This window comes from Harpia harpyja, chromosome 5 (genome assembly GCF_026419915.1).
Source record: "Harpia harpyja isolate bHarHar1 chromosome 5, bHarHar1 primary haplotype, whole genome shotgun sequence".
Taxonomy (NCBI): domain Eukaryota; kingdom Metazoa; phylum Chordata; class Aves; order Accipitriformes; family Accipitridae; genus Harpia; species Harpia harpyja.
Window position 1 is genome coordinate 37,387,239 of NC_068944.1, and position 72,089 is coordinate 37,459,327.

The window sequence follows — 72,089 nt, forward strand, 5'->3', positions numbered from 1 at the left end:
TACTTTTTGCCTGCCACATGCTTGTACCTGTAATACATTCCTACAGGAGAGGATTGAGAGGGCTATTAATGGGGTCCCAACTAAAGCTGAAATGTTTTCTGTAAGTGATATTTCTATTTGGGGAGGATCATAACAATAATATTTCAGGATATCAAAAAAAATTCAACTGTATGATAGAACAGGAACTTTCAGGCTCCCCTCTACCCTACAAAAAGTGAGCAGCAACCTATAGGCAGGAGCATGTCATGGTCTCAACCAGACATATCACACAGACCTGTCTAAAACAGCTCTTAACAAAAATCCAGTCTCACAAAAGAAAATAAAGGTACATAAATCTAGTGACTCTAACCAGACTACGCTTATAAACTCAGCATCTCTCTTCACAAAAATGATCACTAAGACAATGAATTTTATTTTGGTACTGGGCTCTTTTCAAGCTGGTTAGGTCATTGTTTGGGAAATTGGAGGTTTATTCAGGAAGAGATCCATTACAGAATGTAACCTCTATTTTAAGTGGTCAAGAGAACGCACAGCACAAGGTTACATCTGCCGGTGTGTGAGCCTATGTCCAGTGGAGTCCCTGGACAGCTTCACCAAGATTCCTGTCCTGAGGCCATTCTTCAACATCTTTCAGTTGGTTAAGAAATACACAGTCTATCTGCTTACTGTCACTGTCCAGGGCAGCATATTCATCCCAGGTGGTATTTCATGCTCTGCTACCTGTCTTTCTAAGGGAAGAAGTATCCATAACAAAAGTGCTTTTAATCCTAACTGGGGCAGAGCAAACATGTGATGCTAAACAGTCTCTCCCTTTCAGGGAGCATTAATTTCAGGCAGTACAAATAGGATTTTAGTACCTTACCACATCCTAGGAACACCTGTGTCCAGTTCTGCGGTGTCCTTTGCATCACCTGGGGATCCAAGATCAGAGACCACAGAATTCAGAAACAGGTGTAGGATTCAATTTTTTTTTTTAATACTATTTTCAGTATTTCCCAGATCTAAACACTATTAGGTGAAGATAGAGCCTGTTCTCCTTACTATCTTACCATATGTAGTCTTACTTTCTTCAGAACAGTCTTTTAATACACAAATGATAACCCATAAATGATAGTCTTTCAGCCCAGAGAACAATCTAAAATATTAGTAATATTTAACTGACCCTGCATTTTTAGTCAATGGACAGATTAAATTATCCTTCTTTAACTAATTCTTATTTCTTAGTTTCCACATCTCCTGAAGAATCATAAAAATGCCACGTTTCACAAGATCTATGTTTATGCGTTTTCAGTCGGAGACTCCAAGGATACTTAATGAAGGCATCAGTGGTGATGGAGATCAGCTCTAGGTTCTTCTGGCAAAACAAGTTGCCCAAGCATTACTTTTGCTTTCTCCGATTTCTGCCTCATGGTTTGTTCCTTCTCAAGAGAAGAAAACCCCACCAGGACAGCTAAGTCTGTCCTCCTCCACTGCAGCAGCTATTTGTGATGGACCTATCCCAGCTCTCCTTGGGAAAGGCTTCAAAATAAACTGCTAGGCAACATGAAAACCAATCTTTATAAGTTAGAGCAGCCCTTCCTACCTCGGCCAGAAGGTCTCCAGAGAAGCTGGAGAAGCAAAATTTGCTAGGATATTCACCCACCACCCTATGAAGTAGCTTGTGTGCAAAGAATGAAGCTTTACTTTCACTGCCTGGTGTCATGTAGTAGATCTTGGCTGCTTTTTCACTGTGAGTAACCACACAGCTGCAAAAGCTGTGGTCTCACTTAAACTCTGTATTTTCCCACATAAACCTACATTGCATTGCTATAAGAGTTACCAAAAGTATATTTCATCTTCTTAAATAGTATCTATGGACTTATTCAAGTCTTTTCAAGGTCTTGTCTTCCTCAGAAGGGCAGGTATCATTGACAGCACACACAGGCTATTAGGCAACAGAGATACTGTATAGATACAGGCCCCAATAATCTATTTATCTCCTGTAACTTCCCACTATCCTGTGCTCAGCTGTCACAGGACAAGAAGGTCCATATTTGTGTCTGGATCCTGATCATGATGATGCCTTCCTCTTACAACATAACTTGTTGTGGCTTTGTTTTGAAACACACAATATGCCAAAGGATTGATGGGAATAAGGAGCTGGAAAAGCCAGGTTCAATGGTGCCCAGAAACCCTTGTCAAATGCTAATAGCATATTCTAAAATAAAATACGTGTGCGCTCCCCTATCTCACTGTTTTCTGACTCTGTCGCTGTAGGTGCTGATTTATTTTTATCAGTGGGTGGCCGAGCTGTCAGTCCTGGGCTACCAGGGGCATGATGCAGCCCTGGCATCTTCTTGGTGGAGGTGAGGGGAGGCAAAGTGAGGGGAGGAGAGAAGAGGAGAGGAGAAGCACCCATGACCTGCTGCTCTTTCCAACAGAATTTTTTTGTGCATGAGTGAGCTGGAGTAAAAAAGGGCGCTCTGGGGTGCCTGCCCACCAGGTGCCTTGGCAAATCTGTAGCAGTTCAGCTTGATGCAATCCCTTTCTCCAGAGTGAAAATAATCAACCTTTTCTCTGCTTTCCTTATGATCCTGCCCTCCATCAAACTCCCATACAGTTCTCTCATGCTTTCCAATGCCAAAATCCCAGCAGTCACTGCATTGCTCTCCTTCTAAGCTCTCTTGAAAGCTAATTTCTTCTGTGATGCCTGCAAACCAATCAACACTGATGGGCTGCTACTGCTGATTTGTGGGGTACTAAAGCATGGTCATCTTAGTTTGCAGCTCTGTAAGCAACTGAGTTTTCAGTTTCATAGCTTAATTTAAAAAAAAAAAAAAAAAAAAGAAGTTAACTGAAACCAAGGTCTTTTAAGTGTCCTCACCAAAACCAAAACAAAATTCCTTTTCTGACTGAAAAAGGCTTTTCAGGTCATTTCAGGAGGACAGGGATAACAGGGGCTTGTGTTTCCTGAAATTATCTTGATGTCTAAAAAAGACGTTTTAAACAAAGCATTTCAGAATGAAAAAAGTGAGAAAATTTCAAAATCTCAAACTGAAACTTTTAAACTTGTTTTCAAGTTCTGTTTCAGTTCTTGGGAGCCCAAGTCAATCTGATAAAGCCAAAATAAAAGTTTTCCAAATCAGTCTTTCCATACACTTTTCAGCGTGAAAAAGTGCTCTATGGAAAACTTGAGTCAGCTGGAGTTCATTGGTGCTTTTTCTGTTATTCATCATTTATCTCCTGTTTCCATTGTTATCTCTTTGAAGCAGAGCCCTCTATACATGGTTAGATAGCAGCTACAAAGATGGGGTATTGTTCTCCTACTGTGGCTTGTGTGCCTACCTAAAAGAAACAAAGGGCTGGGATTTCCAACCCTGTGAGGTTAGAGAAGCCTGCCTATTTCAGGTCCTAATTTTTACTCTAGGTTCGGTTTAGTTTGCTAAATTGCTACAATTCCCCATGCTGCATTGCTGACTTGCTTCTCACTCCCAGCCATCCCCATGTGAGAGGCAGCAGTTCTTCCTCCCACCCATGTCACTGCATGAATTTCTGAGCATCCCCAAAGAAAGCTCATGTCACAAGAATTTTGCACCTATGCCACCAGGGGAAGCAAGAAACCAAGAAACAAACAAGAGTACAAACAGCATGGATAATTACCACTTTTGCAATGTTTGTCCAAAGGTACTAAAATCGGTAGTACTAATCGCCATTTACTGCTTATTACAGTAACAATTTTTTCCTTCTTATACATTAATTTTCAGATTCGCTCCTACCTCCTCTTGTTTGTCTGATTGTTCTGATCATGTACATTTCCTTGCCCATCTGGAGGTGAATTGCCTGAGTCCCGGTTATCCTTCACTTTCTGTAGTCATTTACAATGATGATAGATGCCCCCGAGCTTTGCTCAGTTTATAACGGTACAAATGTGGTAGACAAGGGTGGGTTGCATTTCACATCTGCTGTCCAGATGCCTTTGCAATTCTCATTCCCTCTTCTGAGAGACTGAGGTCAGATGTGATAAAGACATCCATGGCTTTGCTTGTACTGCTTGTGAGGAAACCCCATCTCATTTGTCACACATGAAGTTCCCTGTCCAATTTCCACATGCACAGTGCACCAGCAGTGAGTGTCCTTTACTTGGTGGTGGTGAACGGCTGCTACTCACACGTAGCTGTATGTGCCTGAGACCTTGAATGGGCTGCTCAGGAATTCTGTACATGTAATAAAATACTCCGGTTTTGGTGGCTTGTGGCTTAGCCCACACCTCTGCCCCCACATCTTGTGTACAAGGCTTGTCTGAAGATAAACAATCTCAGAATATGCTTAGTCCTGCAGAAAAAGCCCAGGGAGGCACACTATTAATGTTGTGTCTGTACCTTCCAGTACTTTCGTCAGGGAAAACATTTCCAGTGAGAGACAAACTTTTGACAAACTTCAGTGGTGAAAAGCTGAATTGTTGCACTTAGAGGTGCCCCAGAAAGTTCTCTTTTCCCTGTAAAAAAAACTGCTCTGTTTTGGATATGTAATTATATACTCATCATAGCAGGGACTGGAACATGACTTTCCCACTTTTACCCAGTGGAAGTCACCCTCTCCCCATTTTTTTCTCTAGGGAGAATTAGTATTTAATTAAGTGTAGCCAAGTGAAGAGCTCCAAAAGAAGAAATTAAGAGAAACCTGTTTCCAGATGGTCTAAACTGCTGATGAGGCCACTTTCCTGAGAGGTGGATAAGACAAGTTCATGTTCCAGTTCTGAGTCACGCAGAGGGGATTTGAATGGATGAGCATGACTGGACTGGAAGAAGAGCAAAGTAACTGTAGGAGATAATATACTAACAGGTAAATTTCAGATAGCGTGTCAGGGTAGGTTTTGATTAACTAAAGCCTTTCTCATTAGTCACTGATTAATGACAACACTTCAGGAAAAATAAAAATAAAATTGAAAAGCAGTAGTGTTGGTAGGGAAAAAAAAAAGTCCTGTGTTTGAAAGAACTTGTCCTTTTTTCTTCCTTTAAGGTATCTGTGACATCTTTGGCTATCTAAAGAACTGAAAAAAATCAATATATTGGAAGTGGGAGGTAGAAGAAGAATTTTCTTCTCCAGAATCCCCTAGGGAATATTTGAGTTCAAATTGCTTCAGTCAAAAAGCAATGTATAGGATAGTTAATTAAGTGCAAAACCCACATGACAAAAATCTTCCAAGTCTGACCTGTAAAGGCCAGTTATCCCAATCAGGGTAGAGCACGTAGGTATACAGGACTTTGAGAATGGTATTAGCTCAAGGCAATTCAAAACTGTTAATTTGATTCTTGTCAGGAAAATTACAAATGAACAATTTTTTTAAATGGAACAAATGTGTTGGTGGTCAAAGTTTAATTAGAAATTATGTACCTGCTCAGTTTTTAATGGCAATAGCCAAAATGTTATAGTACTGTAAAATAAAAAAAAAGAACTGATAAACCTCAGAAAATTTGACATAAGTAGAATGGCTTTCCTGAATACACATATTTAATCTCAGTTCTAGCCAGAGTTTCTGTCACTCACCCTGGAGTGAATCAGTGTGTCAGCACCACAGAAGCAAACCTAAGGGGAGGGAGATGTTAGATGTCATCCCGACATCTCATGTTGAACAACGTATACCCCCCTGCATTAACAGTTCTATTCCACAGAAATATTAGTCAACCCTTTCTTAAAAAGAAGAGTTGTTTGGGGGTTTGGACATATGACCAAACAATAAAAGTAACTTTGGCAATTTTTCTTTTATTCTAGGATTTTACCATTTAATAATGATGAGAACACAAGAATAACCATAACGGTTTAGACCAGGGAGCCATCTAAGTTACTTTTTGCATCCTACAGTGACGACAATGGGTGCCCAGGGAGGAGGAGGAACAGGACAAGCTCATATGACCTTTTTTCCTACTAGTCTTCCAGCATTTGAGCATTTTGAGCTCAGGGAATTTCCTGAGCATTCTGTGATTTTTCTATTTAGTAACTGGCAATGGATCTCTTTTCAAAATTTGTGTCCAGGCTGTAGTTATACCCAGATAAGCTTCTCACCTCCTCAGCATCCCCTGTCTAGGAATCCCACAGGCCTGCTACACGCTGAGGGACAAATAACCTTCTTTCAATAACCTTTTCAAACCTGGCTTTCACTAGCTTCCTTTAAGGCCTGTAAAAATTGTACTTAGCCTCCACCTTATTGGAAGAAATTTTGGTGGTGGTGGCCACAAAAATAGGGAGGCCTGGCTCGTTTCTAATATTTTCCTTTGTTTCATCAGGAATTAGTTTCCATCAGAATGGTTCTTTCACTCAGACTAGGGGTTATTTCAGAATACTATGTCATTTTTTGCCATCAGACTTGACCTGATTTCTTCCAAACCTCGTCTGACAGAAGAAAAAGGGGCATGCTACATAATTCATTAGATACCAGAAGTGCATTAAAAATGTATTTGACAAGAACTAATCCCACCAGGAAATCAAATAACAGCTTATTTCCTCAAAGCAGTCTTGATGGAGCAGACCCTTATTTAAACATTTGAGACTTTCTTATTAATTGGGGGAAAAAATAAGTCATCATACTGCTTATGTTAGGAAAACCAAACCAAACCAAACCAAACAAACCCCATGGCAAGGTCAGCTGAGCAGTAGGAACTTAATGAACCCAAACAAAAAGTGCTGTGCTCAAACTCAAAATACATGTACCTTCAGGCAGCAGCCTAAAGAAAAACTAGTTTGTTGAATTATTTAGTGAATGTGGCAGATCCTGGACAAACCCATTTTTCGTCTGCTCAGCTCCAGATAAATGGCATGTATAGGTAACCTCTGCTTGCAGGCGAGTGCTTGCCCTCCTACAGAAAGAAACCATACAGGGAGGCTAGTGATGTGGCAGTTGCCCCTGGTGCTTGTGGTTAAAGGGCGAGTTTTCTCAGGACAGAGGGTTTACTTTGAGTTCCCACACTGGAACAACATTGCCTTATGTCAGGATTTTTATAGCAATTTACTGTATGCTTTGAGCAAAACTGTCAAGAGATCTCCAGAACCCATTTTAACATCAGCCAAACATAAACTATTGATTGCTAGGCTGTTTAGATCTCTTCTCTTTTTAACTCTTAGGGTTTGACAAGAAACATGCTGCTGCATAAGATCTGGAGTACAGTCACATGGAAATTTTCAGAGGAAACATTTCTTGTTTCTTATTCCCTTTTTTTTTTTTTTTTCTCTCAGGAAAAGCCAGTATGGAAGAAATCAAAACATCCTGTAGAATTGTCTCAGTTTGTGGATGAGTTCAGCAGAAACAAGGCAATTTTCCCAGGGAAATTTTCTCTGTTTTCCTTCCTGACTGACATGCTCCCCTCCAGCCTCTCTAAAAGGCAGCTGCCAAGCCCAGAGCCTGGCAGCCTGGGCCAAGACCCTCAGGGTTTCTTATAGTGCAATGGGGTGTCTTCTGTCAGTGGGAAGGGAAGGAGGTCAACGAGGGTAACCTCATCTCTTTCAGATTAAGTGTGAAATATATTTGGGATTTTTCCCTATGGTTTTCGAAAATGTTCAGGGGATTTTAACCTATTAAGCTTGTTCTTTATTATGGGAAGTTTTTATGTGGGGGGAGAGGGGCACCAAAGAAGGCAGGAGGAGAATGGGGAAGGGATTCCTTATAGCATGGCAATTTGAAAGTCTTAATGGATAAATTATTTCTTTCCTGTCCCAAGAGTATCTCCTGCAGTACATGGTACTCTGTAGGAACAGTCTTCTCAGATCAATGACCTATCTAGGACAACATACATTTTCAAATCCTAAACCAGATGTTTAATTAGAAGGCATTTCCTTTTAAATTGGCTTCATGCATCCCATCAATCCTCCTAATGTTTCATCAATAATTCCTTTTCCACTCAGTCTGAGAAGTGCATGCCTTTCCAAAGGGTTCTTTTGCCAATTAGGCAACTAAAGGAAATTACGAGAGCTGCAAAAGTGCCTAACCCTAAGTCTTACCTATTAAGAGCAATGGTAGCTGCTGTGTATTGAAAAATGATGAAACCTCTCCTAGTTGCCTGCATAGAAAATGGCCCATCATTACTACCTGTGATTAAGATGGGAGAAGAAATAGATTCCATAATGGGGAAAAATTTAAAAAGACAGATGTTTCATGCAAAATAAAACTAAAAACATTAGCTTTTGTTTTTCCTAGGCATATCATTTACTGTCTAGCATAAATTGAAATACAAATTTGGAGTACAAAACCAGATTGAAATACAAAAAACCATAAACTGGAATACAGTTCTATCTCTAGATAAATTTAAATACCTGTCTGCCAATTTTAATACATTTTAATCAGATGAAAACCACAAGTAATCAAAACTGCTTAGTATGAGTAACATTTGGGGCTTTTATTGTTTGCAACATCTTTATTAAATGAGATAATACCAAGGAATCCTTGTTTTTTAAGGGATGCATCAAGTGTTGAGCCATTTCTTTCCATGAGCAATTTTCCCATGATCAGATTTCCACTGAAATTTGATAGTTTCCTATCAAAAGCTTATTCATTTGGAAGCATTTTGTCACTGCTGAGGCTAATTATTCGGTGTAAGATAAGAGAGCTGAATGTCTGGCTTTGTAAGAGACATGTTTCTGAGATCTATTAAAAACACAGTTTAGCTCCCAGCCAGATGCCACATTTCACTTACCATTTGCAAATCTTTTATGTAGATGACATAAATGAATCAGTAAAATTGAGGAAGTACTGTTTGTGGGGTTTGGGTTTGGGTTTTTTTGTAATTTAACCTGTTGCCACTTCATTTTCCTCATAAAATGTGTATATTCTGTTCCAGACCTGCACTTCTGGATCAGAGCATTGGTGGTTGTAACTTTACAGGGTATTACTGAAGTCAGTCAAGAATGTGTCCCATGTTGGTTTTTTAACAAGAAAAAAGGGATATCTGTGGATTTGAGGTGTGATGGAAAGGACATTAAGAAGATGCTGACTTAGCCTTACTCTAGAATCAGGCTTGGTAGTACATAAATTTTCAAATGAACTACATTTATTGGCCATAGTTTCACATTTTAATGTGAACTATATCATGAAGAAATATTCGTGATTCATTTTATTAAATAATATCATGAAGATTCAAATCACATTAACCAAGTTCCATCTTGGTCCTCATCCCTATTTGGTGAGTCTGGGCCTTCAGCGTCACCTTACTAATAGACTATATCTTGACTTATGGTTCCAGTCATGCAAATAATTAACATGACCAGTGATACTGAAACTATTAGAAGAAAACTAATTACCGGTTGAAGTGTTCGCAGGAACAGAGCCCAAAATCCTTAGATATGTTACTTGGTTAGCTCAACTGTGTTGAATATTCAGCGTTCTTCATTAATTTTGACTGAAAACATGGAGTTATTTTCAGCAATGAAAGGTGAAATAGGGTGCCAGGAAAATCCATGTTTTCTTTCTCTTGGTCTCAATTTTTAGCTTTTAGCATGAATCGCATGTGAAGTGTGATCCATCAGAATACCTGCAGCCTAGTCATGTCACTGACCATTCAGTACTCTATTACATCCTCTTGCAGAAAGTCATCTAATTTCTAATGGACAACCACAACTCTTTCCAGGCCTGAGAAGCAGAGCAATTTCCTGATAGGCCAACTACCATAACCCTGGAATAAGTTTAAAATGTTTCCATCAACACCTGCAATAAATACCAATTTGCATAATGCACCATTTGTTCTTCGTGTCCACAATAGCACTATATTTTTTCTCTTATATTTCAGAGGTTTAGTACATGACTAACTGTGGCTGCTGTATGATATTCTGTAATACATAGATTTTGTTTTGTGATGAATCCTAGTGGAGCAGTTTGGGATCATTCATTGTCCCAGAAATCTTTCCAGTGCACATCAGGGCTGAGTTAAGATACTTTATGAGTAAAACAGAATCAGAGAACCACAGAATGGTTAGGGTTGGAAGGGACTTTTGGAGGTTATCTAGTTCAACTCCCCAGTTCAAGCAGGGTTACCTAGAGCAGGCTGCCCAGAACCATGTTCAATCGGGTTTTGAATACCTCCAAGGATGGAGACTCGACAACTTCTTTGGGCAACCTGTGCCAGTGTTTGACCACCCTTACAGTAAAAAATTGTTTTCTTGCGTGCAGTTGGAATATCATGTGTTCTAATTTGTGTCCATTACCTCTTGTCTTGTCAGTAGTCACTACTGAGAACAGTCTGGCTCCCTCACCTTCATTCGCTCCCATCAGGTATTTATACACATCCATAAGATGCCCCTGAGTTCTCTTCTCTGAGCTGAGGAGTCCTGGCTCTTGCAGCCTTTCCTCATATGAAAAAAAGAAAGAAAATTTCAACCTATCCTCTGGAAACTTTGGGGAGATTTTCCTAAATAAGATATTAGAGACATTAGTCTTGATCTAGTTTTCCTCATAAGCTATGCAATTTCAGTTTGGTGTGCAAGTGCCAGACTAAATCATTAATAGGGCATTAATTTGCCAGTTCTGGTCATGAAGCTCAGCAGAGCAATATGTTGTACATCTGGAAACTTCACATGTGTGTCACCCAGGCTTGATGCTTAATAGTCAACACAGCAATGGCAGAGCCATGCCACAGTTACTGCCCGAGGTATGTGTGCATTGACAACTCGCACTGTGTCCTGAGTTTTTGGATCTCTCAGGCTGTTTTGATGAAAAGCTATTGACAAAGGTATGAAGACGGTGCAAGGAGTAACTGTTGGAAGAATCTGCCACAGTCTTGCTCTTGGTGGGAAGGTGTTGCTAGTGAGAACTACATAATGTGGGATATCACTTACTCCTAGTGCAGAAACCAAAGGAAGAAGGTGCTAACATCTATCATCCAACACTACGGTAGGCTGTAACTGAAAGTGTGTGTTGATTTGCCTGGTCAAAGAAAACTCTTTATCCACAGTTTGTCAACATAGTAGTCAGAAGTGACATTGTGCTACAATATTATTTAATTTTTGATGCCTTGATTTGTGAATCATCCTTGCTGGGCAATGGATAAATCTGTCTGTGCTGCTCAGCTTTTAGATGGCATTACTTCCCAAAAGATTCTTGTTCAGTTCATAATTTTTGACACTAACTTTAAGTATTGTTTTCTCCTATAAATGGTGATATTTCTAATTAAATTACAACAATGTTCAGGAAACTGCCACAACTGACAGAAGTGCCTTCCCAGCTACATCATGATCCCCCACTTCACTTGACAAATGTGCTGCTTTCCTCTGCTCTGTGTTTGCTTATTCTGACTCATACCTTTAAAGTCTTGGGGACTGACATTCCTGAGCCTTGCTTTTTGAAAAGAAATCTAAACCCTGCAATATATTATGTGAGCATTCCTAAAAATCTGATCTCTCTGAATCTAGAAGGTAAGTGGTTGTCCAAATTGTTTGTGAGCCTGTTCATTGTTAGTGGTGTTTGTGGCACTGTGAAGCCTGTGAGTGCCTGTCATGGATCGGGACAGCTGTTGCACTGATGACTGTACAAACACCAGAGAGGTGATCGGTGACTCCCAACCCTGTAGATCACAAAGGCACCAACCTCCTTTCATCCTAGGGAAGTTAACCCTCCAAGCATGGGTTTCTGTCTCCTTGTTTCTCACTATGCATGTGATAAAATATTTCTCAGTACAAGGTGGTAAATGTCCTACTTACTACAAGGTACACTGTTGTTTGGCTGAAGAGACACAATTCAGAGACATAAATCCTTTTTATAATTCGTGAATGGATATCTGTATTTTACCTGGGTAAGTCAATTAGGGTCATTCTTTCATGCCTTCTTTAAAGTGACAAAATATTTGACCCTTATTTTCCAGATCATGAACTGTGGCATGGAGAGATGATGCCCTAGCTCCTTCAGGGAATTTATTTCAGTGGAAGTGTGGATTTCAGTGATTTTCCCAGCCTGTGCAAAGCAGCAAACTGCAGCTTCCCAAAGTCTAGGTTAATAATGTCCTACCAGAGAGTCTGCTTCCTTTACCCACCAACATTTTTCAACAGAAAAAGAAAATACTAATGAATAAAGCTGCCATAGCTCAGTCCAGGAAGAAAGATTTTTTCCATCAGATAAAAGGAATGTCTCCAGTTTCTCTATCAGGGCCTGCCAATTAATCTATGGTGGAAGAGGAATTTTTCATGTGCTAAACTATTTTCTCACTAATATTATTTTAAGAAAAGTAACATAATGAGGATTTATTTGGGGTGCTCAGTATACTTTTCTTACAGCCAGACGAAAAAGGAAATCTGGTATTTGTTTTATTTCTACTTTAGCACTTTATCTGACAGCTTGACATGAGAGCAGACATGAGAGTATAGCTCATTTGTCTGTGTATAAGATACTCATCTTAAAGGATCACAAAATAATTTTATTCTTCAAATTATCAAACACAGTCTAATTGGCGAGGATAGACCCTGTGTCTAAAAGCAGTTTGAAGATGGTATTCTTGAAGCAGGGCAGTATTTTTTTCTGCAATCTACTTTAAATGGTTTTATTATTTAACTCTGTTGGCTTTTTTCCAGGTTGCTTAATAAATCTTTGAAAACTCTGAATCCTCAAATGCTGTGCCCCGACAATGAATTCTGGAACAGTGACCAACAAAAAGCAATACAGCTTGAGTGGCATTTGAGCAAGCTACTGCTCCAGAAAAATAAAAAGTGCTTTATGAGTGTATCTCATGGTCTTGTAGCTGGGTATTTAGGTAGACTTTTGAAAGTAGTGAGTGCACAGTGAGCCACTGTGCTCTGAGAGTGTCGTATTGTGACCCCTATCATGAGTTTGATCAGATTAAGGGCTGTGTGCTCTGACAAATCAGAGCATTCAAACATATGTGAGATATGAGAACAGCCTTTATGAACTCAGTAGGATAACTCATGCAGTGACAATTAATGCTTTTTAACTTGGGATCACAACATTCAAAACCCTGTGAGCCCAGTGACACAAGTAGAGTTTTCCTCATCCCTTCCCTGATATGCATCAGCAGAAAAACATCAGGAGTAGATATTAAGCCACTGGAAGGTCCAGACAAATGCTACAGTGTCAGGAATTCATTAAAAAGCAACTTTGACATTTTGACAAATGGATAAAGTTCACTGATTGTGTTTTGCTCTTTTGTCTGAAATCTCTTAAGTTTTGCATGTTCCAAATGTCAGGTAGGTTTCTGAAACCCCAGAGCAAAAGAATAAGCTGTGAGCTTCAGATTCCCTTTTCATCATATGTTTGCTTAAGGTCTTTTTTCCAGTTGATCTCAGCTAGAGTTACTGGTTTCTTTAGTTTCATCTGGAATTACTCCTGTGGGGTCTTTCTGTAGTTCTGTATCATAATAATGAACTTTTTAGTTTTTTTTTCTTTTTTTTAACAGATTTGTTGGGGGGGGTATTACCCCTGCAACATCAGGCTTTTTTTCCTGATGCCTCTGCATGCTGCTGACATCCCAGATAATCCCAGTGTGTCATGTCCTTCCAGCTCCTTGGCCCCCTGTGCCAGGCATCACTGCCTGCCTGGGGCAGGGGAGAGGCTGTCCCACTCTGCCGCATGGTCACGGCCACCTTGCCCCTCGCCACCCGCCTTCCCAGCTTGCAGCAGCGTCATGCCTGCCTCTGCAGGAAGGGCTCTGGGTAGGTGTACACAAGTGAGAGGAGTCGTAGAGGCTGGGAGTGCATAAAATGGAAAATATTTAGGTGAATTGATGAGCAATTGCTCTAAGTGAGTCAGCAGACTATGGACGCTGTCATGGGATAGGATCTGTATTCCATCAGGGAACTGGCTATTCGAAGTGCAGATCTCTAATCTCTTTCAATGCCATCCCTTGAACAGCCTTACATTTCTCTGCAGCAGTCTGCTTGTCTCCTCTGGTCACTGTCTGGGAGTCCCATGCCTTCCTGTAGCCTCAGCTCAGGGCTTTGCAGGAGCCAGCTGCAGGCTGTGAGCCCACTGGCAGATCTGTGGGAGCACTGGGGCCGTGACGCACGCTGTGGAAAACCAGGGTCCTTGGAAAAGTTGTGCAGAACCCTCGGGCCTGATCCAGAGCTTCCTGACATCAATGGGAGTCGCTCCATGGACCTGCCTGGCCATGCACCCCTGGGGCGATACAGGTCCCAGTGAGTCACCTGTGTGGAAACAACCTTTTAGTTGGAAGGAGGCAGACAGAAACAAATAGCCTGTCTGGATCTTTATAGGTCTGTGACAGTACTTTCTGAATGGCAGTCCCCTCCCTGAGCATGGACAAGAGAAATACATTGACATTAGCTGCAATTCGGTTTCCCATACAGCAGATGGAGTCTTCTATTTTTAAATACAACAACATTCTGTCAGAGAAAGGAGAGATTGCATAAACCCAATCAAAACACTGGAGCCAAGCACCCATGAACATGGGAAAGTTGCCTTCTGGATCCAAGCATTGGAGAGCTCTGGCAGGCCCACCTATCTCAGAAACAGATGTGAGTAATTAATAATTGACTCAAGCTAGCTGCCCCATCCTAGATAAAAAGCTTGAAGATTAATCACAAGGTTCTGAATCACTTTTATTTTTGGGGTTTTTTTTACGTGACTTCTTGTGAGATTTCTGACACATGTGGGAGGAATATCAGGACCGTGATATGCAAAGAAACTACATAGGGGGAATCTCACTGCCACCATGAAGTGTTTGGTGATGGGACTGGTAATGATTAGGGGTCAAAAGGACACAACAACAAGTCTGTACACAAAAAATATCTGTTCTTGGACAGATTTACAGGGGACAAATCAAGACGTAAATAATTGTCTTATGTGCTCCAGTATGTGAATCAATAATAGTGCTACTAATTGGTCCCAGGCAGCTTCATACAGGCTCAAAACTCTCAGTTCATGATGTGAGTCTCTTTCATTTCCCTCCAGGTTTCAATCAGACAAGTACTATCTGAAGTCACATGAAGCAGTGTTGTTAGCTAGTAGACAGCTGTTCATCCATAGCTGAATGTCAATGTGCATGAAAAAAACCCTATCATTGCATCCTTCACTCTTATATACAAGTGTAGATCCTCTGAAATCACTCTGACTGCAATGGAGTTACAACAGCCAAGTATTTAACCTATAAAGCACATTGGCATCATTCAGATGCAAGGTGCCGCTTAAAGATAATTCATTATTGGTACATTGCAGTGCTCCTGGACAACTGGTCAGTGTTAGATGCCTCTAAAAGTAAATTATTATCATAGAGTTTACAGTATTCACTTCTGCGTATGTTTTAAAAATACAGCGACAGTTAGTTAAAATTCCACTATAACCATGGCTTGCTCTGTTGTCCTGGGAATTTTGCATCAGTTCAGGATGACTTCTGCTCTGTTTTAAGCCTTACAGTCTCTATAAATCTTACAGATCCATCAGATGAATTCTTTATTGTATTGACTGTTGTCAATTACTAGCAAAATCTTGCAATCAAGTACATGGCTGCAAACATAAAATATGTAATGACCCCCTAAACCCCAGAGAGGAGAAGGGCAATGTGCTTAAAAGTATTATTTGTACTAACATATCTCCTTATTTACTTATTTTCATTAACATTTGTTGAGCTATCTATCCTCAGGTGTCAATAATTTTTCATGTTTAATAAGATTCCATTAAAACCTCCATTGAATGAGTGGTAGGTCTGCAAGGTAAAGGACGTGACAGTATACAGTGTCAAAGGTAAGTTTGCCTGTGCAATCAAAGCTTTGCACTTTGCGTTTGAGAAGCTGGACTACAGTCCTTCAAACAATGGCATAATCACACGCTGGCTTTCTCTCAAAGCACCTAGTCTTATCAAGAAGGGCAAAACTGGTTGTGCTCAGTGACCAAAGCGGTATCCAACAGTCATTTTTACCCCCTTTGCTCAATATGTAGTTGCACAGATCTCAAGCATGTGCAGACCAGGAAAAATCAGGGAAAGCTGGGGCAAACGGTGAGGGAGCTGAATGAGAAGTACCATTTCATTTGTATGCTAGGGCCCACACTAAGCACAATATGCCTCTGCAGTGTTTCAACCGGGACAAACCCTCCACTATCTGTGGTGACAGTGAGGCAGAAATGCTGATGTACCAGTTTCACTTACTCCACACTCTTCAGCGTACTGTCTGAGCTAACTGACGCCCTGGAGAAGCGTCCCTTAGGCCTTATACACAGAAGCCTGTGACAACCCATATATTTGTGGACAGGCCACCATTTCATGTCCTCAGACTCCTAACCCAAGCGTTGGTGTGCCTCTACACAGAGGAGGAGGGGAGATGTGAGCTTTGGGAGAGTGCTGGGGCTCTGTGTGCGCTCCCTTCCTTCCATCTTCTCGTATGTTGGCATCCTTTTGCAAGCTGCACAGGATGAGTTTGAGGGCTGCAAGTACAGCATAGGACACAATTTGGGGAACCCATTACTGTAGTGCCGTGTAGGTATATTTAATGGTATCCAAAGCCTGCAATGGTAAAGTAACACCATCCTGCATTTCATAATTGCCAAGGGTTTCTGGTAATTGCTCTCTCTTCAGTCAAGGGATGATAACACTCACCACAGATGGCTGCAAGCTGAAACCATCTATTTGTACTCCACTCTGGAGGTACTTGAATCTGACTTCAGACACGCTGACCCTGATGATCTAAACTCTGATTCTAAGTATTACAAAGTGTCGGATCCAGACAGACTGTTCAGGTTTAGTGGTGATTTGAATTCAGCAAATTGTCTCATCTGAGCAAAATACTTGCTTAATATTATGTACTTAAATCTAATTAAAGTTTCCTGCCCTTCATTAATTGCATATGTGATTTTGTTTCTGCTTCCTTTTTAACTATGTCACATAATTAAACATAACATCTACTTTTCCCAAGCCACTGGGCACATCTGCTACTCCTTCTAGCATATATTTAGTGGTTGTGTTGTAATGGCTTCCCAGTCTGGCATGTTGCAGTAGACCAAGGCTTGGCTGGTACAACATCAGTAAGTGCTTTAAGGAAAGTAGACAAGTCTAAGGATTGCTTATGCCTATAAGCCTAGGATAATCAAGATGCATTTGCAAAAGAGGCAAATATGTCCTGGTTTTGTTCGGAGGTTGCTGCTCAAAGGTTAGCTCATTCACTAGAGTATCTCAGAAATGGAGGTCTGAGTGCCATCTCAGTAAAGCAGCTTGTCCAGTCCCTTCATGCTGGGGCAGGATCTGTTATCAATACCGGGAACAGACTGGAAGTGAAAGAATATTTTTCTGAGACAAGCAAAATGAAAAATAAAGTAGATTAATTAGAGCAGCTTCAAAGGCTCCCTGGTCTTTGATATATTGATCACAGTGTTCAAAGTTCTGTGTCTTGCCTCCCCCCCCAAAAGGTTCCTAATTGAATATTGGACTATATTCTGATGAAACCTCATGTAAATTGCAAGAACTCAACGAAGCTGTCAGTGTTAACTGAATGTCAGAATTAAAGGCAGTTGCAGTGCTCAGTTAGTGTGCAAGTCCATGATTTGAACCTTCTTTTTTTCGAAGTGAAGACATAGAGTTGCACAGATTCACAAGTGTTGTGCAAGTGTGAGACAACATGGAGATCCAGAGCATTCATCCCTAACTGCTGCAAAATGGACCCTTTCCTACTGAAGTCAATAGAAAGAGAAAGGGTTAGAGACACTGCGTTTAGGCAGCGAGGAGAGTGGGCAAGGAGCTTCAGGAGTTTAGTGCCTATGTGAGTTAACAAACATCAGGCAAGTGCAGTCCATCAGGTTCCCTGCAGAAGTAGCAGAGCTCTGTTCTGGCAAGCCTTCTGCCCCTCCTCACCAGGTTTTTTGTTTTGTTGCCTCTGTGAGACAGACTGGGGACCTCCACATCCTGTAGGAGATGGGAGGCGCATGGTAATTCTGTTGTCTAAAAAGGGCTGTATGATCTGATCCAGTGCAGGTGATTTGATTTGATCTGCACAAGCTGCTATGGGCTCCTCAGCATGCAGGGAGAAGGGGCACTATTGGTCTGATGCTGAGAAAAAATATTATTGTGGGTATTGTGGAAGCTGAAATGAAGGGTTAGGCATGGGTGGGAGAGAGTGACCCCAAAAAATTGATGGGCTGTTAATTCTGACCCTAACAACAGCTTAGTAGCCAAAGCAAAGTTATTTTGGCAACTCTGGAGTCAGAGTCAAGGTAGTGATTTTTATGTTCCTTCCACTTGCTGATAGCTTTGCAAAGGGAAAGAAAGAGTTTAAAAGCAGCTGTGTTGTGTTTCCCTTTCTCGTTGCCTTTTTCCTCACCAAGCCTGGTGGTCACAGTGGCTTCTTGTGCACAGACATCTGCTCGGTGGCCTCAGCAGCTGGGTATGGGGCTTTTCTGGCCCTCAGGCTCTGGCATGTACCCTTTTTGTCCTGGAGAAAAGTAGTGCACCTATCAGAGGCAGCATTTGTTTCTGAACTTGGATTAATAATTTTAGCTGAAAAAAAATGGGTGAAGATACTGAAAAGCAGAAGCATTCATTTAGACATTTTAATAATAAAAAATATCAACCTATTTAGCTTGACATTTTCTAGATAAAACATTTCTCATTTTCATTTCAGGAAAGCACTGTTTTCATTTAAAATTTATCTATGTCTAAAAGAAAGGGTAACAAGAAAGTAACACAACTGAAACACTGATATTTCTTTTGCCTGAGAAAAACCTTGAAGGCTGACCTAAAAAAAGTTTATCTGGGGTTGGGTTTTGTTGTTGCTCTTTTGCTATGTGAAAATTAAAAAGGAAAGAAGATATTCTGCTGTACTTTTCCTTCATTCAGTTCTAGTGTCCATCTTCCCTCCCACTCCTACCCGCCAATCCAATTGGGCTAACGCATTTCTTTGACCAGCTCTAGACTTGAATGAAAGAGTGCCAAGGAATGAGACAGCCATTAAGTAATATTTATTCATCATTGTTATACTTTCAGTAAATCCTCACCAAATGGTCAGTCTCTGATAATCTGTTTTCCGGCTGCAAAAGGCCTGACCAACGACTCACACAGTGGCACTCAGCAGAGTCGCATTCTGTGGCTAGAAGTGGAAAGCAGCGGTCTACACCTGGTATGGTCCTAGCAAGTTATAAATAGCCTATAGATATAGCTATAAATAGTATTAAAAACCTGTTTCTTTTCAATGGCTAGTAAGACTGTTCCTATTATGTGGAACAATGTAGAAGGCAGGTAGTGTATATTCCAGTGAAAATTACCTGTGTTTTTCATGTGAAATCACAAAGTACATAACTCAGATGTTATGCTGACCTTTTCATCATGTTACAAAGCAAGGCTTACTTCATCAGCTAAGCATGACACATGAATATGTGTCATGGTGGATGAAGTGGCAAAGCCACCGTCCATCATGTTTGGGAAGTCATGGCAGTCCAGCGAAGTTCCCACTGACTGGAAAAGGGGAAACTTAACCCCCATTTTTAAAAAGGAAAAAAAGAAAGACCTGGGAAAGTACAGGCTGGTCAGTCTCACCTCTGTGCCCAGCATGATCGTGGAGCAGATCCTCCTGGAAACATGGCACATGGAAAATAAAGAGGTGATTGGTGACAGCCAACATGGCTACACTAAGGGCAAATCTTGCCTAACAAATTTGGTGGCCTTCTACGTTGGGGTTACAGCAATGGTGAATAAAGGAAGAGCAACTGATGTCATCTGCCTGGACTTGTGCAAAGCATTTGACACTGTCCCACACAACATCCTTGTCTCTAAATTGCAGAGACATGGATTTGGCAGATGGACCACTTGGTGGATAAAGAATTGGCACTCAAAGAGTTGCAGTCAATGGCTCGACATCCAAGTGGAGACCAGTGACAAGTGGCATTCCTGCGGGGTTGGCATTGGGACCGGTGCTGTTTAACATCTTTGTCAGTCATGTGGCCAGCAGGATTGAGTGCACCCTCAGCAAGTTGCTGATGACACCAAGCTCTGTGGTGCGGACAACATGCTGGAGGGAAGCGATGCCATCCAGAGGGACCTTGACAGGCTGGAAAGGTGGGCCTGTGTGAACCTCACAAAGTTCAACAAGGCCAAGGGCAAGGTCCTGCACATGGGTCGGGGCAATCCCAAGCACAAATACAGGCTGGGCGGAGAATGGATTGAGAGCAGCCCTGAGAAGGACTTGGGGGTATTAGTGGATGAAAAACTGAATATGAGCCAGCAATGTGCACTGGCAGCCTGGAAGGCCAATCACATTCTGGGCTGCATCAAAAGAAGTGTGGCTAGCAGGTTGCGGGAGGTGATTCTGCCCCTCCACTCGGCTCTCAGGAGACCCCACCTGGAGTACTGCCTTCAGCACTGGGGCCCCCAACATAAGAATGACACGGACCTGTTGGAGCGAGTCCAGAGGAGGGCCATGAAAATGCGCAGAGAGCTGGAGCACCTCTCCTATGAGGACAGGCTGAGAGAGTCGGGGTTGTTCAGCCTGGAGAAGAGAAGGCTCCAGGGACACCTTATAGCAGCCTTCCAGTACCTAAAGGGGCCATCAAGAAAGACGGGGAGGGACTCTTTAACAGGGAGTCTAGTAATAGGTCAAGGGGTAATGGCTTTAAACTGAAACTACGTTCCCTTAGGTGAAGCTTTCAGCTGGCTGTAGATTTAGGACCCATCTAGAAAGTTCAGTTCTCACTGTTCCTGGTGGAAACTTCTTTTCTCCTTGTTGGCATGGATTATGTTATTATACTAGCATGTACTGTTTGAACAGCTATTTTTCATCACATGAAACTGAAGCATATCTAAGATTATATTTGTGTAGTTACAGTAACGAGACTACCATAATCCTTAAAACCATATCCAGAAGCACTGTTTCCCTACCTATTCTATCCAGAGAAGGAAACCAGCTAGTGTGAAGGAGAGAGTGAGGGATGTCTATTTGAGGGAGAAAAAGATTTTTAGAACCGTATATTCCCCTAATAGATCAGAAATATTTATGTCTATTTGGCTTATTTCATCAGTGTAACTGTGTTGCATTGTGAAATGGACCACAAGCATCTTGGGCTAAGGTCGTCAGGGGGTGCCTTGGGTGATTTCTGCTCTCATCTGAACAAATGCCCTGTGGTCTGTAACTGCCGAGACATCCTTTTCCTCACTGATTCAATCTGGTTTTCCATGAGCATCTCTTTGATGACTTTTGTCTTCTCCCCTTTTTAAACACTATTCCTCCTCTGAGCTGTCTCCTTTCACTTGTTAGTACTTATCATTTTATGCTGATGACATACAACTTTATTTTAGTCTGTGGCGACTTTGATGAGGAAGGGTTTTTGTCTGCAGTTACGTAAGTCTGGTCTCACAGAGAGCACGCACGCACGCTGTTTGGGCCAGGAGCCCCGCTCACGAAGTAGGAATGAGATACTAAATGAGCATCCCTGAGTGAATTGATATGAGTGTCTAGCACTTATTTAAGGCCTATGGAAGAAAAATGATTCCAGGTGATTCTCTTTAACACAATCTCACTTTGGATTCACTCATGCAGTTCAAGCAATTTGGAATATATTGCCTAGTTATCATGATGATGCACAGCAGCCTGAATTTGCAGATGAAATTCACTACTTCATTAACTTCACTTAGCAATGAAGCTGCAAATAGTGTGAATGTTAATATCTCTCTGTTGGCCTCACCTAAAAAAAATCTTATCATCTGTTACGTGACTCCTGAATCCCTCTAATTATTAAAAAAGGGGGTTGGAAAACTTGTCTCTTACAGGTTGTAAGAGATTGCAGTAATGACTTTCTGTATTTGGCCAAGCTGAATTTTGATTATTGTCCACCTTATTCCCTTTGTACTGCCAGCACAGGCTTTTTGTATTTTCAAGCATTTAATCTCGGTTTTGCTGATGCCAGAGTTCAGCTTATTTTGCCCTGTGTTTGCAACACTCTCTTCTTCAGAAGCTGCAGGTCATGGACTTATCTGCAGATTCTCACAGACACTTAAGGTCAATGCCTTCCTCTTTTTCACCAGTATGCTATTGTCATCTTTCTACTGCAAAGCACTCAGTACATGTTCAGTTAAACAGTGGTGCTAAACTTCTTTCTTAGTGGGCTAAAAGGTTATTTAGTACATTTATATAATGTGCCTGGCCATCCAAGGTCCTGCTCTAATAAAGACTTACACTTCAGCTTGGCATCATACACTCTTGAGTACTGCCACTGAATTCAAGTGATATTAATTAGCCAGAAGCATAAGGATCTGTCAAAGCATAAGGCTTTGTGGATCCAGTGCCTTTAGGTAGACTGGTATCTTATTTGATGTTGTTTACATGGTATCGGTGTTCTGGCAGGTGACATAGCCCAGAAGTATAAACAAGGCAAGAATTGCAAGGGAGAGGAAGAATATTGTGTTTCACCAATAGTTACAGTTAAAAAGACAAGTCCCCTTTCAAATACAGGACCAGGATTTGTACATTCAGCAGTGTGTATGGAGGGGGTTCGTTCCAGTTGCATAGAATTCCTGTTTATTCTGCATAAATGTGCAGTGTGGGGAGAATAAAAGCCTTTGTGCCCCGGAGTTGCCAGTGAACTTCCCTGAAGTCTGTCTTTGAACCTTTCACCTCTGAAGAAATCACTGTATCTCATCTTTCCAATGCTCAATCATCTCACCTCCTTATCCAAATCTTTGGAGAACTTTGTCAAAAAGTGTTAAAAGCAACTTTAAATTTTAAAAAACTGTGTCTGTGCTTTCAGAAAACTTTCATTTCTCTGTGCTTTCAGAAAACTTTCATTTCTCTTCTGGTCGCCACTGCTCCAACCTAGCCTGTCCTAAAAATCCCAGATAAAGCTTGCTGTCCTTGCAGATGTGCTGTATTTAGCCTAATTTTATCTTATTTATGCTAGAGGGACATGACCGAAAGAGCAATTTGCAAAGTGAGGTTCTACAGCTCTTTTCTGTGGTGTGTGCCGCCTCTGCAGGCATGCAGGTAAATGAGCTCAGCACCCACCCGGAGACTTATTCATCAAGGCATTTAAGTATCTACTTGAATAACCTTAAAGTCACCAGGAGTCCCTTAAAGGCTGCGTGCCGGGAGGGAGGATGAGCCCCTTTTGGCCTGAGGAGCACGGAAAGAAAACTACTTTGGTGAGACCACGGGTGACAAAGCAGGGGCTGCCCGCGTGAGGACAGCGCTGCTTGGGAATAGCTGCAGCCCCTGGGGCGGCAGGTCAGCGCTCCGCCACCCACGAAGGACACCCCAGCTGTGCAGCACCCCAGCGCAGCCCCCCTGGGGACACGACACTCCGCCGGGGCTGGGGGGCTGCAGCGCGGCCGCATCCGCGAGGAGGAGCCGGAGGGACGCTCAGCGCATCGCTCAGCGCTTCGCTCAGCACCGCTGGGCCCGGCACGGTGGGAGCGGGGGGGGGGTAAGGTACAGGGGGAGCAGGTACGGGCCATCCCTCCGCTCCTGGGCCTTTGTATCTCAGCTTCTGGTTCGTTTAAGGCAGCGTTCAAACAAGCCCGTTGTTTGCTAGAAAGCTCGTTACGCGGGCAGTCCTGAGCTGCTGCAAACGGGTGTCCGTCCCCGCGTGACGAAGTAGTAAAATATACGTTGTGCTTTGTAAAACATGAAGCAATATTAAAATAAAATAAGGCATATAGGGCATAAATAATAAACGTAATGCCATGCCAATTGCATTTTTTTGCTTTCCAGTTCGTGAAAATCTGCTCCGTGCATCCACCCGAATCTCTCTACTGCTGCTTTTGTTAACGGTCATCGTAGGCACAATGCTATGTGAATGACGGCAGGAGTCGTCCCCTAGCACATCAGTTTTACCAGCTGACTTTCTTGGTCTGCAAGTAGGATAAAATCTTTAAAGAAATGACTACTGCTAGTTTTGTGATGTTCATTTTGTTGTGGGCAAGAAGAGTTTTTGTTAAAGTGCAGGTAAAGCCCATTTTCCTCAGAGCTTTGCCTCCAAATAGATTTTTGTTTGGTGTTCAGGCTGAGATTTCACAGAGAAAAAGGTTTTGCCTTTTTCATGCTTGCTGTTTTGCTAGGGTTAGACCAACTTATACCAGCAGGGAATGAACATCTCTCCCCAGGCACCCAATAATGTATATTAAAGAGTTCAGGCTGCTGCCGGGTTCATTCATTCGGTAGTGAAGTGTCTCGATTTTGAAATGTACCAGTTGGAAAGCAGACATCCTGGTTTGGCTTTTGACAAGCAGGCCTTCTAGGTCTTGCTGCTCTTTTAAATAAAGTGAACCTGAGAGGGGAAGCTGGTTATTTCTTCCTGTGGCCACTATGTACTCATCCTGTTTCACAGTCAGTCACAAAACCAGGTAAATTTGGTGGTCCATGTGCACAGTCTCCCAAGAGACGCAGAACTGGGGTGCAGGTTTTTAATGATTCTCAAGGCAGAATCTTGCCTGCTTGCTCTACAAGCACTTTACACGTATCTTTTAAAAGCATAAGAAAGAAAATAGTGAATCTAGAGCTTCATTCTGCTGTCACTGATGCGAATCAGGACATGCACTGAAAAAATCCATATGAACCAACATGAGGTCAGAACTAGGCCTGTCAGTTTGCACTGGGGGGAAGTGAATTGTCCAGACTGGGATGGTCGCTCATGAATGCATCTGGTCATCTGTGTAATGTAGTAATCACTTTGCACAATGGGATTATAAGCCACGTTTATAAATACGGTCTGTTTGTTTGCATGATTTGAGTCCCTGGCTTGATACTCAAGCCTTAAGCTGAGGCACTCACAGATATGAGTGCATGTTAGATGCAACTCATTAAGCTGTAATCTTTATTATCAGATGCTGCCTCCACTTAAATTGCAGGAGGGTGCGTGATGTATTTTTTTTTTCCACTTTCCTAGTCCATCTGACTTTTTGTACCCATTCAGAAGCAACCAAACAGAAAAAGCTAAAACAGGAGGCCAATACACTTACACAAAGACTCAATAAATTCTGCCGTCCTCACTCTCCAGATTGTGAAGCAGGGATGCCTTCAGCAAGGCATAAAAGAACTCTTCATTACTTAACATTACCGGCATGCTATGAAGCTGTCCAAGCTGAGCAGCATATTCTGAAAGGGACCTTCTGGAGTAGCCCCAAGAGTCATGTTTGGGAGTTTCCCACCTGAGCATGCTGAGTTTGTAGACATGTATCTCACTTGCAAACCAAGTCTTTTTGCTCTGTAAAGAGAATGGCAAAGAACAATAAAAAAATGCCAAAAATCTGCTGCACATCATGTTTTTAGGGACGTTTGAAAATTAATTTTCAGAGTCTGCTTGCACTATTTTATTTCCCTAGGGCTAAGTCACTGTCAGGAAAAAGAAAAGAGCTTTTGTAAATTCATTGCTGAAAAGAAACTCCAAACTGTGACATCTTGGATTAGTGGCTGGAAGGAAAGAGGGAAGAGATCTGCAAGACTGACAAATGCCTTCACGTAGGTTGTGATATTCACTCATGTGAAGCTAAAAGCAGGGCTAGAGATGCTGCCTGTTTGCCCAGTGAAAGAAGGAAGATATGTACATCTCGGAGATTTCCACCCAGTGCTGTGGGTGTACTGTGTACAGCATCCGCTCAGCCTCATGCCACGTAGCCTGCCTGCTGCACCCATGAAGACTGAGGAGACTGAAGAGTTTGGACAAAAATTCCTATCGGATAAGAACTGCTGGCAGGACTCATGGGAGGACCTTGAGCCAGAAGCACAAAGAGAAAGAAAACCCATTTGCTGTTCAGAAAAGCTGATAAAAGAAAATCAAATGCTAGGAGTAGACATTGCATGATTGAAGCAGATGCTCCTGGCAGCCCAGAGTTCAGGTAAGCATGTGGTGGCAGGCAAGCCTCAAACCACATCATCTCACACAACAGGCACCACTCTTCATTATTATTGTTTTCTATTGCATTGGTTGACAAAATGTCTTATGCACATGAATAAACCACTTAAACTGATGGGAAAAATCCTGTTCTGTGCATCAGAGAATTAATGAACGGGGTCTCTTTGAATTTGTCTTGGAAACTGGTTCAACGACATAGTTCAGCTGGCACTGACAACTTCTGAAAGACATTGTGAGGCTTGACAAGAACAGCATTAAAAGGATTAAATTAGCCTTGGAAGTGTAAATGTCTGTAATATAATGACCTTGATGTTGGAAATAAATGTGTGTGTGTGCATGTATAAACATATGTAATATTTATACATATGTAATAAACATATACAGTAGAGACTGATTTTCAGGGCAATATTGCACACCTTGACACCATCCCTTCACATACAAGTTTTGTTGATTCTTTTCTGAGGAAAGGTTTCTAAAATTTCCTCCCATACATGAGCTTTGAATTTTTATTACATATACAATGCTAAATTAAAATTGACATTTCTGTGCCACCTGCAATGCAAGGATTGCTGTCAGGGACTGTTAACCAATTTAATGCCATACAGAATTAGCCACAAGAAGGAAAAATGTGAAGCTTTATATCATGAAATCCAATCCTGCATTTGGAGGAGAGGGAAATTCTGTTACCCAGCCCAGTGAGTCTTTTGAATGCCGTCCTGGAGGAAAAAAAGCAAACCCATCTTTTCTGAAGATGCTGATCGATTTATTTATTTTCTCTCGTTAAAAAACTCTTTGTAGGAATTTTTGGTTTTTTCTGTGTCTTTTCCATTTTGGGGAGTCTCTTTCTCTTCTGCGGTGGTGTGTGGTAGAGCCTCTCTTGCTCTGGCAAAGCTTGCTGGTGAAAGAAGGACTAGAAAACCAGTGTGCATGGTTTTGGGTGGGTGCTATTAGTGCCATCACTGCTTTTCCCGTGTGAGGAGCATCTCCGAGCACTGCTCACCTCCAGGGCTTGGTGACAATCACCTTCCCTGTCATTGCAGGGACCTACACAAGACTCTTCGCTTTGATTTCCAAGCATGTTTCTAGTTAACTCCCTTGAGACGACAGCCTTAGAAATGAAACCAAACTGAAAGCCATTAAGTCACAGTCCCTCCCAGCTGTGGTCTGGATGGTTTTTGGTGGAAGGGGAGAGGGTGTGAAAAGCTTCATAGATTTCTTACTCCCAGGTGTTAGAGCTGTCACCAAGTCCTCCCTCTCACGTAGCTTCCAACAGGCCGCTCAGCTGACATAGGGCCAGGAGGGGAACCACAGCTCCATGAAGCATTGGCCAGTCTGGCTGAACAGGCAGAGCTGTGCAGTAATCCCAGAGCACTGCCGCTGGCCCTAGCTTTGGGTAAATCATGTAGTCCTTCTAGGTTAGCTAGCATAAGCTAGCAATAATAGATCTCCCTCAAAATGGTGGTAAGTTGGTTGTGAAAATGTAGTAACTAATTTTAAAGCCCTGATAGACACAGTGTTGTTTGCAAGAATTTTCCAGGATGTCAGAAATCTGTTGTCTACCACCCCCCAACCTCCTGCCCCCAATTTACTTGGGCAAATGTTCCCTTTCAACTTTATTGTTTTCCAGTCTTAAGTCCTCACACCTGTGTCCACGCTGCAGCTGAAACATCTGTTCTGCAGTTTTGCAGCTGGAAGCTGGAGTCCCCCTCTCTCCTACATATAGTGTAAAAGGTGTCAGTTGTGTTTGGATTGGGTCTGAGAGACTTCTTGCAATTTTTCCCCTAAAATCTTTACACCCAGACTGTTGTGGCTATTGTGAACAGACATCCTTTCTGCCCTTGGGGGTGCAGTGACAAAGCGCTTGGCCAGAAATAACATGCTAAGGATTGGGACATCCATATCTTAGTGAAAACGAGAACAGAAATTAATTTTGTTTTGGCCTTTTTCCTCTTTATTATTCCCTTGTCGCATCCTTTAACTATATGCTTTGCCCCTCAGGCTTTAAATCTTAATTTTACTGAAACCCCCAGCTCACAATCTTCCTGCAGGCCAGGCTGAAACACTGCATGGCAGAGCGATGCACCAAAACTAATGGAAAACAAAATTGTATTTTTCAGGCTTTAACATGGTGCCTGGAAAAACTATTTGACGCCATGGGCTGTGCAGCTGCTGGGGAAGAGTGGTCTCATGCCAAGAGAAATGTTCTCAAGCTGCTGCTGGCCCTTGTTAGAGCTGAATGTATTTCTAGCTCTGAGTGTAGTGAATATTTGGTGACAAGTGTTGCTGACAGCTTTTAGGTGTTATGGCCTTAGAGGGCGAAGTAGTTCTGAACAAATGCTTAATCTATAGGCTAGATCCCTCTTGTTTGATAACTGGAAGCGAAGTGGATTTATAAGAAAAACGCTATGAGTTTGAAGGCCTCGAGGATGCGAAGGGTGGAAGGATGTTATTTCTGTGAGCCTTTGGGGTCCTGTCCCTGACTTTGAGGATTTTACCGTTTGCTGGTTTCTTAAATATTGCTTTAATGAGAATAACTTTTTGTCTTACGTGTGGTATGGTTATGCTGTAATTACTAAGTCTTAGTTTTTGTTTCTGTCCAGAGATGAAAGGAGAAGGTTTGGCTGGTATTTTGGCTGCTTAGAGGAGGATCACAAAACTACGAAACCTGGATTCTTACCATAGTTCCATTCTGCAATAAAATAAAAGAGGAAGTTCATAGGTGACTAAGTGGACAAGATTTCAAATAATTTCCTCTTCCTTTAGCTGCACTTATTTTTGCTGAAAAAAAGATTTCCCACCATTATGGTCTCTGAATTGCCCAGTCAGAGAAATCCTTTTAGCTGTATTTTACCAAATGTGTGGTAGATACTGAAACCTTCAGCCAACAGAGCCTGGCCTTCGTGGCTGCATACATACATATACAGGTCATAGCCAGTCTCTGCTGAGTACAATACCATAAGCCCACAAAATGTTCAGTTTCCAAGGAAACAGAAAACTCCACTTTTTGACAAAGGCACACAATTTATTACTCATTTCTACGACCACACTACTTTCTAACTATTTTCTCCAGCTAGAAGAGTATGTGTTTTCTAACACAAAATGAAATGAGGAGCTGGCGGTTGCTGTAGGACAGAGCTTTTTCCAAGATCACCATGGTTTCACCCTGACAGTGCATAGGACTCATTCGCGTACCTCCCCAGAAAAGGAGCTTGATGAGTGTGGTTCAGAGGTGACCTCCAGAGGAAGTCTGCTGGCTTGGTGGCCCCGTGACCTTGGGCCGCATATTTAAAGGTGTGCAGATAAGCACTCGCTGAGATTTTCAAAAGCTCTTAGGCACCTCTTTCACCTTGAAAGCAACTCATTACTACAGCTGCAGCCTGTCAGGAAAGTGAAGTGAGAGCTAACAGAAAAAATCCCTTCCATTATACAGATGTGCTGAGGAGAAAAGTATGGCACTTGTTCTTCTGACCTCTCCCCACCTTTCATCAGAGGAGTGCTTGATGTTTCAGAAAGTGCAAAGCTGGATGGCCCGAAAGCCACTCTCTGCTAACATTACCATCTCTACAGAGAGCTTTTGCTGAACTTCCCGTGTCTGGGTGCCCCCTGCCCTGGGGACAAGGGAAAGGGGGGCAGCATGGGATTTTATCCTTTGGCTCAGTGACGATACGCATGGTTCTCACTGGTCAGACTCACCAGCAGAATCCAGGTTGGGTGATGTACACTGTTTCCCCATGGCAAGCATCTGCACACAGGGTAGCATTTTAATGCCTGCTGTGCGGACAGTCAGGACTAACTGCGCGTCTGTAGCTACTGCGAAAGAAGTGTGATAACCACAAAGATGCTTTTTGCCAGGCTGCGAAAGCCTGACTTTTAGACGCATTATTGTACCTGAAAGAAACGCTTCAGGGTGAAGTGAGACTTACTTCTATGCCCTGTTACAGTACAGAACACAGCACTCTCAATAAGGAGACATACATATTTACCACATGCAGTGAAATGGAGGAAAGGGGAAACCGTTAGCTGGCACACGCTACATCCTTGCTGGGGCTGCGCAAAGCTGCGGGACTGCATTAAGGGCAGACAAAAGAAGGCTGTGTTTGTAAACCCCAGGGTGAATGCTGTAGGATCTACTTACCCTGAAAGATTGAATGGCAAATAGCTAACACACATTTTAACCGGCAGCATTGCTGCAAGTTTAGGAAGCTACAGCTTGTATTTCAGGAGTGGATAAGATACTGAAAGGTGTAGAAGAGAGCTACAATTTTCAGCTAGATTAGAGTTGGACAGGCATTTGGCTTTAAGGCTGAGGACAAATGAGAGCTAAAACTGGAAATTCAGGTTTTGAATTAGGCTGTTGATATCCCATAACTGAGTCTGGTAAGTTCTCAGATCACAGTGCCAGAAATTAAACATTTCTGTTGTTGTTGACTTTGCAAGATTGGCCAATCCTGGTCAGTTCTGGCCACAGTAGGAAAGGGGACACCTCCTAGAACTCACCCCAGCCCCAAATCAGCACAAATTTGTATCTCATATCCCCATGCTCTACAAAATGAGCATGGTGGGGATTCTGTGTTTCAAATCTGGTCCATCCCTAATCGACATGGACTTGAATAGTATCAGGACTGCCATACACTGAATTAATGCTGTTAGAAGCTTTTGAAGTGCTGCACTTCTGATGTAATTTTCTCCTTTGATTCTCTTTTCATAAGCTTCATTCAAGCTGTTTTCCCAAGAAACACATGACTCACTCAGATGCACCTTATCTGCAGTCAATCCTGGACAGCCTAGAAAAAGTAGTTAAAATCTTCACCTCAGGCCCCAGACAGCAAAGGACTTGCCATTGCTGCCAGTAAGGTAACGGCAGTTGGCATCACCACAAAATTATTTCAGAGGCAGCTGTCATGAAAGAACATCCCTTTTTAATATGAATTGATGCTTTTAAAGTTTTGGCATGATTTGCTGGATTTGGGTTTTTTTTTTAGTTTGTTAGAATCTGATTTTTCAATTAGGTTAATTTCTGTCTTCTTTACATTTATACTTACTGTATTGAATCAATATAGAACAAAACACGATAAATCCCTGAGTGACCTGGCCTGATTTAATTCATAACTGACACTACTTGAGGAGGAAATTGGACTAGATGACCTCCAGAGGTCCTGAATTTTCCTGCGATCATAAATAACTCTAGGAAGGTTGTGATGAGAAGTCTGGAATCTGAACTCCCACATCGCACTAATGTCACCACAGTGAAAAGACCTTGGCATCCTCTTGTGGCATTGCTATCTTGCAGAAAAGAAAATAAGTTCAAATAGCACAGTAGCTGTCAAACGTAGAGTTTATTTTCTCAGTTCATATTAACATCATTACTTGCAGTTGTGTTTCCTAATGACCCTGTATGATAACTGTATCAGTTCAATTCAAGGCAATTGCCTCATGTCATGCAAATATTGTTTTATAGTAATAAATAGTAATTTTTGGAAGCTCACACATAACTATCTCAAGCTATTCTGAAGCCAAATTGAAGTGTTAATGTGGTTAGTGAAAATTATTTTGAATTAGCCACATTATTAGCTGTTCTGGAGACAAGGGAAATCTGAATTCTGATGGGTTAAATGATTTGGCCGTGAGGAAATATTTGCTCAGGTACAAAACTGTCATTAAGGAGATGAGCAAGTGATGCTGGATATGTTGCTTTATCTCACTCTATGATTTTGTTTCTAGAGCGTTATTTGCTTACCAGGATACTGAGTGGCAGGGTTAAAACATGTTTAGAAAAAAACCCCTGTCCAACAAAATCAACATATTAAGGCTAGCAATTGTCTGGGACACAAGCAAAATTAAAAAATGGCCAGAAATGTATACCCTTTTTCCTAGGCAGAAATCCTTTATGACATAGATTTCTTTTTCTTAGAGTGTTCAACCAGCTTTATGCAAAACCATATGGTATCTAGTCCCTCCTCTCCTCTCCTCTCCTCTCCTCTCCTCTCCTCTCCTCTCCTCTCCATCACCATCTTTGAAATGTAAAGCAGATTCTGTGTGAAACAGTTGTTTATTTTTTTGAAAACATCTAGACTGGGAGAAATGTGCCACTGTTGTATGCACGTATTTTCATTTGGGAAAAAAAGTGATTAGAATTAATTTATTTTTTCATTTTACATCACACTCAGCATTAAAATTCTGTTCAGTGCTGCTCAGTACAAAAAGTTACCTTAGGAGGATATCTTTAACTCACTTAGATATTCTCCTAATTTCAACAGCTGTTGAAGGAATACCATTTGTGACCTAAGCAAAACACAATCCTCTTTAGTGGCTATAAGGAAGCTGAGGTTTTCCAGTAGTAGTCTGAAAATCAGAGTTTCTATAAACCAACAAAAAGTTCTTATACCTTAACATATCTATTAAACCTAAATTGTGAAAAATGCAAAAATACTCTTTAAAGATGTTAGTGGAGTGACAAATTCTGGAAGAAAAAAAAATCCTTAAAAGTCGGTGATCACAAAAAAGAAAACATTTAAAAATTGTATTTGAACACTTGCTTTGAGTTTGGTCCATTTTTTTAAATATTTGCACCTGAGTTTTGGCATAGGAACTGTAGTGCAGGGTCTTCATGTCCTTTCCTTCGCCTGTGGACCAAGCAATCTGGACTGTAACCTCCACTGAGCACCGTGCTTTTGAGAAAAAAGGGAGTACAAGGGGATCTAGAGTACTGTCCCTATTATGTACCACAGTAGCTCGTGCAGATACAGGTTGATTTTGAACTGATCTAAACCAGAATGCTGACCACAAATGAAAACTTAGGAACTAAATGCTTTCCTATAAACAGTGGTAGATCAAAACGTTATAGAAAAATTAATATTACCTCTCCCCTCCAGTCATTTCAGAAGCATATTTTCTCTTCAGAGACACTTTAAAAAAAGAAAAAAAATTGCTGACTAGCTCTCTTTATTGGAGAGGAGTGCATTCTGGCAACACTTTTTTCCATCCCCTGACAGTTTTTACTCTTGTGCCAAGAACTGGGGTCACATAGATTTATCGATGCTGGTCCAATGCCATCATGGCATTATAGATGTTAGAAGGCTAAATAAATACTTTGTAACAACCTCATCCTGTCATCTCTGTAAAATGCAGTTTATAACTTCATTGTAAATAATGAAATTAGCTGATCACTGTGTTGTTTGAACCTCACTGAAGAAGTCAGCTAGCGTTATCACAAATACAAATGATTGATGAAACAAGCAGCGGGAGAACAGACATGACATTGCTGATTTTTTCTTTTCTTTTTTTGGATGAGGAAAAGAGAAGAAGATGTTCTCCAGCTGTGTAAAAAGAGAGTTCAAATCGCAATCACTACCCCATTTTACTCAAACCACTGGATTCTTTGGAGGGTTGGTTAGGGTTCAGATAGTTAATGAAGAGCAAAGGAAAATTACTATTTTTACTAAAGACATACTTCATTTTGCTGGCTGGAGTTAGCTTATATTGCTGGGAAATGTGGCATACTCAATTTGTTCCTATAAAGCAGGGGAGATAAAATGCTTTGAAGTATTACAAGCTAAGCCTTATAGTGGGGTGTAACTCTTAAACTCCCTTGGAAAAAAAGGGAGTTAGGACAATTTGGAAAGTTTCTTGTGAGTTCTGGTTGGTATTATGAAATCGATGTGCCATGAATGACTGTCCGAAGCTGCCATCTGATTTTGGGACTGCATGCTACATAGGATCATTGTGTCTCCACATTTTCATTTTCGATGGAGGCAGCCTGATGTCTGAAACTGAGGGAATTTAGCCTGAAAACACATGAATTTGGCGAATGGGTTCTCTGTTCAGGAGAAAGAAGAGGCATTAATGGTGCCCTGCTGTGTGGTGACAGAGTTTGGGAGGTCAGGGCTGCGAGAAAATCAGCCGGGGGAATCACAGACAGGGACAGGCATCAGTTTGCAGCCCACGCACCTTTTTAGGATAGACTAGACTAGACTATTTCAGTTGGAAGGGACCTACAATGATCATCTAGTCCTTTCCCATAGGAGACCCAGAGGAGGCCACGTGCCCCCAGCCCGCAGGACAGAGGTGGATGAAGAACAGTTGCATCAGGCCAGACTTGTCAGATATCCTGCCCCTTAGAAAGGCCTCAGAAAAAATGCAAATCCATGGGAAGGGTGTAATAAAACTTTCCCACAATACTTTGAGTCGTGGAAGTAACCCGAATTGCCTCAGGGCAATTCTCCCCTCTGAAAATCTGCCGTGTGCTGATGCAGCTCGGGCACATACACAGCTTCTGTTATTTTTTATCTAGGTATGCAGGCTGCCTATGTACTTACTGTGTAAAGCCGTGGTCCCTGACCCATGGCAAGTTGTTTACGTGGCCTCTGACATTGCTTGCAGAGACAGGAAATAAAGAAGTTAATTCTGAAATTTGCAAGGGAATTTGCAGGGGAACTCGCAGGGGAAGGAGATGCCTGCGGCATATTATGTGGTCAGCACAAAATGTGTTGCTCAAGAGCTGTGGGAGTCCGAAAGGAGACCTACTCGGCAGTATCTGCTGAAACTAGGCATAAGCATGTTGCCAAACTTCTGCAGAGTTACTCGGCTTGTTTGCTTTCACTCCCATACCTCTCTGCAGAGATGACTGGAAGTGGAGCTCCAGCAAGGGATTTGCTTAAGCTACTGAGTGGTCCAGGAGGTCAGCACTGGTGCTGGGAATCTGATGGTCCTGGGCTGAGAAACTGCATTTCTGCGGAAAGCTACCAGAGAGCTCACAAAGTGGGTAAAAGAGCAGGACAATGTTACAGCTACTCAGACTAAGGAAACTTGGTCTCACTGTGCTGGGAACGCAAACATAGCTGCCAGTTAAGTGGGAGAACATTTCATTCTTTCTCTTTCTGTCCGGGTGCTGGGAAGGTAGTGGAAAGCATTAAAATGTTTTCAGAGCACTGAGATGAAGATTTGCACATAGTAATCATAAGCAGCCCTCTTCAAGGTGATATCAATTGTATTATTTCTGGAGGAGAGTGATGGTATTTCTACAGAGTAGATTTCTGCCCTGTGCTGCTTCGGCCGTGTCTGACTCGTGAATCAGACTGTGTACACAGACTCGTGAACTGCTGTTGCCTGCCCCTATGAGGATACTTTTTTAATGAAGATTTGAGAAAGATTGAGTGTTATTAAAATTCAGGTGGCGCTGGGCCTTACCAACAGCTAAAAAATTTATCAAGCCACAGCCCATCAATAATCACAGCAGGCAGTGTTGTGGACTTAGCTCAATTTCAGATAATAGCAATGTCACCACCAAATTAACTTGAAAGATAGGTGGAAATTAGAATATGATTAATCATTGTTAGCCTTGCTTGGCTGATGCACGTTTGCATTTTAGGTAATGTATATGTATGATTTTGTTGAATGCGCAAATACCTATTATGCATGTACTGCCACACAATTTCTTTCAGATTCGGTTAAATAGAATGAATCATTTTGAGAGGAGTCAGGCAGTTTGAATACTTTGCATTACCATCACAGACAAGAACAAAACTTAAAGAATATCCCTACATATCACGTGTATGCAATTTTTAGCAGCATTCATTTCTACTGTGAAAAGTACACCATCGATGATTTAAATCATTGACATATTGTGAAGATTCCTTGTACTTTTTCTTATCTCTAATCCCATATCTTTTTCAGTGGAGAGAAGGTGAAAGAAAGGCAAGGGTGGTATTTAGTGTGACCTTGATTCTTCAGGATAAATACCATTTTTCTGATAAAGATCTACACAATCAATGGCAAAACCAGAAATCTACTTCTTCATGCCTGCAACAGACTGGCAATGAATTCAAACTTGGATGATTTTCCATTTCTTTTTGAGTCCTAACATTACCCTTGGCAGGGTAGATATGTAAATATGTATTTGAAAATAGATATTTCCACGAGGCTGCAGCATTTATGAATTTTGAAGACAAGAAAATTTTGTAGAGCTGAAAGATACCAAAAGCTGCTTCAGGCTTTGTGGCTTCTACTTACACAGCCTAGAGATTTTTTCCAGCTATCTGGATTTGATGTGTATTTTCTCCTTTGAATATGATTGTAGGCAAACTGGTTCTGATCTTTATATTATCAGTCAGCAAAAGCTTTTGAGTAGTTCTAAGGTGCTGTGTAGCTGTTCATCCAGCCTTCTGGTGTAAAACTAAAATATTTTGATGGAGCTTATCAGAGTTCTGTTTGAGGTACCTAAACCCCTAGTCTACCTCCCATAGTTCAACGTTTTAGAAAAAAAATTTCTTTGATGCAACACTGTCTTGTTTGTAGGACAAAGGAGCATGTGTTCCAAGAGAATCTCAAAGGATGTCTGAGAAATGTATTTCAGCTGAAGATGTGGACTCATCTAGGCAATTGAGAGCTTGAGTCACTGGAACTGCTGTTTTCTTGAACTACAGTTCATTTTCTATTGAATATTCAGGTTGTAAGAATTTGTTTATTGAGTGACATTTTCCGTGAAAATATGGATAATTTTTTGCAAAAAATAATTCTTTGTTTTGTTGAAAACTCAGTTTAAGTTTGTTCAGGGAGTAATTTTTTATCAGATACATCTGAGATTTGCATTTTTAGTAGTCCCTCATGCCCAAACCTATCTTTTCAAAATGGACCCCAGCCTTTGACTTTCTCAGCTACAGCCATACATATCCCTAGCTCCTGCAGTCACAACAGTGAGAAGCAGCAGTGAGACTGAAGACATGAACACTACAGACAGCCTCATTCTTTCATTTTCTATCTAAGAACACGCACTTGTCTTGGCAACAACCCCAAGGCTTTGAGACTTATTGCTGCCTTCCTGAACTTCAGCTGGGATACTCATGAAAGGAACAGCATCATAACCAGCGAGACAAGAACTCAGAAATGCTGAGCTGTTTCATCAGCCCAGAATCTTTATTTCAACCCACCAGTTTCTCCCCACCCAAGTTATAAAACTGTTTCCTAATCCTTTCTTCCAAGAGCTGGAGAATTAAATATTGTCTGAAGTTCCTGACAAGATCAGTTATAATTTTTAATATCCCTGTTCTGCTAAATTTCCATTTCCTGGGCGGAGGTGTGAAGAGTGTGTATTCTTGTGTAAGTGTGGATGCAGATGCATGTTACAGTTCTTCAGGCAATATTGTTGTATGTCTCCATATGTGTTTAACCTCCCCTGATTTTAATGGAAGCTATGAGTGCCCTTGTGGAAGAATGTTTTAGAGAAGGGAACGTTCAGCTAGGTGGGCTTTTCCTCTTGATATGTTTTATTGCATTTCTATAAGAAACATTTCTTACTGTGGGAAATGATCAGAAAATCAGCTTGCTTAATGACCTAATCCAAAACCTGTTACAGACTGTATAGTCAGTGGATAGTTAACAGGACCACAAACACCTCAGCTTTCTGAAACCGTAGGCCCCCTTGGTTTTACACACATGTTGTACTTATGGCAGCTAATCTCAAAAAAGAACATGCCCAGCAGAGCTCAACATCATGCACTGGATCTAGTGAACATCATCAATAGATGTGAGGATGGATGGAAAACCACCATCCTTAAAAATTAGTCAATGTATTAAAGAGATTAATCCAGTGGCAGGGGCTTAAATGCCAGGTTCACCACTGCAATTTAATATTGACAGTATATCCATTCTCTTCCATTTGTAGTTTTAAATTGCAATTCATTATTTAGTCCAACCAGTATAAAATACTATGCAGGAAGAAAAAATGTATTTCTGTCATAGACTCTTGAACTCAGGCTGAGTCTATAGCTGTTAGTACCACTGGTGTGAAAATTGTCCGTTTTGGACCAGTATCATTCTTCCAGCGTAAAGCTGAAAAGATCCTTTAGGACCTGGAGACTGGAAAAAAAAGACAGGACATGAGGAAGTTGTATCATTGGGAAGCTGTGAAATGGAACAGCTTTTTGTGAACACGCAGTGGTCAATATGAAATAATAGGACTTCAGAAGCGGTTTTAAACAGATCTGAACTGGTGGTTTTTTTCAAAATCTTTACACTGAGCAGGTAAAAGAATGTGAGCTAGGAGAACACCTACTTCATACCTGCATCATCAGCAAACCCACAATCTTCTGTAGTCGCCTGAAATTACAGGCAATTATAATTACATGCCCAAAAGAACTGGAGGCTGGCCGGCTCAGCAGCAACATTGCTGCAGTGGTGGAGCTACAGCAGCAGGAAAATGCTTCGTGATGGAGCACCTGGAGCAATCCAGGGAGCACAGGCAGAAGCAAAGGGACTCTACAGCATCCGTCTGCCAGCACAGACAACAGCAGCTGTGGTGTGGGCAAGCCCTGCAGGCAGCACAATGGTGGCCTTGGCTCAGCACCCTGGTGCGAGGCTGGTGCCACTCATGGTCCCTGCTAGTTCACAGGCACACAGAGCTCAGCAAGTATGTTGTGAAGCCCTATGGTGATCACTGACCTATGCCTTGTGCAGTGCCTGAGGGACAGACTTTGGGAACAGGATATATGCTGCAACTTCCACGAAGATAACATTTCTCCATCCTTTCTATCTCCCGTCTTTTGTGATCTACACCACTCCATTTCTACTGCTGTGAAGGTGTGGTAGAGACCAAGCAATATGTCTTTCATGCACACAATATGTGCATCACGCCTAGCTACTTACCTGCTCCACCCAGGGTCTGGCACTGGCTTCCAAATGTTCTTCAGCTGGGACCCTGCTTCTGGTAATGAACCTTGCTTCTGTTAGCCTGTTACCCCAAAATATGGTGGGACTGAAGTCCTACAGCCTAGGGAGCAGCAACCATTTTGGGAGCTACAGCTTTGCTCCTCCACCCTACAACGCCAACCGTGAGCCCTGGTGGATCCGACACGCACTTGGTCATGTAACCTTTTTGTTCAAAACAATATATTCACTGTGCATTGTTTACTCTTTTATGCCTCTTTGCATTCAGAAGCTGTTTTCTTTCATTTCCTCTGTGTCTTAATTCGTACATTTTTGTTAGTCACTTCTGTTTCCTTTTCATTTCTTACATAGTGGATTCCTTTTCCTCATAGCTACTGCTTTTATATTTGTAGCTTTTCCTTCTTTCTGTACTTTTTCTTTTTTTAAAATGCATATTTATCTTTTAATTAAATCACCAGGAGGCATATTTAGAGCCCCCAGGGTTCACTTTGAACTACGAAAAGGAAAAGGCTTACTCTGTGCTATAAACAAAATGTTAATTTGAATTAATTGAAGGAAATGCTCTGCCTATGATAGACTTGTTTCTGAATAATTAATCATTTCAGCCAGAAAAGTAAACATTATGGCCCTGAATTTTGCTTCTGGTCCTACCAGTGTCAGTCTGGAGCAGCTCTGCTGATATGTGCTGAATGAGTCTCATTCGATATTGGTTCAGCCAAAAGCAAGCTCGGGCCCCAAATCACCATAGGGAAAGTACATTGTGGTCTGTGTTGTATCCAAACACTTTGTAGCACTGTAAGTGCTCTCCCCCGCCTCTAATACCTCATTTTTCAGAGGAATGGTTTCCCTCCTCATAGCCAAAACAGGGCGATAGCCGTGGGGGGGGGGGGGGCAGGGGTGGCCAGGGCTCAGGAGCCTGTTGGCTGAGGAAGGGGGCTGTAGCAGTGGGGCAAAAAAGCAATTGATGGCTAGTAAGATCCCACCTGGGATGGGTGGGGAAGTGCCCAGTGGGCAGGAGAAGGCTGTGGGGAGAAGAGGGGTAGGGGCATGTGCCACCAACTCCCTTGGCTCCTCAGAGTATTGGCCTAAAGGTAACTCTGGCAGACGTGCCTCTGGCTTGGGGTCCAACCCCTCTTCTGCAGTTTGAAATAGCAGGAATAAATAGCTTCTGCTGCTTTATCCGTCCTCCTTGTGACTGCTGAATCCTTGGATCTTCATAAGTATGATGTGGAAGAGGGAAAAGATGGTGAATAAAGTTGAGGGAGGGGAAGGAAATAATCCTTCTCTGAGGAGCTCCTGGCTGAAAGGTAAGGACTCTTCCAAGCTCCATTGTGACTATTCCCCTCCACCCTGCACCTCTTTTACTAATTATTGACGATGTGTTTGTTCTCCTCCTACATGAGTAGCCCTGCAAAAGCGGCGCAATCACAGACACCTTTGTATTGCCTGCTAATCTAAAATTGAAACAAATGCTGCAAAGCCAAAAATTACCATTGGCCATTGTATGTCTGGGTCACACAGAGAGAATGCATATCAATACAGAGCTTGAGATAAGAGGAACTATCTCAGATACATAACAGGTATTATCTTGTATGATACTGTATTTAATATTTCCCACAGTGCATGACAAAAATGATGTCCACTGGATATCAATTTATTCAAAGGCTCATGAAATTAGACAAATTAATAGGAGTGGCTCTTAAATGCAAAGAGACATTTCCAGATTTCTGTTGATTGGAGATATAGAAGATACATGACAGAGGCTATTATTTCCCCCCTCCTCATAGTCTTTCCCAAAGCTTCTCCTGACAGTTTCCAAGTGGCATTTGGCAAAATAGCCCTTTGGTTTAACCCATGACCAAATGTGTGATCTTACTCATAGCTGTGTATTTCCCATGAAACCAAGAATCCTCAGATCCAGTTTATTGCATAACAGCACAAGTCGTCTTGACAGCACAAGTGCAAGGCAGACGAGAAAAAAATATTTCAAGTGATTTCTTAATAGTTAAAAGGAATAAATGGATTTACCCTTGGTCCTTTCCCAAGAGTCTGCTACTTAACACATTTGCCGGTTCTATTTCTAGTCTGTACAGGTTCTTATAGCCCACTCATCACATTAGTATCCAGCCCTTTCCAATAGCATTTTTCATAAATTCCATGAAGATCAAATCACTCTTGGGCAATATCTGCTCTCAAGCCATGCTTACTGGCATCAAAAGCATTAAAAAAACCCCACAGGAGTCTTCTAATGCAGGCGTGCCAATGAAATGAAAAGCAAGTTAAAAATAACCATTAGTTTTACATATAAAAAAAGGGGAAAGAGGCATATGTTTTAGAGTGTGTAAGAAAACTTTGAGTGAAATTACTTGTTTCCACTCAAATGGTATTACAGAGATGAGTTTTTAGTTTTTCTATGATAAACAGTAATATCAAGATAAGAAAGTCTTAAATATTATTCAACTTTAATAGAAGAAAAACTCTTAAAGCCTATCAGTCTTTACAAGGCACTTATTTTTTCTGTACGTGAGGTGATTATTAACAGGGATTTGAAGCAAGGTTATTAGAGTCTTCCCTCCCTGGAATTAGAAAACTATTAGGTCTGAAAAAAAAAAAAAACTGACTTAAAATTTTGATCACAGATTCAGAAACTGATTAGAAAAATAGATTTGCAAAATAGTGTTATTAATATTGAAATCAGTAATACCTCCAAAGAGTTATAATTCCTCTCTGCTAACAGGACTCTTAGAGAGATTTATTTTCTCCCACTGAATAATGTGATTCTCAAATATCTAGAGTGATTATTTTCACAGTGACTTCCTAAAGTGTAACAGTGAGGAGAAAGTGCCTGTTTTTATGGAATTGCCCTTTGAGATATAAAGTTCAACCCTGCATTAATGGATCTGTGCATACTTTTACTAGTGTATAGCTACTGCTGTTTTGCAGTGTTTTAGAAATCTGAATGATCATGTATTTCTATTTACTTGACAGTTTTTCTGCTAGATTCTTCTTGTTAATCAAAAAAATATGTCCCAGAGAAGAAGAGCTGTCCTTCATGCTGTGCGGGGAGCTGCTGACATGCTGATCTTGTTGTGGTCTTATTATTCCTCCAGGAAAAGTACCTGAAGCCTCTAACCATTGATCCTGAGAACCCAGTGAGGTACCCAACAGTGCTGCTGGCCCCCAACAAGCTGTACAATGTGGCGAAAACCACCCAGGAGCAGAAATCCCACCAAGAAGTTAACCGCCTGAATAGGCTTATAGACCTCGTGTTCAGCACACAAGAGCTGGCAAAGGCCTCAATAGAGAAAAAAAATGTCTACCTGTGAAGGTAAGAGTTTCTTCTGTGAACCCTGTTGATCTGGTTTAGAGATGGGACTTACCCAAACCCATAAACCTGACACTTCTGCCCTGCAGGTGAACACCTGACTTGATGCCCAGAGCTGCTATTGATCTGCACCAGAGTCAGAGCCACATGTTCTGCCTCAGTTTGTACCTCAAAGCATGTCTAGAAACAGCTATTGAATAAATGAAGCTTTTCCCAAGTATAGAGCTTTTCCCTGGACTGAATTTTCTGATTATTATTTCCAGATTTTTCTTACTCTTTGCTGATCACTTGTTTCTTTCAGTAACTTTATCTCCCACCTTTACGCTTGCATGGATTTGCAGAATGTTCCTTAATTCCCTTTTTAACCCTCACCTCTCTTTTCTCTCTCTTTTCTCTCACTCCTGCTTTTTAGCTCATTAGTTCTCAGGCTGTTTATCACCTTCAGAAAACTCAGGCTTCAAATCCACCTCTCCCACACCTTCCTTCTCCTGTGTCAGAGCATTATAGATTACATTGGTCCAGTAACCAATTGAACCTGATGCATGTTTAGAAAACTAACTTTGCTTTAATGTATCTAATTAAGAAGTCCTCAAACCCTTAGCTGAATCCTGACAGCTGGATGTGGTCTGAAATACAGTAAATGAGTTTATTCATGTGATTGCTGCAAGAATTCCTGAAACGTGGCAGAAAAGACCTGGGCAGGTATTGTCCATTCATGCTGGTGCTCCTGAGGTGCCTTTTTGGCTGATGATGCGCCAAATCATCCTGCCTTATCTTAGTTTCCCAAAACCATTTTCTTTCTTAAATTCAGCTCCACTAATGATCACCACGGTGTCAGTGCCAAGCTGGATACAGTTGGCTACTTATATGTTAACCACAAGGTCATCTAAATATTGCTCTGAGCTACTCAACACACAGAAGAGGTTCTTCAGATCTGCTCTCATCCATGCAGGTGCAGAAGGCAGCTAACTATTACCATCTGCTCTCTGGAACTGAGTTTGCAGGGGAAGCCAGAAAACAGACACCTGTTTGGAATAGGATCGCACAATAAATCGTTGCCAAATTATCTTGCAAGAAGGGTATGAGTGAACCAAAACTGAAAGAGGAGACAGGCGACTCATTCCTCCCTAGCAAAAAAATAAGTAGGGTAAGAGGGACAAAGCTGTTGGGGTTGTAAATTATATGTACAATGAGGAAATCGGAAACCGATTTGTAAAGTTCAAGGAAAGGCAGATGATAACTGCTGCACTTTCTCTCAGGTCCCTTGCCAGTTTACATTGTCTGCCAGTTTTGTCCCTGACTTTGAGTTCCTGATCTGCTACCGTTGCTGTAATTTCACTGCAGGGTTTGTCACTTCTGCTGAGTGACTTCTGCCACCTTTCTTCACTCTTGCAGGAACACGGCCCTTACACCTGCCAAGTGTCCTCATAGCCCCACTGCTGACTGCATGCAGCACAACAACAAAAAGGTGCTTGTGCAATTAGAAGCCAAACTTGCCTGCAATTCATTCCCGGCTGCTACATGAAGGTGAACTAATATTACTTATAATTAGGACCCCACCATTTACTTATAATGTATATAACCCCCAGCATCTTGATTCCAAGATTTATGAAGATTTAAATCTTGATAATATGATCCTTGTTTATCAGCTTGGATCTGCTCAGATTCAGAACTCCACATAAACATTTATTTACTTTTAAATACCTTCTCACATCAGTTCAGTTTGTGAAACTGAAGCATGTGCTTCAGGCAAAGTATTGTCCTAAGTGCTGCCTTAGACACAATTTCTTTTTTCCCACCTCCATGTTATAAATCATGCTACTTCTTTTCAGTCACTGCTAGTTCTTCTTTGATTTTCTAAAATTAAAGTGAAACAAGCAATTGTCTTTCCAAGACATTGTGTCATTGTGCTGTGAAGTGTATGGAGCAGGTGTTTTCCTCTATCAATGTGACCTTATCCTTGCATTTGACTTTTGCTTGTTGACATAGATTTTAATTGCAGATCCTTCTCACAGCGAACAGTGATAAATCTTCAAAGGAATGTAACTATAGCTCTAAATTACAATGCATGGGTGTATGTTTAATACCTCAGGTTACTCCCTAGCTCAGGACAGTAGGTGTTTCAGGAGAGGAAGTCACTAACAGAGCAGCAAGGTTATTTTGAGCAAGTTTCCTTGTGTGTGCTGTTCCTTCGGTTTGGAAGACACAACATTATACTGTAATTTAGGCTTGATTTCATAAATACAGCCTTGGCTTCCACTCTGATTCAGTCTTCCCTTGCTTCACATTTTCTGGGCATTTCCTGCCAAGCTACATTTTTTCTCCCTTAGCAGATTGCTCTCTGCTATCTCCTGGTTTCTCTTACACCAAGTCCCTTTAGGCACTGTATCACTTCTTTTGAGCTATACATCCCTTTGAACTGTGGAGGACTGGAATGGAAACTACAGTTCGAGGAACTGGTAATTTGGCAGGACCTTGCTCATGCCAAAATCAAACCAACAATAAATCACTAACTATTATTTGATATGGCTAGAACTAAAATGCATATTGACTTTGAAGAGTCCTTTTTTCCTTCTATCCTGAACAGTCACGTGTTTCTTTTTTTCTGTCCAAAAATAAGGACTGGCAATATTATCCCTGGGTATAGGAAATTAAAACATCTTTTCATCTTGTGTTCTAAATATTATTTGCTTAGGCTAATGTTTTCATAAAGTTTTTTTATTGTCCCACAACTTCCTAGCTACTTAGAGGAGTGTTTCTCTTACTTTATCCTAATATATTAATTCTGCAAAAAGAGAAAAATTGGAAGAGGGAAAGTGATTTTCTTTCTCATTAACAGTGTAACACTGGCATCTAATTTGAAAAAAAAAAAAACATTACAAAGCTGCCTGTGGTTCAATGATATATATAAAAATTTGTGTTTATGCATGTATTACTTCTATGTACCTCTAATAATGAGATGCTGTAAAACCCACTCGGAGAATTTGTTAGCTCATAGAGGAAATAAAAGAAAATGATCTAGGCCAAACAAATTGGACCAAGCTTCTACATTTTGAAGGTGAAGCAGGAATGACTGAATGCTTCCTGGAGTAAGAAACCCCGTTGGGTAAGCAAATGGAGTGTGTTCATCTGTGAGAGCTAGGAAAGGAGGAAAAAATCCAAGGTTCCTATTCTGAGTCTGTTTTCAAGCCTGCTGGCTTCCTAATACTGTGGGTTAGATCTGGGATTCTGAGCCAACTGAGGTTGAAACTTTACTGTGGAGAATGAAAAAAAAATGCTGTTGACCTGCAAGTCCAGGTTTGTTGCGCTGCTGAGATGTCTCTCTGTTATCAATCTTGGACCTCAGGAAAGCTGTGGATCCAGAGCATGTTTCATCTGGGTCAGCAGCAGCAGCCTGGGTGTTCAACTGCCCATGACAGGTCAGGAAATGGAGTAATTTCACATATTAAAGAACTCTGAGAACCCCGGTAGCCTGCAATAGCCCAGCTTAAGGGATTGACCAGAAGCACCACATGTCACCAATCAAATAGCACAGTAGATCAGCAATGACTTCTGGCATGACACAGGCTTATAATGCCAAGCAGAAGGAGGGTTGTGCAGCAGAACTTGGTTCCAAGGTTGGGAAATATTCAAAAACATGATTGGATTGTCAGAAGTGCGGTGTAGAAATGTTTCCTCCACATGGCTGGTTGTGTGAATGTTATTTTTGGTAATAGTTATCATCATTTATGGCATTGTGGAACATTAAGTTTGCAGATGCTGCTAAGTGATAAAGTGGCCATATTATCATTTTGTATAAACTCAGTGCTTAGAAGTCAAGATCTTAATAGCACTGGTGCAATGTGTTCAAATGCTCATTTGTCCCACAAACTCTGCCAAGGCACCAGTCTCCTATTCTAGTGCAGGGAATCCCTGTAAGAAGTAAGGCAGATTTGAGTTGTACAGGTATTTGGAATATGGAGAAGCAGATATCCAGATACTACAAATTGAACCTTGCTCCTTATGCTTACAGGACAGTTTGAATCTACATACGAAAGCTGTTTAAAAAAGTGACGGGAGAATTATTAGACTTTGCAAGGAAAGACTTATAGGCTATCTGAAATTGGCTTTTTGACACTAGCTTAATTTCAAAGGCTGTCTTTAGTTCTATTCCAGAAAGATACTCAGTAAAGTCAATTCTGTATTCCCAGCCAAGCCCAGTAGAATCACTGGAGAATTTCTTTAGATTTCTCTTCGCTCTGTGAAAAATAAATAAGATCTGTTTGCAAAGATAGCAAATACCCCAAACTCCCTGCTGTAGAATATTAATAAATAGCTACTTTTACACAGAAAGCTCTCAGGTAAGTGGGAATTTCGTGAGAAAACCTTCAAGACTTGTTCTTTTATTAGTGGCTTTATATCTTCCAAAATCTGGTCTCATTTGTTCTTGTTGAAAAGAAATGGCAAAGTGCTTGAGCGTATTGAGACTGAGAAATCACTTCATTTAGCTATTCTACTCTGTGAGATTATGTGATGCTACCCAGTCTACAGCAATGCCCCTGTGGTTTATTGCTATCACATGGACTTTAGCCAGTTAGCCAGTCTGCATATAGCAACAGTCTCTGCCAGTAGTACCTGACCATGTGAAATATTAGCTGTAGTGTGAGGGTACAGAGGGTGAGGTTTAATTGAAGTTTCTTCTATGCACCCCATTATTATGAGGTCTATGAGTCAAACTTCAGGTGTTCTCTAGATTTCCGGAGAAAGGCATTTTCTGTCTTGACTAGTCACATTTATTTTTGCCTTTCTAAGCCCAAAGGTCCATAAATTTGGCCCAGCTTCTTTATGCAAATATAAAAGAAACTTTCAAAAAAATATCCCCTGAAACCCAAATCACTGAGTTGTATTAGGATGGATTCTTGTACTCAAACCCAGTTTTCACTTAAATATAGAAACTTTGGCAACATTTACTCTATAATAAGTTACTCTTTTTGGAAAAAGGGAATCAAAAGAGTTCTTTGAAGAATATCTGAATATAGAGTTAACCAAGAGCCCAGAATGGCTTTAGGAGAAGAAATATCCACTGGTTTTGGAAAGTACAAGATACTTATAGCTGTCAAAAATACCTGATGAAATGTTCTGGTGTCCTTGGAAAATATATAGTAAATGCTTGGGGTTTTTGGGGGGTGAGAGAATAAAATATTCACTTTTAGCTAACTTAAGAAAAGCCAAGCCCTTAATCCTTGTTTCCTGCTGGCAGTTCTTTGTCATGCTGTGTTATGAGCGAGTGCAAAGATGGTGAGTCAGATTTTGTAAATGAGGGGTGAGAAAAATGGGAATTGTATTTTTAGAAAAAGATGAAAACAAACTGAGACACAAAAAGCATTTAAAGCAAACCTGCTTTCAAAAATACTGGCTGTAGAAAAAATGAAGGGAGCACAGATGCTGCATTTTAGGCCTACAAAAACTGTTGAAAACTGTGGAAGGCTGAGAGAGAGTTTTCTTATCCTGATGTGGGCTAGTCTGGAAAAAGTACTTCTTGTATCCAAAGAGTGTTAAGAAATGGATTTGTTTTATCAACATGCATAATTTAATTGCAGACTGGAACAGATGTTAAAAATCATTTCAGCTGGGTAAGATTGTGATTTGGGATGCTTAGCTGTCCATACTTTAAAAAAAAAAAAAAGTATTATTTAGTTTTGTAATTTGAAAATGAGTGGCATAGTTAAAAATTGTGATACAGTAAAAGTAAGACCATAAAGCTAGCAAAGAAGTACGGATATATGCAAAATTCCTAAAACTATACCTAAATAGTTTACTCTGTCTTTCAGTTCAGGGCATAATGATTTAGATCAAATGCTAAAATCACACATTCTAATGATAATTTATATCAGCATCCAACTTGTGTTAGATACACTAAATAACTTTGTTATGTAGTTATATTTACTGGCTAATTTCTGTAAGAGATACTGATTCTTGTGGGGGAACATCCATTAAAATATACTGATCTGGAATTAAGTACAGCTTATACACTAAAAACTGGTATTACTTTTGCTGAAAGAGGAGAATACCTTATGCATAGTTAACCAATTACAGAGTCACTTTTCATATGCTTAATTTTTATGTGACATGATAAAGTTGTGTTATTGATTACATTCATTAACTTATATCAAGGTTTTTAATAGTAATTGGAATTAAATATAGAGAAAACCAACTGTCATTTTTTAATTAAACATAACTAAAATAAATAAATGGGATAAATCCATTTTTCTGTATATTAGGCTGTGTTTTACAGCTAATGATTTTTGTTTAATAAATAAATTTTACTGCCCGTTAGTGAATTGGATCCTTTATTCCCTATTTCGGGATTTTAGAGGTAGTGTATCTCCACTTCCAGTATCTTGTTTTCATTGACAGATTAGGAGAGGAAAACCAATTTTCTTTGTCCTTGTTTTCTGGATGTTGTATGACATAGCTATAGCACTGTCCTAAACTAAATAACTGCAATAAAGAAAGTTGTTGGTCAAGAGTGGCAAAAGATAAGTTGTTGCTGAAAAACACTGTATCACCTTAACATGCTTGGCTTCAGGTTCTAAGCTGATCAGTTGGCCCTTCACTGGTTTGATGCTCTTTGAAATTTTGACTGCAGATTTGGACATCTTGAATATAATTTTTCTTTAAGTATGTGTAATTTATTATAGACAGCTCAGGGTATTCACAAGTGTAATATCAAAACTAATTTGCATTAGATCTGTTTTAAAGGAAAAATTACTTTTTTTTAAAATTCAAAACATATTTTAATTTATTCTGCCTAAGTATTAACAGCATGGAGAGCTCAGAAGCTGTGGTGCATATTGGAGAGAACTGTGGAGTACTCCAGACTGATATAAATCCAGCTCCATCCAAACACCCATGCTGCAGCTCATCACGTTGGACAGGAGTCCCAAGGAAGTATTGGACAACTTGATTAACAACTGTTCCCTCTTGGCATCTTCCCCAGAAGAGCAGCATGCAAAGTGGAAGGGTTTGTTCTGAACTCTTTGTATGCTGCATATCTATATATACAGTCTACACAGATACATCCATATTCTTCAACATGCCTTAAGCTAGAAAAGGCACCAATTTACATGGCTACATATTGCTTTATACACTTAGCTTTGGGCTCCCTTTACAAGTCACAGACAGGTGATTTAAAACCATGAACACCTTAAAATAGCTACATAATGCCTCTAGACCTGTGTATGATCTAATTTACGCTGGCTATTAAACAGGCATTATTCACCAGTTTTTCCTCACATTCCCGCTTTTCAGAAATCTATGCAGTATACAAATCAAGTTCCTAAGATTAAATTTAACCTTTGAATGTGTGTATGCTCTCATACCTCTTGTTTTTATTTCTTGACCCTATGGAGACCTTGTATACCATTTCCCAGGGAGCTGGAACAATCCTTAAGAGAGTTGGGTAGTGAGAATCTTGCAAGACAAAGTGGAGAATTGCCCAGGCAATTGCTGTAGGCACGGTATGAATTGTTGCTACTGTGTAAGCCTTTGGTTCCAGTTATCTGGTTTGTATTTATTTATGATGCATGAGTTACACAACGTGGACAGCCTCTTTCAATTACTTAATAAAATACAAATATGTAAATGCAGGTAACAGCCCCAACACACTGCTTTCAAGTCTTATCTACTGCAGCATATTTCCTGGATTTTACTCCTTCCAGCGCTGCTGGTAGTAAGTGTTGATTCAAAAAAGAAAACAGGAAATAATTCTTCATTTCAATAATTCATGGAAAATGAACTGAAACTATGATATCTGTGACACATGAGAGCACACATCTCAAACTGTGTTATTAGTATTCAGTGCTGGGACTGTAGCCCTGGAACATATGCTTAAAACATTGCTAAGCCCCTTCAGAATACCATTTCAATAGAAATTCAGTAATCTGTTGAAATAAGTTGACATAGAAAATTATGATATAATTGGAGCTATTTAATTGCCTGTTATGTCCTTTAGTTGATCCCCTGAAACAATGTTATTAGTATTTAATGTGAAATTTCTGCAGTAAAAAAGGTGAATTTATTGGGTGAAAGGACAATCTTCCATTTCACGAAATACAACTGGCAGATGGAAACATGAAATAAAGTGCCTCCTGCCAGCTTTTACTATACCTGCTCGTAAACTTTCCTGCCTTGAGACACTAAAAAGAGTTTCTTTGGGACACTTACCATTTACTGAAGGATCTGCTCTTCCTCCACCTTCACAGTGATGCAGGCTTTTTATAATTTTTAATATATTGTACAGCACTTCAGTGTAAAGGGTGGTTGAGCAGAATAGTGTAGCTCTCATTGTTAGCATGTGAGCATGCCAAAGCATGACAGAGGCTGCTGTGGTGTTTAGGTCCCTTAAAGAATAATATTTTACATAGGATTTAAGAGTACAAAGGGTTTACTGCTGCCTGAGTGGGGCCTGTACCCTCCAGCTTGTTTTACTGACTCTCTCCCCAGATTTATAAATCTATGCCCAATCACCAAGCCCAGGCCTCCTCACCTTGCTCCTAGTTGCGGAGCTTTGAAAAGGCAGACACTGGTTCCTACGCACAGCTGTGGCCATGATACAAGAAGACACAGCCTCCAAATGCAGCAGATTTGAGAGCCATGCCATTCAGAGCAATTTTCTTATAAAATCATGTTTTTATCTTGGATTTTCCACCACTGCCTTTGCTCTCAGCACCCCAGTCCGTGAGGTTTATCTTACTGTCATGTAATCTAGTTTTGTGAGCATGTGCAGCTGCAGATGACTAGATGCAGGTTTTCTCCTCCAAATACAGAAACTTTTTCTCCTCCTCCTCCGCCTCATAATATACCTCTGTGAGGACAACAACAGCTTACATTCAATCCTGGATCCCAAAAGCTTTTCTCTGCAGAAAAATATTTTACAGTTTGAAAGTACATTGTTTCAGATCATGGAGGGATAGGAAAAGAAGACTTAAACCACTGCATTTTCTCCACCTCCTGAAGGCACCTGCAGAGCCAAAGTGTTGGTCTTCACGATCGTACTGCTTGGAGGCAGTTTGTAAAGGGGTGGTTGTGTCAAGAGGACCGTAAGGTTTCCTTTGTGCCAGGCACAGTTACGTGACTGGTCCTAGCCCCAGGTGTTTACACTAAGCCACTGCTGTACACACGTGAATACTTACTTTAAGTTCAGTTATCTGTTAACTTAAGCATACTATCAGGTGTCCCACAGAACCAGGCTGATGCTGTTTCTATGACGGCCAGAGGTTCCTGTGCTGTTCTACCTCATTCGCAAAGGTTTGTAAGAAAGGATCCCAGTACGATTTCAATGGAGCTGACAGTATTTTAAAGGGACTGTTAGTATATTTAAATGTGGAAGGGTTTCTGTAATAAATAGAGACCTGCAGAAAACATGGTGTGCAGCTTTATGTGAGTTTTAGCACTATTCTTTTGGTTTCTTCTGAGTGGCGCTGACATCCTGTTAAAATGTTCATCAAGGGTTCACTGTGAATGTGCACTGTTTAAAAAGTAGTCTTCTGCAGGAATTTTGGCTGCATATTAAATGACGCGTTATATAAAAGTTAGTGGTTGTTGTTAGGCTTTCATTGCTGTAATATGGGAATGACTAATACAGCCAGAATATTTTTTATCATCTCATTAAAATTCAACATTCCAGATTCTCCTTAAACTTTTTAGGTAATTCAGGAGTAAAGGATGTATTGTCTAATAAAATTTTTCATTTGCTGTGCTTTGTATTATGGTATGAAATAACAGTACAACACCATTCGTGGATGTATTTGTTGAGATTACGTAAATTCTATGAAAACAACCAGAGTTTTAAAATCCAACACAACCGCATTATGGCTTTCTCACAAGACTGAGCAGCAGATGTTGTGATGTCTGCTTTACAACACCCCCCAAAAGGAGTTAGAGCTGTCAGGGAACAGCTGCTGACTGGGTGAAATCCCCATGCACCCCAGCTGCCCCCACCAAGCCCTCTTACTCACCTGCTTTGTGACTCACTTTGACTTTTCCACCACAGGGTTTTTAAGGCAGATGCAGAGCAGAGAAGGCTGGGAAGAAGCAGCCCCCCTGGCGGAATGCCAATGGGAATTTGCAGTGCGAGAGGGGACCTGAGAAACTCAAGGCAGAAAACCTTCTGAGACGAGTGCCCACCTCACCCCTTGACATAGCAAGAGGACACAGGAAGCAGAAAACCCAAGCATGGTTTCCAGCTCACTCAGCAACTTAGCAAAAGTGTCCTGTTGAATATGTAAGAGGGTTTAAGACCTTCAGACTCCTTGGCTGTACTTGATTGATTGTCAAATTTTGCATATTTCTAGGAATGAGGAATCTGTGCGTGACTTCGAACACTTTGCATTGTATGCAGTTATGTTTATTTTTAAAGCATGGCATGAGGAGGGAACATTTCAGCACAAGTGTTGCATTTCTTTAGCTAATAATTGACATGCTTTAACATGCATTTTCTATGGTAACTGAGAGGTTTTAGTTATATATATTTTGCCTTTGATGTCAAAGATTACCTCCTCCCATCTGCATTTACTCATTTCTTTCCCACTTCTATAAAGTCCTGCTTTATCCATTGTGTTAAGTGCATGTTTGAAGAGCTGGACTGTAACCAGATAACCAAACTGACAACAAACTGCAGCATTTGGGCAGAAGCAGGTGGCCACAAATAAGGGCAATAGCAAGAACTTGTAAGTGTAAGCTGACTTTGTTGACACCACCCTCATGCTGCTACACTCTGAGCTAGTTAGTGTGATGGAGGACACACTGTCAGCACATTGGGTACTGACTTTCTCCTCCACAGTCCTACTGTACTTGTACACAGGTCTCAGATCACCTGCCATGATGATCCAGGGATGTTAAACATGATCAATTATTTCATATAAAATCGGTACAGTGAACCTTCTTGGTGTAGGTACTTCATTTCTGAAGGTGTGAGATCAGACAGCTGACACAAAGCAATGTCTTGAGATGGGTCAGTTATGTACAGGAATTCCTTAACATAATAAGGAACTTGGCTTGAGAAATTAGAGGCTGCAAACACTAAAGTCAAATCCATGGGGAAACAAGGCAAGTTTTTTGATTATATTCACCCTGCTCCATGCAGTAGGTTTCTCAGGGCCTTACTCCAGAGTTTGAACTATCCACCTAACCAGTACTTCTTCCATAAAACTGGAACCACCATGCCTCTTGACCAGCAATGCTGGCTTCCTGCAGCAAAACAGTGCAATGAGGCCAGGACCCTCCAAGGCAGCATGTTGTCCTCAGTTGGGTTCTGTCCGGGGATGGAACATGCTGCACTGCGCTGCGACAAGGCGGGTCCCCCTGCCAGTTCGAGGACATTGAAGAAACCCTCATGAGGGCAAGAACTGCTTGCAGTGTCTTCCTCCCTTCCTTCCAGAAAATAATCATGCAGTGGTTTAGGTTGTTTCTTTTTTTCCTTTAATCTCACTTGTCTTTTATCTCACATGTTACTGCTTTACATTGATAAACATAGAAAGCATCACTGAATGTATATTAAGTAGGATGGGCAAATGACATCCCCAACTCCTGGACTGCTTTTTGTGATGTGTTCAAAATGTTGTTAACCTCCTGGACCCACTGAAGGGCTTATAAAATGAGTATGGTTGTGCATGTATACATACATATGGATATGCACACATGCCGTACACGCACACAGATACAGACATATTTTTATGACACTTTCATCCTCCAGCTGAAGTGTAATTTTTTTTTTACTGGGACAATTTGATACATTCTCTACATCTAAATCCTGCTTGAGACTCAGTTTAAAACTTCTATAAGCTGTTTATAGTCTCAGGGGAAAAAGAGAAAGTAAAGAAAATATACTGTGAACCTGAAATACACTCAGCAATTGCCTAAATTCTGGTTTTAAAGAAAAGGAAATACAAGCAACTAAAGCATGTGTGCCATGTGCATCCCTCCCTGGCCCATAAATATCCTCCAAAGCAGCATCGTACAGGAGTGTTTCAGCGGCTGCTCCCTTGCCCTCCTCCCCACCCCACCAGGTACTTCCCCTCCTGAAAAAGCTTTTCCTCCCTTCTGTCCTCCAACTCTTAGACCCTTTTGATCTTTTGAGCTCCCTTAAGCAGAGTGACATGACTTGTTGTTAAAGTGCTGTCCCTGTCAGGGTGGTCACCGGGGGGTCTTCAAGTGTTTGTCACATGAAAGGGAGAACAGCAGCCCTGGGGTGAGAGGTGACCTGTCTTCTCGTGCTCCTGCTCAGCTCCTGCTGGGAAAAGCAATGGGATGAAGTGGCTTTATAGAGGAAACTCGCAGGACTCTACTTACAGCTCAGGCTTTGGTGAGTTGCTCTCTACAGTGTATAACTTTTGACCAAAATCAGTATTAAAGGATATACTCATGTGCAATTCTCAGAGTCAAGTTTCGTGGTTCCAGGCAGAGCTCATGTCTTCCAATTTTTCTGTATAAGTGAAGACAGGATAGTGATATAACCCGTATGCTATCACTTAGCCTGGGATGAGCTGTAGTCTGTTTAGAAATAAGTTTGCATGCCTGATGTAAGGCTTATCTTCACTGTCAATTTCTTCCAGTCTATGAGCTATTATTAGCATCTTAAAAGCAAGTAATACAAATCTGATTGAAGTTTTGGAAAAAATAAAGAATTAAATGGGAGCAAAAGTAATGTAATTTTAGAGCACCAGTTAGTTTACTTCAGCTAGCAAGGAACGAGAAAATGCTGTTAATGGTCTGCTATGCCTTTTGCAACAGAAGTAATGCTTTTTATGATGATCTTGAGGAAAGCTGAGTTCTTAAGCAAAGTAGTGCTACCCATTAATATCTAAGAAATACTGTTCGAAGGGCCATGTTGTGAAAAGTAGCACTCAAATCATCTGGTGTTCTGCATACAATTACACAGGTGAGATGTGTATATCTTAGCATTAGTGCTTAATTTTGGGAAGACTTCCATTGTTAACTGCCAGATGCTTGAAACTTCATTTTTGTTCCTGATATATAACTGGAAAAGCCACAGATTAAGAGGTAACACTGTAATCATACACATAGAGCATATATATGAGCTAATGGTTTTGCTTTTTCTTTTTTTTCTTGTTTTTAAGAATTAGTAACCTGAAGAGGTAAGGTTCTACTTGTGCTTCTGAAACAACATAATAAATGCCTTTGTGTTCCAGATTCATATAATGGACTTAACATTCAAAAAATGTTGATGGTTTTTTTTGCTTTACATGCCTGCACTGATGTATTCTGATGGGGGTTTTGTGACTCTTATTTGCTCAGGTACTAATTTGGTGCTGAATGAATTGTTCATTCTGAACAGAGAACACAGTACAAAGTAAAATAGATTTCTGAAGGCATTTTGTGCACAGAATATGATTAAGAAGCAGTCAAGTACTAGAAACTCATTCACTCCCCACACCTTGATACTGGGTAGCTGGGTCATGCTGTAGGGGATGGATTTAAAGTAATTCATTATTTTACAGAAAGATAAGCTTGAAGATGTGTGTGCATGTGTGTGCATGTGGATAGTTTCCCCCTCCCCACCAGCTTCCTGGAGTTTATTAAAGCCACACGGTATAAAAGGGAGGAAAGAAGTGATACCTTTTTTTTTCATTAGATGGAGGAGAGTTTCGTATTTTGAGACTTTTGCAGTTAATAGATTTTCTTAAATTTTTTCATGGCATCTTTTGGCAGCTCACATATTTTGAGATTTCATTTACTTTTCCAGCTGTGCAATTTACATTCTGGTAACACATGATGGACAGCAATTCTTGACTCTAGACAGTGACAGCAGAGGATTAAATAGCCCAGCCAGTTCCTCCTCAGGCTCTGAATTTTTTCAATTAACTTTAAACAGGCTAGATCAGGACTTTCAAATTCCAGTGTCAAGACACTCTTTTAGTATCCTGCACTCTTCATTAAAAAACTAATAGACCTGGAGGAGGTCTGAAACCAGTGTGTTATCATTTTCATGGGTGTCAGTAACTTGCACTGCTATGAAGAAATGGTGCTACAAAAGGGAAGCTCATGGTAAGCATCAAGGAAACTAGTTGCCTGGATGTTCTTACTGGGGCAAATTTCCAGAGGAGAAACAGAAGTTGAAGAGTGCTTTCCATTCTAGCAATGCCTCTTCTTTATAAAGGCAAATTGAAATAAGCTGTTAACATTCTAATAAAGTCCCTTCCCAGACCGGGTATTATTCCTCCATGTCACAAGGTGCCATGCATCAGATATCAGATGGTTGTTGCTTCCTTAGACTGCCAGTCTTCTGATGCCCTCTCAGAGCCTGTGTTTTGTATAGGCTGACACTAGGAATTGTATTGGCTGGATGATTTCAGTTAGATCAACAAGCGCTAACTTGGCATTTACTTGGATAACTTGACCAACTATGAATGAGATTCCCTTTCCATTGCAAAGGTCTGCTGTCCCTGTCTGCTCCTCAGGCTTTGCAATGGAAAATGAATTTTATTCATAGTTGGAGGAGCAGACAGGGGCAGCAGATGCAAAACCCAGAAGAGCATAATGGTATGACATGGACTAGAGCAGGCCACTGTTTTTATGGGAATGTCATGGTCAAACAAAGGACCCAGGTAAGGACAGGTATTCTAGTTTATCCTTTGTCTAGTCTTCATCACTGCTGTCTGATTGATCAATGCTGTAGGAAAACAAGGTGCTACAGGAAGAGCCAGGGGGTCCTTTCCTCTGAGGTCCAATAGTGGAAATGGCAAAATCATGGAGCAACTAATCTGATTTACTAATAAGCACTGAATACTGTACTGGTGAAAAGTAACAGGACGTCTCTGTCTCCTTTTTCTGAATTTGGAGATGAAACCACATTAACTTGAAATGGTCTTTCTTTGGAAAAAAAAAATTATGTGTATATATATGTACTTGTTCCTGCAGGTTTCATTTATCAAAATAGGTGCAATGGAGATATTTTCATACAGAACAAAAATGTTATTTGGAGGCGTTTGTTTTCATTGGCTTTCAATGATTTGTTCTGTGCAATGTGTGAAAAATAGACTCCTGTGTTTACAGTTGTACGAATTATATCAGCCTCTATGTGCTGTCTGTTCTCACAGGCATTGTTTTACTTTGTAGCCTCCTTTTCACTGGGCCTGAAACGCAGACTCAAAGAGGTGCACAGGGGGTTGTAGAGATGAGCAGCTCTTGCTGTACAGTCCCCGTGGTGCTGCAGCGCATTGGCACTGCGGATGCTTGTTTTACGTAAAACAAAGACCGGCCGTGCTGGAGGAAAGGACACAATGTGCTGACCAGTGTGGCAGGAGGTCAGACTCACTGGGTAGGATAACAAGAGTCTTTTGGAGACTGAAGTGAGGTTTCTAAATATGAACTGAAGAGCTCACATGTGTCCTCCCTTTCTCAAGTGCTGAGCACACATTGCTTTAATGGCTGTTGCTAAGGCTTTAGCTTTCTGAAAGGGAGTTAGAAGAAGTAGCTTAGCCAAAACTTGGTTGGCAGCCAGAACTGGGGAAAGCAAAGTGTCCCCATGAAGGGATTTGGTCCAGCACTTTACACTCGTGATGATAAATTTAGGAACCACTGGCAAAATCCCCCTGTTCGCAAGTAAATTGGTAGACGGTAAGTACCAATAGGTTCTGCTTTTTTCCCCTTACCCTTAACCCAACACTTGAAAGGTCAAGAGATTTGGATTGATTTAGTTTGGTGTTATTTTGGTGGTTCTTCTCTATTGTTCTTTTTTTTCAAGTCTTAACAGAACAGACTGTCTTCAGATCCTTCTCTCCTTGGATTCCACTTTGTCCTCTCGTGCAGGGGTAACTTCAGGCGATGACAGAGCCGCTCTGCTGCTGGGACCAAGGCAGGTCCAGGGTGAGGGCAGAGCAGGGACACTAACATTAGTCTCCTTTAGGGAGCTTGCTCTTTTCTGGACTAACGGAAGGAACTTAAATGTATGAACTTTTGATCAAAGGGAAACCCTGCTTGCCATTGGTTTAGAGGGGTTTGTCGGAGCTGTGGCTTTTGCTGCCCGTTAGGCAGGACCAGGAGCAGCCATGCTCAGATCACAGCGAAGCTTGTCTGAATGCTGAGTATCCTTCTCCTATTCCCCTGCTGTCACCAGAATAATTGTGATCAAAACTGACTCAGAAGTCCATTCTTTTATTGTTTACCTCAATACTTTAAATGTTAATTACTTAATCATTGAAGAGACTTTTTTGTTCTCTAATATAGTTATTTTTTAGAAATTCAGCAATTAATTGTCCTAAGAACTGACTTTCTTCTCTGCAAGGGAAAGTAGAAGGTCAATTTGTCTCCCTGACTGTAAGATTTCCTTGCTTTCTAGTGCTGCAGCTGTCATGATATGCATGTCTCTTTTCTCAGAATGACATGCACTTGGAACTCGGTACAATTGCGGTTGTCATTTTTCTACCCACCCAGAGACACCTGGGGCACAAGTTTCTCTTCAAGCATTTAATCCCCAGAATAACATGCAACCACCGTGCAAAATGCCTTGTCTTCTGTGGCTAACACTCTTCCCTCAGCTGTGTAAGTACTGGTTCACCCTTTCTCAGCATTATGAATACGGCAGATAGATAGGGAAAGGCAGTAGCTGGAAACATGAACAGAGGGTAAAATCCTGTGCTGTTGTCATTATTCTGACCTTTCACAGCATAGCTGCAACAGATCCCAGCTGAAATCAATGCAAAGACAATTCCACACTGTAAAGAGTCCTTTTAAACTGCAGTGAATACAGTTTCCATGATCTTTTCTTGTCCCCAGACAAAGGACACGTTCTTGATTAATCCCTCTTAATATAAGTTGGGATGGCAGATTTAAGACACTGAATCAGATTTTCAGATGGTTTGAACTGGCAGAACTCTGAGCTCAGTGGGGACAGCAGTTTTACACTTACTGAAGGTGAGCTGTGCCCGTGCTCAGTAACCACACAACAGCTAGGAAATACCTCCTGGATGATGCTAACTTTTTTGTTGTTCTAAAACACTTCTATACCCCTTTCCCCAGTTACAATCCACGTTACTGTGATGCTCTCCTCGACCAGGGCACTGCTCAGCATAGGCAGGGGCAGGAGGTGGAAGGGGAAAATCCTGGGCAAGGCTTGCAGGGCTGTCCCCCAGCCTGTAAGGGTGGAGATGTCTAAGGAAACCCATCACCACGGGGCAGCAGCAAGTGTGGGTTGTACCTCGGGGCCCTCCTGGGCTCCCATGGAGGAACAGGTCCCAGCACTGCCGGGAGGCAGGAAGGGTACAACCATGTTCATTGCTCCTCTGAACCCCACAGCCCGTGAATGCTGCACGCCTCGAGGGCTGTGACTCCACACCTTGGCTGGTATAATCACCACCGACAACAGCAGGGGCTTTGCTTGCAGGACAGCAGCGAATTCAGTCTCTATGTGCCAGGTACGAAATGTTCCATTCTGATTTCACCAGTAAGATTTCGTTAGGTATGTTCCTTGCAGAGGTAGCTGGGATTGCCTCACCTGCAAGTTACCTTGGTTTAACACTTCAAAATAACCCTTCAAGCATGTTTTTTTTCATTATTGTCTTTTCTTTTTCCTGAGTAAAAGTTTTGTCTGTAAAATACTGACTTAGCAAATCAAGAAGTTACCCATAGAATTCTCCATAAAAATAAAGCTTTCATACTGAACTTGGGCTTGGGGACTCAAAACACAGTGTTAATGCTGCATTTTGTCTTTATTGATGATCAAAAGTTATCACACATCATGCTTTTAAAGGAGAGTTTGTGGAGCTAGCATCCTCTGGGATACCCACTTTAATTCATGGTTATTTATTCTTTCTTTCTATACAGACTGCTTTTCTTTTCTAAAGGAATGTGTATCTATACTCTGATGCAGCCACACCTACTATACAGCTATTTGCTCATAACTCTACAACCCACTGCTGACTCATTATTTCAGAGACTGAGAAGAACAAAATTGGTTCAATGAATTATGTCAATACTTGCTATTTCAGAGACTGACTAAAACTGGTTCCTAAAACAAGCTGAAAAGCAACACAGCCTTGAACATTGACTTGCATTAGAGAATTTCGGTCAAACACTTTCAATGAGCCTGGTGTTCCCATTTGCACGGTTATTTAAGACTCAAGAAATTTCAGCCTAAAACTGCTATAATGGGATGGGGAGGCTGTGGTTACATCATGAGGTGGGTTCACTAGTGACTACTCTTTGGATTGCCCAAATCATTCTCAATGTATCAATGACCACTTGACAATTTTTTTAAAAATGGTGATGTCTGCTGTGCAGGGCTTTTTTCTTTAGCCATAAAAGGATAAAAAATGGAACTTCATCTTTTTGAATATATTTGAATACAGAAAGGAGCATCCCTGTATCAGGTACCTATTTACTGCTGTTTCTCTTGCTTACAGTAACACTAAAATAGTGTTTGGGGAAAAAATCCATAAAGGCCTCACGTAAGTGCTAATGAGCTTTTTACTTATTATCTGTTTATGACACATGGTACTAGGAGTTTGGCTTATCCAATCAAGTTTCAGAAACTTTTTAAGGTACAGAAGCTCATGTTTCTAATCAAAGCAACTGGTATCTTAATTTTGAAGTAACAAATACCTATAATGAAGTGCTGATGAATTATTTATGTGCCAAAATCATTAACTGAATGTTTTAAATAAATATATTTGCAGAATTTGTTACTGAAAAAAAAGAAAGAAGTAAGATATATCCAGTAATTAAATGAGTGACTAACAAATTCTAATTAGGAAGAAAATTCATATCACTAAATGGGAACTGTCATTTAAAGTTCATCTTAGGAGTTTACTTTTCTAATAGAATTATGTCCTATAATAATGGGACATTCAACATCACAAAGAACAAAATTTTAAGTTGGCTTCTAAGAGATGAGGGGTTCAGCTGAAGTTTCAATGCTGTGTAAAACAGTGTGTGCTATTAAAATAATGACATCCAACCTTACATACGTGTGCTGCAAAGACTTCTAGCACTGTGACATTAATTATGTATTTGCTATTCAGCACCAGTGAGTATATGATAGTTTATTTGTACATCTTTACTAGAAGAATCAAACCTGACTAAACAATTTCTTCTGCAGCTGTACAAGTGTGAAGATGTAGAGCCAGTGTACGCTTTGAGCAAGGAGAAATAGGACTGAAGCCAGTGCAGAAGAGTACAGCTGACTGACTTATAAGAAGTATGCCAGCATTATCACAGATGTCATTCTCTATAATTTATAGAGCAGTTTACACTTCTGTTAGGTTGAATCAGTCATACTTATAAACAGAGAACAGACTGTAAAGTTACATGAGTGTACAACTCTTAACTTGTAGGATAGCAAGAGAAAATGATTTATTTGTGTTAATAGGGCTAAACAACCTTCAGATACTTATGTAGAGAGATGGAATGGCTGTTTTTGAGCTGTTGGGGTTGGCAGAATGAGAGGCAAGATTACTATTCAAGGTGAGGGCTTTGCAATCCCTCCTTTATTTAGCAAAGCAAGTAGGTTAGTTTTCAGTGGAACGCAGTTATGGCCTTCACCCAAATGCTTGTTACCTGTGTCGGTGTATCATTGCATGAACACAGATAGTATTGCTGATGACTGAGCTGCAGACAGCCTATAGCAGGAAAACTGGGTAATCTAGAAGAGTACTGACAAAGAGTTACGATGCCATTACCTGTCATGAACTCCATTCAGAAGGAGCTCTACAATTTATGCAAAGCCAAAGTCAAGTGGTAGGCCTGGAGGAGACCAAGACACCTTGAAAACTACCATGGAATAATAACTTATGGATTTTATATGGGAATTTTCTTTGTAATTTGAAGCTTGATGCTACTGGTGAGCTGTCAGAAAGACTGAGCAAAGACAGTTTTATTGCAAATATTTTTGCCAAGGGAACAAAAAACACAATCACTCCTGCATGTTTGATTTATAATTAACAGGAATAAAACTCTAATCACAAATGTAGCTGCCACATCTAGGCATGGTATAAATATTTTATGCAGTGCTTCAAAGTTGCCTATAATGTGCACTGTAAAATTTGAGTATTATGGTAAATGAAGTTATTAAACCTTTAAACAAGAAATTCTGGACTCTCACATTTACGGAAACACTGGTGTGTTTGAACAATGAACCCATGAACTACAGCATGTAATAAAAAATGCTTATTTCACTGCAGAATGTGCAGGAATATAAATGTCTCATAAAATTGGTAAAAATTAAAATGAAAAGTGAAGGTTGAAAAACAAAAATAAAAATGAAGGTGGAAAGGACTTGAGGTAAACTTTAGTTTCTGAATTCTGCTCTCAAATATATTCATAAATGGATATTTATTGTTGTAAGGTGTAAGCTATTCTTTAAGAGGGGACATCACCCACGTTATTCTTAGGTCAGATTGTGGGTTTAGGAGCTTCACACGTTCTGTTGGCAGGCAGCTTTTCTGCACCTTACCTATGGAAACAGAGAACTGTCACAGAAATGCCATTATACCTGTTTGTATTTCGGTCTGTGGCTTGAGCAGTACATAGATTTGAAGGACCAGATATTACAGGGCACCTCAGCTGTAAATGCATGGAAAGCTTCTAGTAAGCTGGGTCACTCCTTTGGTGCTGGCAGGGAGCCTAAAACACTGTGCGCCGGCTACTGCAGGGAGTTCCCAAGCCACAGGGTTTTCGCGGTGCTCAGGGGAAGCTTTGGGTGTTGAGTAGCCTAATTTCCAGAGGCACGAGATATGCGTGTCACTTCAGCCAGCCCTGCTGAAAGTGCCAGTCCTGCTGTGTAATCTGTGTGTCTGGCAGATGGCATACATGATTAGTATTGATTTGTGGAGAGTCTGAAAGATATCTGCCTGAGAGTGGAGCAGAAGAGAGCAGTCAGACATCTGCACAGCCGCCCACAAATACCGCAGAGAGGATCTTCCCATGCCCTTACCGTGGCCATCTCAAAAGTTATTGCGTCTTACATTATTGGTAATTAGAGGCTCTGCCCAAAAAGCCGTTAAGTGCTGCAAAACAGTCGTAAAATTTCTTACAAAAGATACTGCAGCCAATAACAACATGGAAGGTGGCCTTTTTAGAAACCCTGAAGGCCACTCAATTATTATTGTGTATAAAGTATATATCATGTATTACTGTATATATAGTGTATACGTAATAAATTAATACATAAAGTGTATCAAGTGGGGGCTCCTGATTAAGTTCTTGTTAATGACATTACGGAACAAGAAGAAAAAAAAGTGAAACTTGACGTCTAAATGGGCCTGCCAGAAAAAGTAGGCAAAAGGGGAAAGAAGCAGCAGAGGATGCAGTAAAGTGTAAGATTAGCAAATATTTTTCTTCGCTTGGAGCTAAGCATCATTATTTAATTTTGCCCTTGCTCCCCCTCTCACCCCAGGGTTAAATACTAAATGATTTTGCTTCACTGTGAGGACAGTTGATTTCTAATCTGAAAAAATTCCTCTTTCACAATAGAATTTCATGTAAATACAGATCAACTCTTGCAGGAATCCCTTTGTCCTTCATAATCATTTCATTATTATTCTGTCCAAACTGGAAATGTCAGGACGGGAAAGGGGCACCGGAAGTCAGTGTCTACCTTGCAGAATAGATTCTCTCAGTCCTATTAAAGGCACTGTAGGATATTTGTGTTGCTGAACTGTGCAACGGTTTGTATCTTTTCCCTCTTTTGTGCAACAGGCTTCAGAAGAATATGAAATATTGAGCAGCACTTTGTCCTGTCTACACAGAAATATTGTAATGTGATGTGACCCTTCCAGCAGGAGAATTGGGGTAAATGAATGCCAAATCAGTGCAGGACAGCATGCAGTGCTCCCCTCCAGAAGAGAAGGGCCATGGTTAGGGGGTCCCACCAGGGCCCGCAGAGCAGGGATGCAGGCTGGAGGCAGCACCACAGGGGGCTGCTCTGAAGGCCAGGAGAGTCTTAAAGGCTTTCTGCTTCTTTGAAACTTCTAGTTGCTACTTCTCACTCACTTCAGATCTGGCCATTCCTACCCAATCCGTATGGACTGGGAAGTGTCCATGGTAAAGCTGGTTTTGTGCCTCTGCGAGGGGACCCGGGTCCTTTCTCAGCATCCCACTGCTGGTGCCAGGAGCACTGCAGGGCTGGTGTGAGCACAATGGGTGCTCACCCCTCCAGGTCAGGGAGCGGCAGAAAACGGACAGTCAATTACACTGTTTTTCAATGATTGTGCCCAGCACTTCTGAACTTAATTCTGTGCATAACTAACTGTGGAAAAAACTGTATGTCTAAGGGGAGTTCCCATCCCACCTCAAGTCTGCCACCCTAACAGCAATTTTGTGCTTTAGCAATGATTTTGCTGCCCGTTTCCTGTTCCTTATTTTCAGGCAGTTGCTAGCTTCAAAAGCAAACACTTCTTACATAAAGGTGGTATGTGAATTTCCCCTACCCAGCAAAACCCACCACCAAACTCCTCTTTTAGAAAAGGGGCACATGGTGGATGAAGCTACTACTGTGCCACAAGGTTGACCTTCTAATTCTATGTACAAGGATGAATAGTAGGAAGTGGGGAAAATTATGAAATGTAGAATTACATGAAGAAGTTTGCAGGTCAAGAGAAAATGGTGTAAATCATCTAACAAAGAAATCAAGTCAAATTTGGGATGAACCGTTTATCCAGATAAAGATCCTTTTCAGGCTTTTAATGTAAGGCTTAGTATTCTTCCTGATGGGGATTTGAACACCAGAGCATTATCCCTAAACACCAGAGCACTGTAAAGAACTCAGTGTTAATGAGGTTCAGCTGGTCATTCTTGAATCTGCTAGTGGAGGGGGAGCAAAGAGGAAAGAAGTGATGCCTGGCCTTGTGTGCTGTATCTTTGCACCCAAAAATATGCATGTCATATTGGCTGACAACGCAATCAGACACAGAGCCATAGGTATTTATCTCCTGTGAACATTAAATTACATAGCTTTTAGTTTACAGATGTAAAATCATCAAGCAATCATGATGATACAGCTCCTGCACTTGAGCAAGCTTGGAGATCATTAGCCAGCGTGCATTCATGGAAAGCCTGTGATATTTTATCAGGAAAACATTTGCAGTAAAGAGCTAAGTGCCAAAGTAATCCATATTTTCAAAAATTTCCAAAAGAAGTCGTTTCTAGTCTTTAAGCTGGAAATGGAGAGATTTCTGGGAACTTGGCTGTAAGAACAAGCAAGAAAGGTGCAACTTATTCTTTAAATACTCTGTGAACTGTTCACATCCCACCCATTCTTGCTCCCACAGAGTGTAGTCTGAGAAGCATCACATAAAATATGATGCTGAAAACAGCTGTCTGGATCTAGACCTGACCTTGAACAAGTAAAGGAAAGGAAAAAACATGTTTAGCACAGTAGATTGGAAAAGAAGTGTGAAGGATGTTTCTGTTCCCTAAGGGCAATACAATCTGATAGAAGGTACCAGTACAAAAAGAAATAAACTCGTTTACAAGCAATCTGAAGGTAGCTTTACAAAAGGCATTCTTGTAAAGAAAGAGAATCAACAAAACCACACCAGTTTTCAGTGTGAGAAGAAGGGGCTGGTGGTACAGTCTTACTATGTTTTAGTAAAAGAGATGAACAGCAGAAGACAGTCTGCTTTCAGTAAACTCAGTCCAGTTGTTTCCATTTCACTGGAAGGTGAAAAGCCTGTGACTGAACAGAAATACTTACAATGCACATCTCTACATCTGAGCTAATCATCTTGGTTCCTTTTGCAGTCATTGGAGAGAAATGGACAATGAGTGGTGTAGGATGAAACGTCAATATTACAAATTTCTAATTCTATTTGTAATTCAAATTTGCAATGCATTTCTAAAAATAGATTTTTTAAATAGAAATTTGTAGAAATTTAAATAGAAACAGGAGGTTTGTATTACGCCCAAACATATAGGAGATAACTCCTGCCTTTGCAATGACCTGTTGGAAAGGAAGAACAAACAGGGTTGGGTTTTTTTCCTCCCTCTACTTATGTCACTTCAATTTTTGTTTCTGAAATGGATTACTGCAGAAGCACTGGCAGACAGTAGATACTAAATCATTACAGTTTTTCCTCATGTATGAAGAGTGTGTTTCATAACAGAGGCCATGTCAAAGTTAACAGGCAGCATATTCCACTAATTGCTGTTCATAATTGTCATCGCAGGCTTGAACAGTCCCACCACGCACAGAGTGGACAGAATGAGAAAAGAAATAATCTAAAATAGGAAGCTTATGGGCTGTTGATTTGCCTTCTTGTTTCATTTCAATCTGTATGTAATCCCAGAATAATTTTGCAAATTGTCTCTCAGACCTACCATCACTGCATCCATTCCCAGGGCTCTGGTTCCTCTGAAATCAGGAGGTGAACCTCAGCAAATTGACCATGCACACAAAAATTGGTTCTGTAAAAGTTAATTCCACTCTGCAGTCTCTGGAGAATGGCATTGGTCTCAATAGCATGCACTGTGGCCAGGAAAACTGACAGAGACTGCCTGCGGACTCGAGCCCAGAGTCTCTTGTGCTGCATGATGCCACAAATGGGTGAATGTCTCTAACCGAGGAATCTGACAGAGGAGTTAGTGAGTGGCAAATAGTGAGATATTAAGGAAGAGATCTTAAAAATGTCAGTCTGGTTGTATTTAGGACAACATTAATGTAAATATCTCCACTGCTAGTAATTTAGTGTCATGAGCATTTGTCGATAGGTAGATTTTTGAGCAATGCCAGCCAGTTTGCGGCTGCTTATAGAAAGCAGAAGGAAACCACTGCGCCTGTCCTGGTGTCTGTCCAGTGTCCCCGCTGAGGTGGCATATGTACACAACAGAGTGAATGAAGCTTCAGGTGGCCATCTCATAAGCAGAGTTTTTCTAAATGAAAGCACCAACCTTACTAACTGGTGCCAGAAGTATGGAGAACTACCTCAAGTTTTTATTACTACAGTTTCACAGTATTGCTGAGCATTGCAAAATGTTAAAAGAACTAATATAGGGGACAAGATATCTGCTTGTGCCTGAGATACCAATTCATCATCTCAGCTTTTGTTAGGGCATGGAACATCTTCTTCTAGGGAATATAACAGTGATGACACAGGAAGCTATCAGCATAAAGGAGTTAGTGTCAGATAGTACTGATGAAAGAACAAGAAGATAAAATATGAATGGAACAGTTGGTCTAACCACTGCAACACTGGAACTGTCAAAAAAGAAGAAGCATTCAGGGAAATGAAGAATGGAAGGACTAAAAGGTGGGACCAGAAAAGTCAGGCTAGACCTAGAAAATATGTCGGGCGAAAGATGGAACCTGCATGGCCTTGCACCATAAGCTGATGGACTTAGGTTCCTATAGGATCACATCTATGACAGTGTCTTATCTTGTTCTCCTTTGTGGGGTGTTTTTCATTCCTACTCATTCATCCCTGCTCCCTCCTGCATAAGGATATAACACTTTCTAATCCTTTTGTGATAGCTCAAAGGCTCCTCATACTGGAATTGCTTCTAAATACTGAATTCTGAACTAATAGCAGCCTGGAAAGATGCTTCTCGACACTGTTACTGCATTGAAGGGGAATTCTTGCAGGAACTTGCAGTGTCTTGAGTTCACTCCACACAGGCAAACTGTTTAATGAGAAAAGCCAAGTCAGAGCTTACTAAGCACTGTTTACATGGAGTTCAGGACAAATAGCACAAGTACTGCATATGAGTACAAAAATAGGTATCACTTAGGTAGACCCAGTCTGACTTTTATAAATTGTTAATAAATAGTGCCAAGGCCTACCAAAATACTAAGCCAGCGTAATGATAAACTAAAAGCTTTCCATTTCCTTGCCTTGAAATAACAACTCCCATGTGTTTTATACAGTTATTACCTTCGGGGAATTTAGACTTTCATAAGTGCTTTGGCTATTTACTTTATTTGCTAATGGAGTTAGCTGGGCTGTAATGTGAGGAAAGTTGAAAAGGCAAAACCGGTTTATGTTCAGAAGTGCCTAGCAATTTGCAAAGGAAACAGTAAAAGTAAATTAAAAAAAAGCGAGGCTGTTACTTCTAATAATGCAGGGAGATGCATTCCCTCTAATTTAGCTGCCAGCCTAAGCAGGTTCCCAGAGAATTTTTAGCTGAGCAGCCCAGTTTGCCCGGTGTAATTGTTTAAATTCCCCCCGGGGGAAGGAAGGTACGTCTGCAAACCTGCAAAGAGTCACCTTGGACAGTTTGCCATTTCCATTGTCTATTCAGGCAATTTTCAGGTCTTGGGAAGACAGCCCAGTGGAGCTGTGCTGGTGCCTTGCAGAGCGCATGTCTGTCGGGTGCTAGACTCCATCATAGACATCACCATCCCTGGCTGAGGGGGCCTGAGCCTGTGCCCCAAGAGCCGCTGGGTCCCCAGGCATGGGTGCTCTGCATTGCTGGGGTTCAGGCAGTTGGGAAGTTAAGGTGCAGGAGTAGTCGAGAAGGCAAGACAGAGGAGGTCACTCAAAGTGGTTGGGGGAGACTCACGCTGTTACCATGGGGGGCCTGGGCAGAAGGCTCTGGTTTTGGCTGGCTAGAACAAATACACCTTCCTCATGAAATCTTCCTGGGATAAAACCTACAAACAGCCCCATGAGGAGGGAGCGAGACCCTACACGACTATGATCACTGTGTTTCTCACAGCTGGTCTGACACCCCAGGGAGATACTTGTGTGGACTGGACTTTGACGCGTCTATTAACATTTCCTTCCTTTCTTCTTGGCGGGATGACAGAGACCCTGTAGATTTTGGACAGAGGCAGGCTCTCTCCATCTGTGCTCAAAGCTAACTTGAGTCCTCTCTCAGGCCCCTCTGTGGGCTGCCCCAGGGCCCTAGGAGTTTGTAACGCAGCACCGAGCCCCTGCTCATAAACCCCGTCCCCAGGATTTACAGCTCTGGCCCAGCGCTGCGCTAACATCCTCATGCAACTTCCCTTTCTCCCCCTCTCCTCCGGCTCACACAAATGCCTGCCCTTGATATACAACATAAGCATACTCCTGCACATTATACTGACAGCATTTTACTTGTGTGCGAGAAAAACAGCAATCTGCCCTATTTTTTAGTGGCATTACGAGCACCCTAGATGCCGTCCAAGGGCAGAGGCTGAGTCTTAGTGCAAAATCACAGATATTCATTATTCTAAAAGCCCTGTTATGATCCCATCTGCTGTTTGTTTGCTGCAGCATTGTCAGATTTCAAACTTCAGGAGAGGAAAATAGAAACTACTGTACCAAACAAGGCTGTTTCATGGGCTGAATTTCATTAATGTCGTCTTTTAAAATGGGTTTAACTAAAGCTTTTTAGATGGTTCTGTCAAATCAGTTATTTAAACAGGCACAAGGTGCTAGATAACCAATGATGCAAGCATCTAAATCCTCAGAAAATTAACTGTCAAAATAGCTCCCTTTCTTTCAGTGTTTTGCTTCTGTTTCCCATGCTTAAAGGCCGCTATGCAGCAAGTTGTGTAATTAAAATGACTTAACGAATTAGAAAGAGAAACCCATATGAGAGACGTCATATAAATACCAACCCTGTTTCTGTCTTCTGATAGATCTGAGCTTGCAGGGCAGCTCTGGGGCATGTCCATCCCTGAAGTCATTCAGCCATTGTCAGGAAGATGTTGGCAGCAGGAAACAGGCCAGTCTGGCAAACATCACTGTTTTCCAGCATCGTTGAAATGCAAGAACTCGAATTAAGGGAAAGTGCTTTGTCTTTCCAGGAAAACAATGTACATCTTTAAACAAACTAAGTGAAAAACGCACTGTCATCCAACTCCTTTATTTACATTAAATCCTCCTGAGGCTAAGGCAGTGACCTGAGTGGACAGGAGTTTACTTAATTGGAGTGAATCATTCTTTTCAATTGCCTTCAATGTAAGGGAATGGGGCTGCAGGAAAAGCTGTTGGTCTGGCCAGCCTGTAAGATCCCAGAGCTGAATGGGAACATGGACTGTAAACCAAAACATGTTAATCTTGAAAATCTTTAAAAGCCCCAAACAGAGGAAACCAGAAGACCTGGCTGAATGCGAGCCAGAGCCAGGCTGAGGTGCAGGTAAAGCAGCAAAACTCTACTCCCCGTCTCCCATCCGCAGGCGACCTTTCCAGTTTGGAGGACTGTGAACCCACCTAATGAGGAGGGTCAGTGCATGCTGCGAGCTCTAACAGAACATGATTGAATTTCTCTTTTACTGCTTCACTGCTATTGCTGTGCAGTGATGTGTAGAGTTTGTTAATAAACTGCTATGCCCATTATTGTTCCTCATCACAACAGACACTATCAGCGTCCTCCCCTTCCTCTTCTCTTCAGCAGATTCAATCACTTTATCTTGGCAATATATTAGTAAATTAGTACTATAACTGAGACACTTTATATATCCAACTGTCTGAAAGACAGACTGCTTGCCTGCTTCTACAGGCATGAATATAACACTGTTAAATACAGATGCTGTGCAGGGCTTAAGTTGTGTAATTATTTCCACAAGCTGTTTTCTCTATTAAGTGAAATTTTTAATTCTTTTTTCCTCACCGCCCTCCTCAGAGGGTAAGAATTCTCATAAACGCAACCTTCAAATAATCATGTTTTTACTACCAGTATATAATTTAATTTAAAAGGAAAGGAGGGGGAAGTTTACAGGGTTCTTATTATCCGACTGTTACATTTCATGATTAAATGTGTTAAAGTAATAATTCAGAGCGAAGGGGTAGTGCTGAGGGCAGGAAAGTTTACAGTGTAAATACTTAGTGAGCCATGCTGGATACCCAGGCCTCTTATCTTGTGAAAATGATTTATAGAAAACAACTTGATTACATTTTCAGCCCTACTACCTCTGGGTGATTAGATGAGAGCTCTTTGTTGTTATGACTGTCTACTTTAACTAAACTTAACTCCATCTGCTTTTCATTTAGCAGCCACCACCTCTCTCAGGAAGGCAGCTGCCAGGTAAAGAACAATTTGGAGGCTGATGCTGCTGGGGGTTTGCAGCCCTCGGTTCAGCTCCCTGGCCTCCCACAGGCTTCCTGCCAGAAAGTCTGACATCACTTAATCCCTCAGCAAGGTCTCTTGAAATAGCTTCTCCATCTTTGCTTATTTAGACTACAAATTTCTCAGGCAGGGTCTCTTTCACTAGACTGAAACTGCTGGACTTTCAGGCATTAATGGAGTGCAAATACTGTAGACAGGAATATTTGGTATCATTATGCTTATGTCATCTGATAACACAATTTAAAATGGTACTAGCAGGTGTGCCTGAAGGACTTGAGCATTACTTAGGTCTCATCACTATAGTAGGTGGAGGAGAAAAAGAAGTAATCTAACATCTTCTGATTTATCAGACTTTAGCTTGTGGCAGGCTCTTTACAGCAAGGACTTCAGTATTTGCAACTATGTTTGGAAATGGCATGTGTGGAAGAAATACCAGGAGAAAAATTTAAAAAAAAGGACAGCCTCTTTTGATCACTTTTCAATGCACAAACGATTGCCATCTCTGCTTTCTCATGTACACGTATGTAATTGCATTTCATTTTTATGCTTTCCCAACTGCAAGCAACATTATGTAAAGCCCTTTGGACCTAATTCTGCTGTCAGAAACACTGACGTAAGTCCTGTGAGATACCCACAGTGTGCTTGCTGATGTTTATGAGGACAGAATCTTCCATACGGGAGCTGTAAATGAACGTACATGTTCACTGCGGATGGGGGAGGTGTTCTGGAAGGGCAGAGAAACACCTTACCTGGTCAGCTTGAGGGTTTGAGTATTTCCATTTGACATGAAGGAGATCCATAAGAGGACCTTGAGTACTGCAATGGGGCTCAAAGTCAAACATGAAGACTTCCTGTGAAGTACACAGCAAGTAACAGAGCGCCAGAAATGGGAACTGAAACTGCATAAAACAGAAGAATTCCCTCCTATAAATCTGTGCACTTTATTCTGAGATAGAGACACACTTTCCCCTGCTCAGGGTTCACAGCTCAGACCTTTGACCCAAACTAAGGGCTTAGTTATCTTTCTTTTCAAAGAGAGAAGACATCCCATCCATCCAAAGAGGAAAGAAAGGGGTCCTTGTCCACCCTTAGCATAAGGACCCCTCTTGCACTGCCCCCAGCTAACCAGGCTCAGCACCTCCATCCCTCGGTGAGGGTTTTAAACCCCAGGATGCCCAGGATCGGTCTGCGTCATCAGGTGCGCTCTCAGCACTCTGCCTCCCAAGGAACAAGAAAAAATATTCACCACAGAGGAAAGAGTAATCATTTGGCTTAGGAATTACAGCCACCACCTGAGGCTAAGGAAAGCTGGATTCTAGTCCTTTCACTGAATGATTAATATAACATACAACTGTGCAGTGGGGACTGGGTAGTGCATAA

At 41.2% G+C, this 72,089-nt stretch overlaps 1 long non-coding RNA gene across 1 annotated transcript; it reads left to right on the plus strand.

Moving 5' to 3' along the window:
• Positions 1-23,189: 23,189 nt before the first annotated feature.
• On the plus strand, positions 23,190-51,887 carry LOC128142392 (uncharacterized). Its single transcript, XR_008235379.1, has 4 exons — positions 23,190-23,297; positions 25,212-25,724; positions 28,342-28,460; positions 51,760-51,887. It is a non-coding gene; the product is annotated as an uncharacterized LOC128142392 (long non-coding RNA).
• The last annotated feature ends 20,202 nt before the right edge of the window (positions 51,888-72,089 follow it).